At 36.8% G+C, this 72,089-nt stretch overlaps 3 protein-coding genes across 9 annotated transcripts in view; all 3 read right to left on the bottom strand.

The window, feature by feature from the left end:
* The window catches only part of LOC121147068 (UDP-glucuronosyltransferase 2B14-like), a 17,942-nt gene extending 13,993 nt beyond the window's left edge, over positions 1–3,949 (bottom strand). The window contains exons 1-2 of one of the 2 annotated variants that reach the window (XM_040966769.1): positions 3,447–3,949; positions 985–1,133 (exon numbers count right to left, since the gene is read on the bottom strand). In XM_040966769.1, coding sequence (XP_040822703.1) covers positions 985–1,133; positions 3,447–3,918 — 621 coding nt within the window. In that variant the 5' untranslated portion in view covers positions 3,919–3,949. Of the gene's footprint in view, positions 1–984; positions 1,134–3,194 lie in introns of both variants that reach the window. The other variant, XM_040966768.1, reaches the window with a different exon arrangement.
* Positions 3,950–19,579: 15,630 nt separating this feature from the next.
* LOC121147038 (UDP-glucuronosyltransferase 2A1) lies at positions 19,580–47,466 on the bottom strand. 6 transcript variants are annotated; one of them, XM_040966718.1, is made up of 7 exons: positions 46,674–47,387; positions 34,816–35,446; positions 30,324–30,472; positions 27,595–27,726; positions 25,365–25,452; positions 24,333–24,552; positions 19,585–19,864 (listed from the first exon to the last, which is right to left on the bottom strand). In XM_040966718.1, exons 1-7 carry the CDS (start codon positions 47,385–47,387, stop codon positions 19,585–19,587), a joined length of 2,214 nt encoding a protein of 737 aa, XP_040822652.1. The 6 variants fall into 6 exon arrangements, with proteins under 6 accessions (XP_040822655.1, XP_040822654.1, XP_040822657.1 ...); XM_040966721.1 differs by lacking the exon at positions 34,816–35,446 and having other exon boundaries at positions 19,580–19,864; positions 46,673–47,432; XM_040966720.1 differs by lacking the exon at positions 46,674–47,387 and having other exon boundaries at positions 19,580–19,864; positions 34,816–35,556.
* Positions 47,467–72,020: 24,554 nt separating this feature from the next.
* The window catches only part of LOC121147294 (sulfotransferase 1 family member D1-like), a 10,672-nt gene continuing 10,603 nt past the window's right edge, over positions 72,021–72,089 (bottom strand). Inside the window, exon 7 of the mRNA XM_040967119.1 lies at positions 72,021–72,089. This exon is cut by the window's right edge and continues 44 nt beyond it. Within this exon, the coding sequence (XP_040823053.1) occupies positions 72,021–72,089 (69 nt within the window).

The raw sequence follows: 72,089 nt of genomic DNA on the forward strand, positions 1-72,089 counted from the left end.
GTTTCAAAGATATGTTCCTTTTTCAGTTTTAGTTTGTCCTTGTTGTTGTTGTTATTTACTTTTCCCACAAAGCACAACAAGAGATAATGTCATGTCAATGATTACTAAAATTTATTTATCTGTCAACTGTGCCTGAACTCCCTGTCTTTTAAGGATGTATCTATGTACTTAAAAATCGGAGTTACAGAGAAAGAGGGAAAGATAAATATTTGTCTTCTATCTGCTGGCTCACTTCTGAAATGGTGCAATAGTCAGGCTAGCCTAAGGTGAAAGCAGAAGCTATAGTATTGAACAGAAACTCAACAGGATCTCCCATGTGCTTGGCAAGGGATCAAACAGTTAGGCCAGCATCCATGGCCTTCTCAGGCCAATGCTGGGTAAATGAGCAGAAAGTGGTGGTGCAATTGATCTGATGCAAGAAAGTGATACGGCATTGCAGACAATGTCTTAACTTTTGTCAGTTCAATACTAGCCCTTGTCCCTGAACCTCTACAACAACCCCCAAAGGATCCCTCTGTCCATAGTCTTGGTTGAATGTAGATGAACCAAGGCTCTGCATCTTGAAGGCTTATTTGATAACTCTGATTAGAATACAAGTGGATATTTCATAACAATAATTTCCTCATTTGGTCTTAACTCTCCCCAGCTCATCTTTACTCAAGACTTTCCTTTATCAGGGCTTATAACTTCCTTTTTGCCTCTAAAATATTCAGCCTTTATATTCAATTTCATTTTCTTATACTGAACTCTATCTTCCTTCTTTTCCTGGCAAGAGGGCCCTTGGGTAGCCCAGAAATTCTCAATGACAGAAAAATCAGATACTTGTATTGTATAGAAAGAAATATGATTCTAAATGGCAAGCCAGTATATCTCACTTTCCACAACACTGCCTTCCTGTAATTAAAATATGCTAAAGATGCAATGCATGGACATTTCCAATGAAATGGACAATAAACACAGTAAAGGAAACAGAAACTTACTTACCTTGGGCAGCGGTTTGGCAGGTTTACAGTGGAGGCCTCCAACAAAATGGACATTTGGCAAGGTGGGACGAGGAAATTCCAAGTCCCAATAGCTTCGAATGAGCCACATGTCAGCTTTTGCCACCAGCTCATACAATGTAACGGGTCTTCCTGCAAAGTGAAAGGAAAAGGAAAGAGAATGGTCACGTAAAGTGTATCATGTCATGCTCTTAGAGCTTTTGAAGTGAAGCAATTGATATGCAAATGCCTGTGAATCCATAAAACAAATATGTTTATTTTGAAAAATTTGATTCATGAGTACAATTTACACAATCATACACACATACACACTTGAGTGTTGGAGATCTCTTCATCTGCTTGTTCATTTCCAAAGTGGTTAAAACAGACTAGGTGAGGCTACTTGAAAGCCAGGAGTTCCATCGAGGTTAGTGGAACAGAGACACAAGCCTCAGTCATTCTGGTTCAACAGCCATTAGAACTCTCAGGTACCAACAGCATCCCTAGGGCTTCTTGAACTGTATTTCAAGGCTGGCCTGGTCCTTGCCTTATATTGTTCCACACCTGCTCCTTTGAATATCTGCCCAACAATCCAGACCCTTCGAGCAAGGCCTCCCTATTTGACATGACCATGAAAAGATACCGCAGTTCCAACTCTCCAGTATCTCAACACCCAAAGCTACAAATGATCTTGTCTGCTGAAGAACATGGCATCTGCCACAGAGTCCCTCATCTACACAGCAGCAGTTGTCCACCCTCGGAGAAGTTATTAACCTTTAATAAATTCAACTGGGCTGTGAATTGACACCCCATTTCCTCTCTGTTCTGTGTCTTTTTACCAAAAGGTTTGCAAATAGATGGTAGAGACTCAATTCCTTGGATAACCTGTACTACTTTTTAGGCATATAGATTGAAACTTAAGGCAGTCATTCTAATGGGAGTACAAGTGTTACAAGTGGTTGCTTAACTCAGTCTACTATACCATTTGCTCCAAACTCTTGAGTTTTTAAAGGATGTGTTGGAATTCCATGATTTTACTGCTGTTTTTACCTTACAATAGAAGCAGACTAATACTTATTTATACATAAATATATACACAGAATATATCAATATATAGTATAACTGTCACTTCAAGGATTTTCATAAATAATAAAAATATATATTTGTCTTCACCCTTATTTTAAGGGTGTTATTTAAGTCAAGAAAGACAATTTTCAAAAAGTTGAGACTGCCAGATAAGTGTTAACTTAGCAGTTTTCTCTGTTTCTCAAATCATTGGACTAGAACATGTAACACTTTGACCTTCATAGCTATATTCAGTTGGGAAGCATCACCTACCTTAGCTATACTGTGACAGATGTTTGATAAAATGGACATGTAATTCCTTAGCGAAATGCTCAGTGCTTCATTTGCATTTGGAATGCTCTATCCTAGGTATGGGCCACTGAGCAAGGCCTCCCTATTTGACATGACCATGAAAAGATACCGCAGTTCCAACTCTCCAGTATCTCAGCACCCAAAGCTACAAATGATCTTGTCTGCTGAAGAACATGGCATCTGCCATAGAGTCCCTCATCTACACAGCAGCAACTGAAACTTTAATGTAAAATTTACATTAATGTAAAGCCTTTGCATAATATAGGATAGATTCTTAGATGATTGTATCTTTTTATTTTATTTCAACCAATAAGTGGCTAATTGATCTGTTTTCTCATTCATGCAAGATCAGCTTCAAAGTCATAGGAAAGTTAGATTTCTGTGAGGCGTAGGGGCAAAGAGGTTGTTAATCACTAAGATGGCGACTAAGTCCAGGTCACTGGCTGGCACGATGGCTGCCATGGACAGAGCCCTGAGCATGAACCATGGCTGGAGTCATGTACCTCCTAGGAAATACTGATTAACTACGGGCATCTTGTTCACATAACCCTGGCCTGTGGGAGGTGGATTTTGCAGTCATGCTCCTAGTAATTGGCTCCTAGTTTCTCCCCTCCTGGAATTTCCAAAATTCCCAGCTTGAGGCTATTCCTTACCCTATATAAGAAATTGAATTTCCTCAACAAATCAGAACTTCTTAGACAGAACCCCTTTCGGTCTGTTTTCTCCCGTGGGCCAGGAGGCTGGGTGACGGGCAGCAGGCTCATCACCTCCGGCAACCGGGTACTAAGGGAATCTGTGGGGGAGGCCTCCACATTGCCAATGAAAACCATGACTTACCTAATACTTCACTGCAAAACTGGTTCCATCTCTTCTCATTAAATACTTGAATCCAAAAGTCAAAATAAAGCATGAACAGCATATTTTTAACCCTCTCCATGAATGTCATTCTGCCACTTAAATCAGACAGAATGATAGGGACATAGGAAGGAGGCAATGAAAGTCCTCCATTGTACTTTTCCACAGTGTAACCAGGAGTGAAGCGAACACTCTGCACAAATGGGATTTTAAGTAGCTCTGCCAACAGTTCACCACATGGACTAATCGGATCTGACAGAAGAATATCAAACTTTGATTCTTGTAGCTTTGTCATGAGTTTCTTGTTCAAAACTGCTGCTTTACAGAGATCTTTACAAGTATTAGAATATTCTGAAAAGATTTTTTGCAATGCTAGAAGATATTCCCAATATGAGTCCTGCAGTGCATTTGTCCACATATCAACAAGTTGTATGAAAAACATATCCAGGTCATTTTTAGTGATGTCAATAGGAAAAGTTTCAAATTTGATAGCAGTTGTTTTGCCAGAGTCAACGAAAATTGAAGCGTTATGGTTCAGAACGATCACCTCATGACCTCTCCGGACAAGTTCCTCTAGGATTACATTTAAGTTCATCCAGTGACTGTACTCCATAGGCCACACCAGCACCTTTCCACAACTCCCAGATGTGAAGCAAGCGCTCAGCTGTAGCAGCAGCAGCAGAACTGAAACGTGTTTCAGGGACATTCTGGTGAAGTCACTGCTTCTTCTCCAAGTGCTGTCCCTTTTTGGGGCTCTTCATGCTTATATTTATAAACAAACTTAAAGTTAAAGTATAACTTTTACTAGTCCAAGTAATTAATTGATATGAATGTTAGGGCTATGGGCTGGGATGGCAGGAGAATAAGTTGTGAAAAAATGATCTTATATTTATGTGAGTAAGTAGGTTTTTATCTTTGCAACAAGTATTTTTACCTAAGTAGGATCTGCAGCCACATGTGGGAGAGACTCCTGGCTACACTATGGAAAAGGATACTACATTATTGCTTCTTTCTTCTGTCTCTATAATTCTGTCTAACTTAAGTGTTCAAGTGACATTTATGGAGAGGGTAAAAAATACACTGTTCATGCTTTATTTTCACTTTTGTTTTAACTATTGAATGTAACGAGATGGGACTGATTTTATTGTGAAGTACTAGCTAAGTCGTGTTTTTCATTGATAATGTAGGGGGCTCACTTTGCATAACTTTGAAGCTAAGCTTGCATGAATGTTAGAGCAGATATTTAGACTTTTATAGGCCAAAAAAAAAAAGAAAATATACCATGATTTATGAATATTTCAGATGTTATGGAAAGGTTTTCCATTAATGTCAAGGCATACATTAAGGGTTCAGTTAGAATTCAGTGGGCCATAATAGGGCCACAAATGAAGGATTGAGCAGCTCTCTAAGGAAATCCACGTCCACTTTTAATAGTGCCAAGAGCAGTGACAAATGAGAGGATACAGCATGAAACAAAGGTGGAAGTAATGTAACTATATGACTTTTCCATATTTCTTGCATTGTGTGGAAGTATCTTTAAATTGGATAAAATGTAATTTATGTGTAAAAAAAAATTAAACTCACCAGCTCAAAGTGCACAGTTCTGTGTCATACTACATATTCATATCAATCTATAACCACCATCACTATCAGCTTATAATATTTGATTATATTTTTTAAAAAGCCCTGGGGACAAGCATTTTGTACAGAAATTTAGACACGACTTGACACCCCACATCCTGTGTCGTATTTCCTGGTTCAAGCACTGGCTTTGGTTTGATCCAGCTTCCTGCTAAAGCATACCTTCGGAACAAGCGTGTGATGTTTCATAGGGTTGAGTTTCTCACACTCATGTGGGAGACTGAGATTCATTTCCCAAGTCTTTGCCTTGGCCAACCCAAAATTCATTGTTTTTGGCATCTGGAGAGTGAAAAAATGCATGGAAGTTTTATTACTCTGTTTTTCAATCAAAGTCAAAATGAAGTTTAAAGGACCTTACTAACAGAATACTTTTGCACCCTCTATTTTGGTCTTCCACATTATTCCTACTTCTGATTACACCAGGACTAAGAAGGTAATAGTTTATTTTGTCTTTGCACAGTTATTGTTTGTAGGTATTTTTGGTACATAAAATTAAATAACGTTTGAGATAGAGATAGTGGCATTCACCCTCTGAGTGATTTCCCTAATGCAGGAGGAGGTCTTTAACCACTGCCAGCATGGAACCATGAACCTAGGAGTGAATCTGAAAAATGACAGGTTTGTAGCTGGATATACATTATGTTACAACTAAAGCTGTGTTAGGGCACTGGCTAGATGGTGAAGGGGCAGCTTTCTAAATGTGACCTGTCTGTGCTTCAGCCAGTGTAATAGCATGGCTTTGTGGAATTACTCCAAGAATGGAGGAGTAATAACTTCAACCTGGCTGAAAGGGATTATAACAAATAGCATAACTCTCAACCAGTAGTAGTGTGCAGAAGAAGTCGTATGGTCTAGGCAACATCTAAGTACATTGCAGTTTCCATGACACTCGCCTAAGTAGGGAGAAAGTGAGTGGGTCATATCTAACTGCCACAGGCTCTCACTGTTTTTATGAGCATTTTGACACGTGTCATTTTTCTATTTGCTGTATGTCCTTGGGAAAATTCAAACACCTATCCAATGATGTGTTTTTCAATAACTGCTAGTAGTTATTCTTATTTTATCTGGGAGCTGGTTTATGGAGATGCACCTGCTACTATATGAAATGTGGCTGTTTCACTTTTTCTTGTCAAATTTCTCTCTGCTACACAGACTTAGGCCTTTACAGGTGTTGAAACTTTTCATATTTTTTGCAAAGTTTGTGATCATTTATAATGAAGATATAAAATAGATGAAGTAACAAGAGGTTTCAAGTTGACTTAATTGGTAGTATGCCAAATTGAGTTCAAATATTCTCAGTGATACTCACTGACTGATTATATAGAACTTTATAGAACTTACTCTGTTACAGAATGTCTTTGAAAAACAACACAACCAGCTCTTCTAAGCCAACAGGGGATTTCACAAACCTCATCAAAAGATGGAAAGCACAACAAGTTGAACAACACTTGGGCCAAACTTTGCAGTAAGCACGTAGGTCTGCAGATACTAGTCAGCCAGTAGACCTTAGATTCTCTTCTCTCTGGTGCAACAAAGTTGACAACTTCTCAGAACTATCAAGACCACACAAGCAACATCCTTGCAACATTCTTTCCCACACTGAGATCTCTAAGGCAACAGCAAAACCATCTCCATCCCCTGACAGTGATAAGTTTGACAACAGGGGAACCCCTCCCCCTTCACTGTCTCCCACTGCAGGTCCAGGTGAATAAACAGTTGAAACACATATCTTACCTACCTTCCTCTACACCTTGACTCTTCCTAGTCTAATCAGAGGCCCATATGGGTATGCAACTCTCTCACTACATAATTTTAAAAAATACAAAAAGAAATCATGTGTCTATTTCATCAAGTAATTTCCATTGGATTCATTTAATATAGATTTAAATTGTCCCTCTTGACCAACTACACATTGTAGAGCAATGCTGGGTAAGTAAACCAAGTAGATAAGTAGCCTCTGGACAATGTTACCATAAACGCCTGTTTATCCTATGTTACAATTTTGAAAGTGATATGTAAAGTGCACTTACACTTAAGGATAGAAACCCTAGGGTTTCTGTTTTTGCTTTAGAGTTGGATATACATGCTGAAGTTTGCAGCTGATATAAATAATTGAGACAATATTAGGAAAAAATTGGTGGTGAAAACAGGAATATTTATCAAGGAAATTTCTGTCATTTATGAAGACATAAATTCAATGTAACATATATGTTGCATTGTCTCATATGATCGTGCTAATCATCCTTAAAAGCTAAAGGTGAATCTTTACATTTATTATAAACATGTTTGTTCATGATTTTATAAGAACAAATATGTCAATTAAGCAACTTCATATTGATGCAATTAATTTTCAAATTGAAGCAAGATATAATCTAGGAGTGAGGAGATTCATCAAAGTCTCCCACGTGGGTACAGTTTTGCAAGATTCTTGACTGCTTTTGTGGCTGCTTTCCAGGCCATGGTCAGGAAGACTGGTTGAAGATGGAGAAGCCAGAACTCAGACTAGTGTCCTTGTGTAATGCTAGCATTGCATGCAACAGCCTAACAAGCTACACTACAGCGCTGGGCTAGTATTTGACTTTTTAAAACAGATTTGATTTAGGGAAGTTTTAAATTTACAAAGCAAATATTGTGAAGAAGTACAAAATATCTCATATAACTCATTCCCACTTTTCTGATTGCTGTTTTTATCAATAATATTAACATCATATATATTAATAAATCATCTAACACAATTTATCACATATAAATTGCCATAGTTAAAATTTGTTAATAGTTAATTGTTTAGTATTTATTTTATTTATTACATGTAATATATAAAACAAAATATATAAACAATCTATTTAAATATATGAAAAGAATATTACATACAGATAATATATATGACAAGACATATATAAATCCAAATCCACACTGTGTTTCCACTATTATTAACATCACATATTAGTATAAGATATTGATATGGGGCACACCATATAAAAGACTACCAAAGCCATTTTAGAATTTGGAGAGTGGGGCCCGGCGCGGTGGCGCAAGTGGTTAAGTCCTCGCCTTGCACGCCCGGGATCCCATATGGGCGCCGGTTCTAATCCCGGCAGCCCCGCTTCCCTTCCAGCTCCCTGCCTGTGGCCCGGGAAAGCAGTTGAGGACGGCCCAAAGCTTTGGGACCCTGCACCCACGTGGGAGACCTGGAAGAGGCTCCTGGCTTCGGATCGGCATAGTATCGGCCCGTTGCGGCTCACTTGGGGAGTGAATCATCGGACGGAAGATCTTCCTCTCTGTCTCTCCTCTCTGTATATCCGCCTTTCCAATGAAAAAATAATAAAAATAAATCTTTAAAAAAAAAAAAAAAAGAATTTGGAGAGTGTTATTCACCAGCTGGTGATTGTGTCACAAAATCAAGACTGTTTGCTCAGTTTTATTTGTGTGTACACACAGGTATGTATTTATTTACTGTGTCCTGTCATTTCATTCATTCACGTGCTTCAGAAGTTCACTGGCCTTTGATTGTCCCTTTATATTTAAAAATGTGGAAACAGAATGACTCAGCATTGTATCTGTGTATCTTGGAAAGATATGGCAACAGATGGACCTTGTTTTTCACACAGAGCTCAATATTATTTTACCTAAAGTGAGCCCTGAATATTAAAATGAGAAAAATCTTTTTTTGGAGAATTTATTGCAATGTTTTTAGAGGAAAGCTCCTATTTTTTTAAAGGAGATATAATAATGGAGTTGTAAAGAATGCAGGAAGGTTTAAATCAGATTTTTCAATTCTATCTCACAATTTTCCTATTCCTATTTCTTCTCTTCCTTCTTTTACCCTTTCCTCTTTGTTTTTTTTGTTTCTTTCTTTCTCTCTTCTTTTCTTTCTCTCTCTTCCTTCCTTCCTTCCTTCCTTTTTTCTCATTCTTTCGGTGATCTTGTCTAATCCTTAATGTACATTTGCTCAGTATTTCTTTCGTGCTCATATTAAAAGTATTTTTGTCAAATACATTGCAGAACTTATCTTCTCATTCCATCATTTTTAAAAGCACACAATATTTAAACTGTTCAGTAATTGTATTATTATCTCTGATAACCTGTGTAAAATAATATGTGTAAATTTCTGCAGTTTCAATATATTTTCTTTTTGGAATAAAAATGCTTTTTTATTGCATTTAATTTTTTTAAAGATTTATTTATTTATTTATTTATTTATTGGAAAGTCAGATATACAGAGAGGAGGAGAGACAGAGAGGAAGATCTTCTGTCCGATGATTCACTCCCCAAGTGAGTGCAACGGCCAATACTATGCAGGTCCAAAGCCAGGATCTAGGAACTTCTTCCAGGTCTCCCACATGGGTGCAGGGTCCCAAGGCTTTGGGCTGTCCTTGACTGCCCTCCCAGGCCACAAGCAGGGAGCTGGATGGGAAGTAGAGCTGCCAGGATTAGAACCGGCACACACATGGGATCCTGGCGTGTTCAAGGCAAGGACTTTAGCTGCTAGGCCACGCCACCGGGCCCTATTGCATTTAATTTTATAACAAAGTTTCATAGGCTTTGATGTTCCGCCTTCCCCTCCCTTGATTGTGCTGCTATGAACATGGTGGTGCATGTAGGTTTCTCGTGTAGCAGGTGTTTTGGATATATTCCATCAGTAAGGAGAACACTCAAACAACTGAAAATCTGCATACAATACAATCCATTAAAAATGCTTTTTGAGAAGATTCTTTGAGATTATGAAAATGTCCTACTCCAATCCCCCCATTACCCTCTAATTTTTGCTCCATCCACAGATAATTCTAGCCTGAAACAAAATTAGTATGGAATTTGCCTAATGAGTTCTGGCTCCATAATTTTTTTCCATAATGATTATTTAGGATTATGCCATACTGGAAAATGAATTTCCTCATATTTAAATTCTCATTGTTTTCAATTTATTAAAATTCTGTTAAAAACTAACTAAAAATTAAAATAAGAAAGGGGAATATATATAAATGCTTTGCATATTCAATTTTTAAAATCCATTTTATTATTATAATCAATAGTTTGTGGGGTTTTTTTGCTCAAATTAATGCCAACTTGACTAATTGTTGCTCCCTTCCATTGTGTCTCATATCTTTTTGATCTTCCCCAGAACTTGAGTGCCTCACTTTTAGGTATGAGATGCTACACAGCCTGGATCTTTCTTGATCCTGGACCAATAAAGTTCTTTTGAAGCTGTAGTTCTTTTTATTGAAGAAAAGTCTTTACAACAAAGATTCATACATCAGATGTGCTTATTGATTGCCAATATCACTGTTTCTAGATACCTGTGGAGATAGATTTGAGAAAAGCCTGTACTTACAACTTTGGATTAAAAGCTTACAAGAATAAAGTGCTTCAATCACTGTAATAAAATACAGGAAAAGAATGTAGTAAGAAAAATATGTGTAAATCTTAAAATGTGATAAATTCACATGTTAATCACATATAATACACATATTATGTTTAAAGTAACAAATAAAAATTACATTAATTTAAACATGAATTAAACTTTTTGAGACAGGTTATCAGATATTTTAATTCAGTTGTTATTTTATTAAAAAACAGAGCCTAATATGAAATCCAGGCACTGAATGTATTAATTCAATAGGGTTAATTATTGATGTATGCATGTACCAAACTAGAGTACATACATTCCTTTCAAGTGTTCCTATACTAGTGAATAAAATTAATTCTAGGCAAGCTATCAGATGAAGTCTCAACAAACTCCAAAGTATTTCTATGAGACAACTATGGTTATTGAGCAACAAAATCTTAAAACTCATTAATTATAAGCAACATTATCTCTCCAGGCACACATATAAAATGTTTCATTGAGTGTAATAAGGAGATGGGTGGATCAGTAAAAAACTAAGCAAGATCAGCTATTGAGAAAAGCAACGAAAGTCCTGTTTCCTAAATGGAATTTTGACAAAGGCTGCAAGAGGAATCACCTAAATCCTTTCAGAATTCAGAGTGAATTGATGAAAACGCAGCAAGTTGCTTATAACATGTCAGGAGGTCCTGATTCTGAGTGTTCTCATATCTGTAACTATCCATCTTATGCCATACTTAAATATTTGTAGATCAATTCAATCTTTTTGTCTCAATTTCAATTCCATCCCCTCCTGACCCTTGCAATCTGTGTATTATTAACATTATTGCTCTTTAACCTAGATTTTCTGATTAATTTTTAACTAATTAGTTTGATCTTAAATGATCTCATTTCTCTGCTAGCTATCTCCAACCAGGGTTATGACAATTGTTTTATTCAAAATAAGTTTAGAGCAAACTTTCCCTTGATGCCTACAGAAGGCAATTTGAAACACACACACACACACACACACACACACACACACACACACGAAAAGAAGGTCAGGGACTGGAACAATGTCCCAACTGACTAATCCTCTGCCTGAGGTCCTGGCATCCCATATAGTACTGATTCATGTGTGGCTGTTCCGCTTCTGACACAGCTATCTGTTTATGACCTAGGAAAGTGTGGGAGCATGGTCCAAGTTCCTGGGACACTTTATTCAAGTGGGAGATATTGAGGAAGCTTCCGGCTCCTGGCTTCAGTTCACCTTAGCACTGTCCATTGTGGCCATGTATGGAGTAAGCCAGCAATGGAAACTTTTCTCTTGGTCTTTCTTTCTGTAGATCTGCTTTTTAATAAAAATAAACAAATTTAAAATGAGGGGCAGTAGTAGGGAAAAAGAAATAAAGAAAGTCATTTATGCATTAAAAACACAATCAAAATGATCATTCAGGTTAACAATTAGGAATTTTACTGCTGAACACCCCACACTGGTTTATGGCAGTGTTATAAAACCCCTTAACGGCTGCACTGATGAAATGCACAGAAAAACAATCAATGACATCCGGGTAGTAGAAGGAAGTATCTATTGTAAAGCACAGAGCAAGGGGAGGGGCATGTAAAGTTTAATTCTGGGCTCAATAAAAAGAGGGAAAGGTTCTTCTTTTTCAGATAATTATTTTTATTTTGGATAATTTTTACACGATTAGGTTACAAAGGGTCAAGGGTTATGGGAAGGTGGGTGAGACCATCCTTTCCACATGCTCTTTTTTTCCTTCCTGTATCTAAGAGAAGAGGGAGACAATGGGAGAAGCCACACCCAGTCTCCCAACCATTCCAGGGTCTCCAAGGTGGAATATGCTCTAGGGTCTTGCTAACCCTCCACCCAAAGCTCACCTAGCATGACCCAAAAACCTGCCAGTGCCTCTTGGTATCCGGCTGGGTGAAAGCTTGCCATCGCGGACCCAGGCTGCCCTCCCTCCCACCAGCCACCACTACATGATGCTGGGAGGTGATGGAGCTTCGGTTGGTGAGCCTAGTGTGACCCAAAGGCCCACCAGTGCCTCTCGGCATCTAGCAGCGTGAAAATCTCCGATCCTGGAACTAGGCTGCCTCCCAGCACCCCCAGTCACCTCTACTTGCTACCGGGGGTGAAAAAGGGGTGCGAGGGATGGAGCTCCTGTTTGGCGTGCCTAGTGTGAACCAAGGTCCTGCCAGTGGCTCTCAACATCTGGCGAAGTGAAAGTCCCTGGTTGCGGTTTTAGGCTGCCTTCCCTGTCTCAGCCAACATTACATGCTGCTGGGGGAGAGGGGGAGTCACTGGTGAAGTTTTAACATATCAGCATCATACTGAAGGAACATAAAAGTGTAACCCAGTAAGACTGTGAAAGTTGGAAATGTTTAATCTGGTATTATGAAACTAGAACTTGATAACAAAGCTCAAATGGAAGTTCTAATTAGGAATGTGTATGTTTTGAGAATTAAGATATCTTTATAGCAGAACTATATTCTTTAACATACTTCATGTAGTTTTGTCTATTACTTGATCACATTATGTGGTGGGAGTTTTAATTTTTCGGAGGACTGTTTCTTGTATTTAATGTTATGGATTAGAAGACAGGCAAATCTACCCTCTCTTCTGCGCTGATATAACTTATTAAATTAAAACCTGGACAATTGTCTAACCACTCCCTCCCCCCCAAAAAGGTTCAGAACAAAAACTGGATGTGGTAGAAACATATCACCTGCTTGATAGACCAGAGTTTAAGGCAATAAGGTTATGAGCACCCCCTAGTGACAGCTACTGAGACTGCGGTTTCTGAGAACTTTCTTCTTGGAGACATTACTCCTTGCTATAGGGCAGTAATTGAACACTCAGGTATATGTTTAGTCATATTGAAGCTTTTAATAGTAGCCAGCACTTAAAGTGATGATTTGTTTAAAATCCCTAATGCTATTCCTTATATATGCTTATATTAATATAAAATATTGAAGTGTAATGTGGGCAGGAATATGAAGTAAAACCAGGGTGACCCATTAGGATAAATTTAAGATAAATATTGAGGAATTTACATTTCTAAGTATATGTTACTGCAGTCTTTATCCTCAGCCCACGGTGCACAGGACTTTGTTTTTTTAATTATTATTTTATTTTTATAATCTTTTTAAAATATATTTTTATTTTGAATTCTGAATTATGTGGTACAATTTCGTATAAGCTGGGATCCCCCCCCCCCAACTTCCACCTCCGAGAGATTTTCCCCATTTTATTTAATAGCGTAGTCTTCCATAAGGAATCATAATTCTGTTAGTCTCTTATTTAAGTGTACCCTGACATTGTTGGTACAGACGATGTCAGGCAGTCTACATATTGTCTACATATGTCCAACAGTTTCATTAGGAATCTGTCGTCTGAAAGCAGGGTCACATGTTCCATTATTCCCCCACATTTGCATATGATAGACCCCAGTACTCCATCACTATACATTTCCATAATTGAGAAGCCATGATAATCTTTACTTAATTGATTAGGGCACAAAGGGTCAAGGAATACAGGAAAGTGGGTAAGATCATTGTTTTCACATTTTTTTTCTGTATCTGGAGTAAGGAGGGTGATAAAAGGAGAAGCCCCACCCAGCCTCCCACCCATTCCAGGGTCCCCTAAGTGGAGCATGCTGCAAGGGCACTGCTCAAGTAGTTTTAATAGTTCAACAGTTCTGTATTGCTGCCAATCTCACCATTTCAAGCACGATGAAATCTCTCCAAGATACACTGTCTCACATAGTACACCTTCCAGTCTACATTTGTCCAGATTTTCACTGCCAACACATGGCTGGGGTAAATACTTGGGACTCTGCACCCATGTGGGAAAACCAACAGGTGCTCCTGGCTTTGAATCAGCTCAGCTTAGGCCATTGGCGCCACCATCCAAGGAGTGAACTAGTAAATGGAAGATCTTTCTCTATGTCTCTCATTTCTGTAAATCTGCCTTTCCAATAAAAATAAATAATTCTTTTTTTAAATAAACAAGTCATGTGTATAATCATTTATGTTTCTTAAGGCCAATTAAATAGACAACTTTGCAATGTAATTTGGCACTACGTAAAGATAGAGTCTGGGTATGGATGAGCCTTGGCTGGGCTGAAACATCCAACAGTAAGAACCAGAATGGATTGAAGGCCAGCAAGGAGGGCTGGCCCATGGACTCACCAGTACATGCAATATCTGGCATAGGGAGAGGTTCTGAGGGAGGAGTTTGGGAAACTCCTCTGTTGGGACACAATCCCTGCAGGTGAGCTCAAGAACCACGATAAGGAGCAACCTAGAACAGGCCAGAGAAAGATACCCATCGGCATACGTTTGGCATAGGCCAGAGGCAGACCAGACTGAACCAGTTCACATCACCCTCTAGCAAAACCAAGCACCAGAACAGAGTGTTGGTCCAGCCAGGTTCAGTCATGACACAATCCAGTGCACATAACAGAATGCCAAGGTGAGGTAAGCCATACCAGATGTGGCCTCAGTGCCCAAACAGCACACATAAAAACCAGGGAGGGAGGGTCAAAGCCAGCAAGGGGAATGTGGGCTCCCCTGCTAGACAACCAGTCCCACTGGAGAGCGTGAGTCGGGATGGGGGCAGACCAGACCAGGCAGGGCTATGATACCTGTGGGCCTCATGTGAGCTAGGTCAGGGGAAAAAAAAAATGCTGGGCTGACTGTTCCAACTGGTGCAAGCAAAAATTAGAGTGGGTAAGGGTTGGTTGGGCTTTGCCACAGCATCAGTTAGCAGAGGCTGGCACTGGGGGCTAAATCTGTCAAGTTAAACCGCAGAACCACCTGGAGAGTGCATAATCAGAGAATGGCAGTGGCCTAGTAGGCAAATAGTGGGCACCTCCCTCTTGGGATACCACTCCTACTGGAGAGCATGAGAACCAGGACAGGGGCAGGGATGGCTAGACAGAAAGGTGCCTGCCAGTGTGTGTGAGGGCTGGATAGAAGGGTTGGTTGGGTTGAACTAGACTTCAATGCCCATTGACATGTACAAGAGCTAAATGGGTGTGGGACAGACTGAACAAGTGTGCAGTACATACTGGTATACATGGGAACCATGGTAGGGGCAAAACTGGTGGGGGTTATGAGGAGTCACCCCAACTAGGCTGTAGCTCCCACTGGTTTGGTGAGTATGAAGTGGGCAAGATCGGGCTGAACTACAACACCCATAGGATAGCGTGGAAGACAGGGCTGGAAAGAGAATTGACCCAGCAATTGAAACGACCAGCATGCGCATAAGTTGATTGGAGCAACAGACGATGCCGGACCCTGTGCTAGAAAGCACACACAAGAATCAGGTCTGGGATCACTTCAGATGAAGTTTCTTTGGAGATCGCTCCAACTTAACTGCTGACCTCAGAACCCCAACCATGAAGAGGTTATGTCAGTCAGTGAATTCTGAATAGATTTCTTTGCGATTGGAATGGTGAGATTGGCAGCAATTCAGAACTGTTGAACCATCAAAACTGTTTGAACAGGACGCTTGGAGCACGTCTCACCTCGGGGACCCGGGGTGTGTGGGAGGCTGGGTGGGGCTTCTCCCTTTGTTTCTCCCCGACCCCAAGTACAGGGAAAAGAAAGAATGATATTAGTGTGGAAACAATGGCATTATCCACTTTCCAGTAGCCCTTGATCCTTTGTAATCTAAGCAACTAGTAAACATTATAAAAAATAAGTAAATAAAATAAAAAATTTTAAAAAGATAGAAAAATGTCACCTGTATAGACAAATGTTGCAACAGAAAGAGATCTACCTTTCATGCAAAAACTTGTGTTGTGTCAAGAATTTTTATGATTAGACTAAGCAAAGACAGTAGTGTACTTGTCCTATCACCAGATATTCATCTGTGCTTTATTGCTTGTTTTTAATACTGAATGAAAGAGGCAGACAGAGTTTTCACAGCATAGAATAAGTGGAGATTGGGCAAAAGAAGTTCCAGGCACTGAGAGATTTCAGTGAGGAGTAGGGGTGATCATATAGAAAAAAAATGGACATACCTAATGCTTACAAATATTTTCTTTCTGGTAATGACCCAAATTTCAGTTGAAAAAGCTCAGCAAACAATATCTTTCAGACATATTTTGAAATCTGCACTGTAGAAATATTCTTTAAAGTACTGGTGGACTATTTTCTAGAACGAGCTTTGGGGGATTTTCCTTAGAGGTAATTTAGTTCAGACCAAAATTAGTGGAGCCATCAGATGACTGGGGTAAAAATGGATTTTGCCTATGGTTAATGATTATTTAGGTACATTAAATACAAAATTCCAGAAGTAAGCAACTTGTCAGCTTTAAATTGTGTCTTGTTCTGAATAATACCACAAAACTTTATTTCATAAATGTGTACACTTCTCAGATTTGAATTACCTCTCTGCATACCCATGCAGTTATACTACTTACTTCTTAATCATTTAGTTGCCCATCTTGGTTAACATGAGATAATTGTTTTTGTATGAAAGTTGATTAGATCCAAACAAAGCTTTCATCTCACTTTAAATTCCTGTCAAAGTAGTTTTCTCTGAATGTAAGTGATCATGATTTTCTCTGGGTTTCTGTGCACACTGTTCCATTGTTTTGATCTAGCACAGTATTTCTCATATTACATTGTCAAGGTGTCAAAACCCAAACTGCTTAATAGTCCATGTGGGAAAAGCAACTGGGGATTCGAATTTCCCAAAACTGCCTGTCACATCTCAATTTAGCTTGTGCAGAATATATGTAAGTCTGTGTATGTGCTTTTTATTTTGATCATTACACAATCACACCCTAAATGGATCATCTATTTAATGCGTAGAACTGGAACAAATGTTTTCAAGTATATTTGCATTTCTGCACCAATCTAAAGCCAGGAATCAGGAGCCTCTTCCTGGTCTCCTGCACGGTTACAGGGTCCCAAGGCTTTGGACCATGCTAGACTGCTTTCCCAGGCCACAAGCAGGGAGCTGGATGAGAAGCGGGTCAACCAGGATTAGAACTGGTGCCATTATGGGATCCTGGTGCATGCAAGGCGAGGACCTTAGCCGCAAGGCTACCTCACTGGGCCTGATAGAGCATTATCTTATTCTACTGTGCCACAATGCTGACCCCTAAATGTATTGCTTTATGTAGGGTTGAAAAATGCAAAATTTATATCTACTTGTGTTTATTTGTGTGTCTTTCATATTTAATATGATTAAATAATTTTTAAATTCTATTGCTTCATCTCTCCTTTTAAAAAAATTACTGATTGATTTTGTGTTTTTCTAGGCTTTTCCAATTTTTTTTCTATTTATGTCCTAGGGCACATTGTGTTACTCTTTAAATGTGATTTATTTGATAAAGTCATGATAGAGTTTTAATAATGCAACCTCAACTTTATATGTTTTCCTTTGAATTTTTATCCTGTTACATTGTGACTAGAAGAATCTGCAATATTTTGAGGCGGTTTTCTAGACAGCCATTTTGTAATATAAGATTTGAATTTCTGCAAACAGTTTCAGAAACATCTGAGTGTCATGAGCATAAAACAAAGCTCAAGGAATTGAGGGACTCACAGGTCTGTGGATGAGATTCTGCACTTGGGTCCCAGGCCAAGTCCATGGGGCCATATGCTATAAGATATCCTGCAGTCATGTAATGATGACTCTGGTACTTGGATCACACTTTTGCTACCTGATGATTGAGCACTGGCTGTTTAACATCAGTGTGGGATATATTTAGCAACATTCAATCAACATCCACTATCAACTCCCACAATTTGACTTTATCAGAAACACAATAAAAGATTGAGACTGTGAGCTTTCCAGGCCGACCTCCTTCCCTAGAAAAGGGCTTGATAAGCCCTCTTGTTCGTTCCCTATTTGCAGGAGGGACTACATATCTAATATGGAGACAACCACTTTATCAGAGTGTGCCCCAGAGAACTTGTGCCTATTGATTTGAAACAACCAATGAAAACTTCCCCTGAAATCTGTCTTGGGTAATGTCTGCAAGCTTGTCTCAATCTTGCACCCTAACCTAGTGCATACACATCTTCCAGGAGAGTCTTCCCCTTCTCATACTTCCCTCTTCTCTTTGGGATCTCTTGGAGATAAAACTGCTTTTGTTATTTTATGTTTTGTTCGCTTGCCTCTCTGTATCTTACTTAGGCAACACAGTGGATCGAATTTCTTTCCAGGTAAAAGTATTCCTAGAGGGTAGCTATCTAGGAATAAACTTGACGCAGGTCAAACAAGGGTCATCAGGGTTTCTTCCAGTATAAACAAGTTCCATGTAAGAGGTACGTACACTTGACCACATATCAAATATCAGAAATTTAGGTATGGTAGTGGTCATCAGAATGAAGAATAGTCCTACACAGGCACACAAGACAATTGAAATATTAATATGTTCCTTTAGATAGTGCTGTGCATTAATAAATGTGTTGTACCAGTGTCTTCATCAAGCTTGTAAACTAAAATGTACTTAGTGAAATAATTAGTTCAGATATTTAAATTTGCAGAGGGAAAAGACAAAAATAATACAATGATTTCAAATTCCAAGTAAAAGTTTACTCATATTTTGACAGAAAATTAGGTTTGATTATAGTGACTGCAGATTGCTAATTTTGTGATGTTTTAGATTTAACAAACTGACATTTTCACTAACAATTTATTTCATGTAATTAATTTCTTCCATATTTAATGTTATTATTTGCTCTAAAAGTGATCCGTTCACTTTTAACATATTGCTGATTCAGGGAAGAAAACTCAATTCATGTTTTTTTAAAAAGGAATTGCCCAAATATTTCCACTAGAGGGCCCACACAGTATCTGTGGAAGAAAGAAGGAAAGTGGACCACGATTGTGCTCAATGTAAATGTAAATATTTCGTGCTATGATACACCACCACTTAAAATTCACATTCTAATTTCTGTAACATTAGGGAAACAGAATAGAACTTTAAGTAAAAATCATTAATTTCTGACAATATGATCATCTTCAAGGGTAATTCACTGATACGTTGTCTATGGCAACTTCTGAACTTTATCCTTATGAACTTTTTACGTCCATCAGATCCTGTTCATGCTTTGCTCATTCCACTTGATCCAGTCTATTGATAGGGAGCATGGTCCTTAAAGTTTCAATTCACAGGGAGTGTGTTATGAATAGAACTATTTAAAAACTGTAGGGCTTCATCTTCAGGACACTAAGGGGAAGAGGAAGGCACATGGAAAAGAAAGAATGAGAGCAACTCACTAGTTAACAACTTTGTTGAGTTGTAGACTTTAGGGTAAAGAGAGAAACAATGGAATGTTCAACAGCATTAACGTGTTTTTGTTAAGCTCCTCGTTAATGGAATTATTAAAATTGCCCCATTTGGAATATTTTCAAACTTTGATCTATTCCCTCTTTTTCTTCTTTCCTGTCTTGCCAAATGTATGATAAACACACAGGCAACATTTTGTGATCAAGATTATGGATGTTGCCAAGCAGGCCAGCAGGAATCCAATCACATCCAGAGAGTGGTACTGGTACCAGGTGAGGTCATGGGCAGCTGGCCGAAGGTGTTTGGCTCCCTTGTGGCGCATGACAAACTCGATCCAGAAGACTGCTCGATCCAGGGGCTTTACAGGTTGGTCATGATGAATTCTTGATAGCCTCATAGCGTTTTCTTTGTATCTAAAGGGAAATACATAGATAACATTTAGTTTCAATTTTAGACTTTCCTCTTCTTGAAGGAAAGTATGGAATTAATAGACATTACAGAAGCCAAATATTTGGTAAAAAGTTTGTCTCATAAACTTTATTGGTTATATTGTGAAGCTCAGATTATAAAAGACACATACTACTAACAAAATTTGAGCCAGCATAGACATAAAGAAAAAAAGAGAGAAGTTATTTGTGAATATATACCTTATGAATTTTTCCAAGAATTCAAGTTTTAAAGAACTTCATTATCCAACACTATTGTAAGACCAGATTGCTGAGTAGCTTATTGTTGTGGAATTTTTAAAACATACTGTCATGACTGTTAAACTCTTCCTAGTTCATATACTAGAAATAAAAATTTGATAGTTCTCATTGCTGAGTACTTTCATAGTTCTGAGGTTTTTAGCACCTGGCAATTGCATCTTTGTACATATTTATGCTATTGGTGAAAACCCAAATTTCTCTCAGAGACATCAACATTGGATGAAGATACTGGAGTAATTTAAGGAGTGGCATATCCCAGTACATGAAATTTGAGGGGTTTTTTTTTTTGAGTTTTGTTTTTAGACAAATTAAATTTTCTCTCTAGAATTAGAGTTCTTCATTCATTTTGGATCACAGTGGCAAGCATAAGAGTTAAAAGGACTCTTGTTCTGTGACAACATAAGTGCAGGTCTATAAAAATTTTCTATGTTTTTATTTCATTTTTGACTGAAATTGTATTTGTAGATATTTATCATATACAATGACTTTCTAATTTATGTGTATATTGGGTAGTGAAAAATTTATGTAAATTAGCATGTCTAACCCCTATATATTTACTGTTCATCGTGGTGAATATGCAAAAAGAACCATCTTCTGTTTAGAGATACACAATGCATTATTAACCCTACTCTGCTATAAAATACCAGAATTTTGTCCCGCTATCTAACTGATTTCATTGACCAGCTTGTTCTTGCTGCACTCCTTCCCTCAAAACCAGATAGCCACTGTTCTACTCTCAATCTCTATTGGGTCAACTTTTATATTCCCAGATATTAATGAGATCACGTGCTATTTGTGTTTCTATGTCTGACTTTTTTCACCTAATATCCACTAGTCCTATCCGCAATACCACAAATAACGGGATTTCATGCATGATTAATAGCTGGGTGATGTCTTTTGTACATACATCACATTGCCTCTTACATCACACTAGTGATTCCATAAACTAGCTATAGGGAAGGGTGGTGCCAAAAGCATGAAAGTGCAGGTATCACTTTGACTTGTTGATTTCATTTGCTTGGGGTGTATGCTATGGTAGTTTTATTTAGTTTGCTGGAGAAACTCCACATTGTTTTTCACAATGGCAATCATCATTTAGATTCCCAACAACTGTGTTCCCTTTTTTTCTGATTCGTTCATTTTTATTGTAATTAAGCCATTTTAGCTGTGGTAAGATGATTTTTATTTGCTTTTACCTGATGATAAATGAGAAATGGAATTACATCAGTCTAGAAAGCTTCTGAACAACAAAGGAAATGGCCAAACTAAGAGGTACCTTATTAAATGCATGTTTGCAAACCCCAAATTTAACAAAAGATCAATATGCGGAATTAAAAAAACAAAAGCCAATGCCAGATAATCAAATAAGTTAATTTACAAATAGACTATGGGCCTTAATAGGCATTTCTGATGGATATACCAATGGAGATCTATGTATTTTAAAGGCGTGTGGAATCTTTTTCAAGCTTTTTGATGTTTAAACCACAGTAAAGGGTTACTTTGAGTTGTACTTAATAGATTCTGGCTGAGTTCATGGAAGTGATATAGAGGAAATGGTTTGTGAAGAGGGACCGTGGTGTAGGAGATACTCTGGTAAGACTGAGGGAAACAAATGTGGTTATCATTCACAAGTTCAAATGATGCACTGGATCTAGCAGCAGGGGATTATCTGATTAGTTACACATATGATTATGCTTGTGTGTGTGTATGTGTGCACACATGTGAGTGTTTGTGAGTAGAGAAATTGAACTTTAGTTAAGATGAAAACAGTAGCTTCACATGTTTTATCATATTGTATTTTGGACAAACTATTGGCCTTTATCACCAAATCAAACTGCTATTTAAGACTTTCTTGATGTACAAAGTTTTAAAATTTGAAATCCATGTTCATGAAAAATAGGATTAAGTATATGTTAAAAAGAATTTTATTTTGATCCAATATCATTTTGAAGTGCACAGATACATTATCATAACATTTATTTTCCAAGAACATGTAGAAACACTCTGTATATATGTGTATGAATAAAAACTAGTTTATGGGACTAAAACCGTGGCATAGTAGATTTAGCATCCATCTGCGTGCCGGTTCAAGTCCTATCTGCTCCATTTCTACTCCAGGTCCCTGCTTATATACCTGGGAAAGCAGTGCAAAATGGCTCAAGCCATTGGGCCCTTGCACCATGTAGGAGACTGGAAGAGGTTTCTGTTCCAGGCTTCAGATCAGCTCAGCCCTGGTTTTGCAACAATTTGGGGAATGAACCAGCAGGTGGAAGAGCTTTATCTCTCCTCTCTCCATAAATCTGCTTTTTAAATAAAAATAAGTACCCCCTACTTAAAATGTCAGTGTATTGAAATGTTGGTGGAAGGGAAAATAGCCAACCTCAGGTGACTCAAATGGATCTAAACCAAGCCTTGGGAGCCCTCCCCCCTGAGAAATGAATATACCATCACTTAGTTTACAAACCCTGGCACCAGAGCTTGGAGCACATAGAACAAAATAGTTCCGTTAAAATAAAATTGAACAAATTTCCATCTGAGTTTCACCTGGATATCCCATTTGTTGAATTCCAGTGTACAGAAAAGTGGATGGAATGTTCTGCCAAATAACTTTGGATTTCAGCAAACAAGTCATTGAATTGGATGTAATACGGAGACAAATTTTAATTGAAAGGCATCCATACAAACGCAAAGCAGTTACTGAGAGGAAAAACTGAAAACCACATGCGTATGTGAGGTAACCTCAAAATGTTCAGGAAAAATGAATTAAGAGGTGTCTACTGTGAGAAAATTTAAAAATCCTTATAGTTTTTCATAATATGCATTTTGAACGTTGAAGACACCATGTAGTCCTATTTGGAAATGAAATAAGTAAGTAAGTAAATAAATAAATCAATAAATAGCAAAATAGTAAGAATAATAAGAAATGGTAACTAGTCCAAAAAGGAGGTTTGAGATAAACAAATCAGACTATAAGCCAAGAGGCTGTGGAAAGGGAGATAAGTGAGCATTTGAAATAAGTTGTTTAAAATAGCATTTTAAAGAACTATTAAAATAATTATAAACAGCAAACCATGCTCAAGGAAAAAAAGGCAAATTTCCTAACTTATGGACTGCTTGAAGAAATTTCTGTAAATTCAACACAGGAAAACTAAAATATTTCAGCACAAAGAAAATGAAAACTGATATTCCCAAATGAAATGTAGAACTGAAAGATGTAAAAGAAATAAAAAAATTTAAAAAGAACAAAAAGAAATAAAAATCAATTTCTGAAAGAGAAAACTGAATAACTGTCGACCTAGATGTATAGTTTTGTAAGCATTAATTAAGGGAGATATATAAAATAACTTTTAAGGCTGCATCATAATCAAATTTCTGCGTTTTAACTAGTAATTCTTTCCTGTGAGTGAGAAAATGATCAGGTAAGACTCAGAAATGCATTTAAAGTTAGAAGAGATTGAACAATACATTCAGAAATCTGAAGGTAAGGAAGAGGTGAGTTATTCACACAGAAGTCATTCTCTTTTTAAAGTAATGAGTAATTATTGCTAAATATGATCAGGGAATTCAATCTACAAAGTCTTCACTGAAAGAAATTGCAGTTAAATGAATCAAAAGCATTTTGTGGTAAAGATCCTCTAATTCAATACTGAATATTGATTCCCTTGCAGTACAGTTGAATCTTTAAGTGTGAAGACAAAATAAGTAATTGGAGTATTAATTAATAAGTTAAAAATGTAGATCCTGAAAACTGAGAATGAGATTAGTACCAAACAGGAAGTTTTTGGATCATGTTATTAAATATGTTTGTTAAATAACAGCTAATTCTAAAGCATAGAATTGGATGCATTATCGCTTTTATTGTATATGTAATTGATGATTTATGAGATCTGAGTATTATTTATTTACAAGGGTCAACAGGTATTCAGAAAATATCTAAATATCCATGCAATGACATTGCTTATTTTTGAGAAAAATGGAATACTTGAAATCTTTTCCTACCAATTTCAGTAAATCATTTCTCTAATTTGGTAAATGAAATAGGTGATTTCCATATTGGTCATGTTACATCATTTAAATATAAACATTCAAAAGCACAGAACATTGGGTATCTCCAGTTATGCCTGGACAGCAAAATCAGTGGTAGATAACCGCTTGAGGAAGCAGAGGTACTTACGAAGGATCATTAATTACTGTCCTCAAAGCATTCAGCCAGTCTTCACTTGTCATTGTATTCATGTTCACCTCCACAGCTGCTCCTTTGGCCCTCATGTGAGCAATGTTGTCAGGCTGATCAGCAAACATGGGGACACCCACCATAGGGACCCCGTGGTAAATTGCCTCATAGATTCCATTAGTTCCACCATGAGTGATGAAAGCTTTGGTTTTGGGATGACCTAGTTTGGTAATTGGGTGAGAAAGGGTGAGGATTTCAGTGTTATATTTTATGAAAATTTTAGAAACAGAAGGGAGGAAGAAAACCACTGTGTAACTAAGGAAAGCAGTATTTTTATTTCCAAAAATATATTTGTTCATGAAGTGGAGTGAAAGAGAATTAGTGAGAGCGAGACAAAGAAAGAGACTAAGTGAGACACAGTTCTCATGTATTTCCTTCCTAGTTGCCAGCAATATCCAAGGTTGAGATAGGACAAACCATGAAGCTGGGCGTTCAACCCAGGTTTGCAATATAGATAAAAGAGATTCAACTGAAATCTCAAATGGTGACTACTGAATCACCATTTGCTGCTCCACAGGACTCACAGGCTGTTGGACAGGAAATAGAGCCAGGACTTAAACCCAAGCACTCCATATTACAATGTAGTTATTCCAAGCAGTATTTTAACTGTAGAGTGATGCCACTGAAGGTAGTGTTTTCTACAAAAACTGGACACAGAGAGTATTACTAACACAGGAAAGGAGAGGAATTAACCTTTTCTTCATTTTCAGATATACTATTAAAGGGGAAGAGATGCATGAACTGAGATAGATACAATCATGATGAGATGAAGATAACCTTAACTGAAGATGTTCATTTGTGATGCAGAGGAGGTATGGCTCATTAAATTCATGATCATTATTATATGTGCGTTATAACTGGAAACTAGAAATGTTAAAATTTAAGTTATGAAACATCTGTAGAATGTATTTTGTACTTAAGTTACTTGTCTCCTTCCATCTGAATTCTTTTTCTCGGGCATAGTCCTCTTACCAAGAAGATCATTCTGCGGTATCCAATCATACAGCCGAGTGTTGGGTCCTAGTGTGTCCGGTGTTTTTCCCTTGTATCGCCATAAGACCTGTAGAAAACGATGCCTTAGTTTTGCAAGTGAAAACAAAATGAAGAAAATGTTAAGGCCGTAGGATTGTTTAGGAATCATGTAATCACCTGCCCCGGGTTGCAGCTGAGAAAGTGGCATATCACTAGACGTCCCGACACGGAGATATACACTACAGCTGTTTACGTCTACCTGACTAAGACTATTAGTAAAATATTACTAATATTTATCACTTGAATGCTTCTGTGGGTAAGATTTTAAGTGAGAAAATAGAAAATAATATTCATTAATCGGAATATTTGAATTCTGAGCATTAATACTTTAATTTATCTGATGTTGTTGAGCCTACATAGCTAGCTGCCATATTTAATTCATAATGTACTTTTAAGAAATACAAGCAGTTTGAGATTTTGTGATATGCTTTCTGTATTACTGATTTTTTTCTTTCCTTTTCCCCTTCTTCATATCCTCTCTTCCTTCCTTGTTCCCCCTTTTTTCAGTGCTTCTTCTTTTCCTTCCTCTCTCTTCTTTCTTCTTCTTCCTTCCTAACGTCTTTCCTTCCTTCCTTTCCCCATTCGTTCCTTCCTTCTTTCCTGTTCTTCTTTCCTTTCTTTTGTTCATTTCTTTCTGAGGGAGGACAAGGTGGGGATTTCCCTATATTACATTTTCCCCAGAGATACATTTTTGGGAATTTAATAACTAAATTTACATAATATCTTCTTTAGTACAATTAATGAAAATCCACATTAAAAGCTTAATGTTGGAAAACTTGTAATAAGCATAATTTGGAAGTCAAAAGCAAATGTTTTATCATATTTAACTGGCAATCATGATAATTATACAATTAATGTATTTTCATCAATATGTAAGAGGCTAGTGTTGTGATGTATCAAGTTAAGACACTATCTGCAGTACCAGACTCCTTTGTGGTTTACCAATTTCAGTCCTGGCCTCTCCTCCTCCAATAAAGCTCCACCTAGGAAAGCAGTGGGAGAAGCCGCTGGTATTTGGCCCCTGCACAAATGTAGGAGATCCAGAGGAAGCTATGGTTTCTGACTTGTGCTTGTCCCATTCCAGGTTGTTGTTGCCTTCTGGAGAGTGAACCAACAGATGGCAGCTCTCTTCTCTCTCTCTTTCCCTCTCTCTAATCTCTCTCTCTTTGCAACTCTGTGCTTAAAATAAATAAGCACATTTTAAAAGATACATGAACATAAACATTCATAGAGTATTTCACAATAGTTTATTAAAGCTGTATAAATAGAATTATGATGTTAGTAAAATTAAAATTATTCATACCTTGTAGATAAGAAAATGCATATTTCTAGTGTAATATTAGAATGTATTTTCACCTTTAAACTTCTCAATTTATATACACAAAGTGAATGCAAGATTTCAGATCTAAATCAATTTTACTTTAATAGAATCTTAATGAAACCTAGACATTTGGAGTGTATTTTTAAGCATAAATTTTCTGTGCTTTGTGTCTACACTCTTGTCCTAAAATAAAAAACTAATATACTTCAGAACTTTTTGGGTAGTTTGAACAGACCATGGGCTGGCAAGATGGCTCAGCAGGTTAATCCTACACTTGAAAGCACCATAGGCACTGATTTGTGTCCAGTCTGTCTGTTCCAGTTCCAATCAAGCTCTCTGCTAATGGCCTGGGTAGGCAGTGGAAGATTTACTGGGTCCTTTAGGGTCCTGTACCCAAGTGGGAGACCAAAAAGAAGCTCTTAGTTCCTGGCTTTGAATTAGCTCAGCTCTGACCATTGTGACCAGAAGTGAAGCAGTGGATGGAAGACCTAGCTTTCTGTCCTCTTCTCTGTAAATCTGCCTTTCAAATAAATATAAATACATTTTGGGAAAAAAAAGAAACAGGGCAAAGTATTTATAGCAATGCAAATTATTGGGATTTAACATTTCCATCTTAATTCCAGTATGAATCAAGTCTTATAAAAAGAAGTTACCATATTGATGTCAAGACTTATGAGGTAAGCAGCATGTCAAAACACATCACTTTCATTTTTCACAAATTTTTACTCACGGCTAACCAGTTACATTTGGTGAAAATGAATTGAATCAGTCATTTGTAAAAGCACAAACTGTCACATTCAAACTTCAAATGGGATAAATCTGCTTACCAAGGGCAAAGCTGACACTGACCTTTTGTGGAATCTGGGCCAGGGCTGAGGCAATCAGATTGGCCTTTTCATCTGAGATATTTTTGACCATTGAACCCAGAGAAAACACCACAATACCATCTTCACCTGAACTCTGGACAAACTCTTCCATTTCCTGTAAATATAAAATTTTTCTTATTAGTCATATTCAGCATCATAAGGGGAAAAGGAGATGGGTGCCGTGATGAATATCCTCATTCCATCTCAGAACACCTTGGCTTCTGTGGGTTCATGTCACGGCTCTGCTCACTAATATATGGAAGGCAGCAGGTGGTGTCTCTTGAACCTGGCACCATGCCACCTACTTAGGGGACCCAGACTGAAATCCCAGATACTGGCCAGCCCTGGATATTGTGGACATTTGATTAGTAAACTAGTAAATAGCAGACTTACGATCTCTCACTCTTTTTCTTTCTCTCTTTATGTCTTTCCCTTCCTCCCTCTAAAATAAATATAAGAATTACTTTTGAATGTAAAAATTTTGGTTACACTTCTAAATAGGAGGAGCCAGAACCAGTAACAGTAAAATTTTTAGGCAGATCCTCTCTTCTGATACCTGGAACCATTTATTGAAGAGGAAATATGATTCTGTAGCTCTTTTGTCTCATTTCAACCATACCTAATTTCTTCTGCTAAGAATCCATCTGTTATAAATTATATATATGTATAAATATACATATATTTAATAAATATAAATATATATGTAGAGAGAGACATTTTCAAAGCAAATGTAACATTTAATGCTGTACTATAATGATAATAATGGAATTTTACACCTATGGAAGTTTTTGCTTTATTTTTAAAAGGTACCAGATAGGTGGTGAGATTTGCTGCATAGTGTTAGTCTAGCCTTAAAGCAGATGTAATATATAAATTTCTGCAGAAATAATATTCTGTGAGTTAACAAGTAGCAGTTGTTCAAGTTGGGTACTTTGGGCCCTACAGGCAGTGGTTGAGGCCTTTCACATAATTGGTGTGGCTGCTGCTTTCCAAGCACCTGCATTGCGTTCACTGCTCAACTGTCTGTCATCATTCTAGAGTTAATGAATTTCTTATCTATGGCCATAATACAGGAGAATGTCAAGAGAAGATTCCTGAAACTGCAACATTGATATTTTTTCATTGTGCTTCATTATCAAAGCAAATGTCAGTTTCACAAAGTGACACACACTACTGCCACAATTATCACAGCCAGAAAGTACAAAGAAAGCAAAGAGTTTAAAATGGTTTGATGTGCAGCATACAGGAGTTTTTAAGCTATGCTGGCAATTGACAAGGGAAGGACTCCAATATTTGCTGCATTGATTGGTATATTTGAGCTTTTTATTTTTTCATTTACCAACACAGCCCACTAAAGAAAGGTCAGCTTGCACCAAAGCTTATGTTTGTAAATAATTATAAACTGCAGTATTTTACTGGAAAAAAGAAATAACATTTTATACATTTTAAAAAATAGCTTGATTATTTAATAATAGTGGCATTTTTTTCAGCATCCAGAGGAGAGTTTGGGCATTGTGGTGATGAGGTGTTGTAGGGTGTGTGTATGTGTGTGGTTCCTGCGTGAGCGAAACAAGTGAAGTGGTGGCTTTGGAACCTGGGGAGTCCTCAGCAGCTCTAAGTTCCCACAATTGCATTCCTGCTTCCCTCACCAACCAGTCCAGCATAAAAATAAATCTCATTTTTATTGTTGTGTGCCCCACTATTTCCTACAAAAGACAGCTTAAGATCAAGAACAGATGTTGAAAAAAAAAAAAGGTCAGACTGACTCAGGGGAAAAGAAAAATGACATGCATAGGTCAGACAAAGAGCATATAAATATAACTACAAAATGTCTGTAAGAAAACCCGAGGTCCGCTGAGGCAGGTCAGAAACGGAAGAGAGATGGAGTGCTGTGGCTCAGGCCAGGATGCCAGGGCCATGGGCTGTCCCGGGCACAGTGGCTCGCTACTGCTTCTCAGCGGTCATGTGGATCAGGTGATCCCTGGGAGACTTGTGGGGCTTCTTGCTAAGGTGCAGTTTGATCGCGTGCTTGCTCGCAAAGATCCGGTTGCAGAACTGGGGGTGAGGAGGAGCAGTGGGCACAGAGTTCTACTGGGAGTACATTTTTTTTTTTTTAAGATTCATCTGTTTAGTTTAAAGGTTAGAGGTGAAGTGGTTGGGGGAGTGAGAGAAAGAGATACAGAGGAATGGAGAGGAGGAGACCAGAGAGAAATACTGACAGGGTCTTCCATCTGCTGATAAATTCCTCAAGTGTCAGCAAAAGCCATGGCTAGACCAAGCTGAAGTCATGAACCAGAAACTTGATCCAGTTCATCCAAGTGGGTGACAGAGAAGCATCTGGGCTGTCATCTGCCTTCCATGGACATTGGCAGGAAGCCGGTCAGATGTGCAGAACAGCAAGGAACTCAACCAGGCATTCTTATATGAGGTGTGGACTCGCTAAGCAGTGGCTTAATGTGTTGTGCCACAGATGCCCGCTACACACTGATATTTTAAAACACAGCATTAGAACAATTTTGTTCTTCAACCTGAGCTGTCAATGCAAAAATACCCAAATCCTATATCAATCAACAGGCCCCTCTGATGCAAAAGATGAATTGGGGTGGCTGACTGAAGAAGCCCATCAACATATTTCCGTAATCAAAGCTGTATATTTTAAGAAAAAATAATTTGTCATAATGTACACACAATAATTTACTGTCACAGAATTACCTCAGGTAAAGGTTTGGCCGGTTTGCAATGCAATCCTCCAACAAACTCAAAATTAGGTAAGTATGGACGAGGAAATTCAAAATCCCAATATGTCCTCATTAGCCAAATTTCAGCTTTCCCCATAGTCTCACACAGTGTGGTGGGTCTTCCTAGAAGAAAGTAAGAAAGGTGGATGGAGGAAGTTAGTATATATGTTTAATGAGAAAAAAATATCTATAATTAGTCTTCTAAGGAAAACTTCAGGTAATTCTGAATGCTCATCTTGACTATGTGTTATCAAAGAAAGAGAAAAATCAAAGAAAAAGGGAAGGAGGCAGAAAAAAACAATCAAAAAGTGGGATTAGAAAGGGAGAAACAGTGGACTGAAAGAAAGATGAGATGCTGGAAAATAGGATTTTTCAAAAATGCAAGAAAAGTGGCATATCAAAAACTTAAGTCCAACTAGTAATGCATTTAATACCGATATGTTTCCTTTCCAGTTAGATACATCAGCCCCATCACTTCAATATCCAGTGACCTCTCAGTGGTTTTCAAGCTTTCAATTAAGGCAGTCTCACTTTTACACTCTCTTATTATACTCTTTGGTTCACACACGTTATTGAAGGATACCACCAACCTCGGTCCACACTTCCTCTTTGACTCAAATGCTGTCACTTAGGTTGCTTTGTATTCATTTTTTAAATAATGACCTTCTTCACTCACAATCAGTGTAACACTTTCTGGGGATTTGAGATACACATGTAAATGTCACTAAATCATAAAATAAATCACAAAAATAAGCAATTAATTTAAATATATTCTAGGGCATATTTTAAAATTTGAGTTTTCATGATATGATTACATTGGCAAAGCTCTCTAATTGCCCCCACTTCTTTTCCCCAATATTATTACAATAATATAGTCCTTCTGCAACAGTCACAAGCCCATCATTCTGCTTTTTCAGTTGATCATGACATTGTAGGTATGTATGAACAATGATAGAAAGTCCAGCATCCTATTGTCAAGATATACTCTATGGGGATTTAGCAAGTATTAATTTTAGTGTTTTGGCAAGAACCTTGAGCATTTACAAGTAAACTATCATGATTTGTTTGTCTGTCTGCATAAGTTTCCATGAGGCATAAATTTAATTATTAGATGAACTTGGATAAAATTATATTCCCCAAATAAGACAAATATAATTTGAAAACAAGAAATTATAGCTAGTGCACATCAGGGTGATTAAAGAATTGCTTTTGTATTGGTCACTTTTTCTATTGTACAATAGCAGAATTAGTGGTAAGTAAAATAAAAGTAACCACTTTCACACACACTTGACACTCGAATTACTCAGACAACAGAGTTTATTTTCTTCTTGTGAATGATTACCTTAGAGAAAAATAAACTCTGCTCTCTTACTGTATTGTTTGTTGCTTCTTTTTTAAGATTTCAGTGGGAAAACCACCAAAATAATGACAATAGAAAATGGGAAAGGAGAAAATACTACTAATAGAGCAATAGAATTTCTTTCAAACATTGTATGTGTGCAAACTATTTTTTACCTTAGCCTCCAGAAGAACTTTTCCATGAAAAGAAAATGAGAAAGACTTCCAGAACGATGTACTTATTGTCAGATAAGAATGGAAATTAAGAGTAAATGAAAACCTTTTGCGATACAGCAAATTCCTCAAAAGATGATACAGTTGGACTTGCAAGTGGGGAGCACTTGGGAAACAGGACACCAAAACATGGAAATTGATTGGTCATCAGCATACAAATAATAATGAAACCATTTAATTGGATGACATCATCAGAGGGCTAGGGTTAGGGTTAGAATTAGAGATCTTAAAGGATAAAAAAGTTAGGATGCTTCATCATATACGTATGCAATTCATTACAAAGTGATTGCCCTTGGTGGATTATGGAAACTCTTAGAAGGCAGAAAGAATGATGGGGTTGGCATAATAATGCTTTGTTTCTTAATTTTTACAAGAATAGATTTAATTAGTGAAATTTCAGTGGACATTCATTATGATGGATGTTTTATTTCAAGAGAAAGGACATTTAAAAAAAAAATCTATAGCACTGACTAAAGGGAGAAGCGTGAAAAAAGGAATCAGAAGATTTATGTTAACCAAGATTAACAAAAACAAAAACAAAGTGAAAAAACTCCAGGTTTTTGGGAGAAGGACCAGAAGTTGGATACATGGCATTAAGGTGGAGGTGAGGTGCTGAGGTGCAAGGAAACCAATTTGCTTGACTCACAAACAGAACCATAGATGATACAAAAAAGAATAGGAGAGAGAGGTATGGATGTCAATGGTTTTCATGCTCCTTGACATTCTTGTTCCATTAGCTATTAGAAGCATATTGGAAAATGCTGTCCCTTCCAATTTACAGATGTGTGTGCTCCCTAAGCGTTACCTCTGAATAAGCTGCCATGCCTCCGTCCTGAGAGAGTCTTGCCTATGTCACAAACAGATCAGCTACTGCAGAACACTGCCTAACTATACCTTATGGCCAAATGAGTGTTGTCAAATAAAGATGAAGAGGCTTATGAGGAGAACGTAAGATTCTTATTATGTACTTAGTTCATCTGTAAGATTTCAGACTTTCTCACTATAAATAGAAATCAAGATTTTAAATACTACAAGTAGCTGTGTCCCTGATACTTACTTTTATGTGTTTTAAGATTTTTTTTTGTTTTTCTTCACAACAGTTCAAGTGTGATTTGTCCAGTCATTTTCTTCACACATAAATGTGAAGGAATAACCAGTATAATAGACACAGCACAGACATCTGACAAGTTACTAAACCTTCTGTGTTTAAACACAGCAATTTAAACATAAAGTATCTTCCCTCTTCCAGTATCAGTTTACAATTGCCAGGTGTTGTGAATACTTTAGGAATGCAATTGCAAACAAAAGAAGAGTTGGGTTTTATCAGTTCTTGACAATATATCTGTTTGAAATAAAATACTCGGTGTGATTACTGGTTGTTAGGATGTGTTTAGTAACACAAGGAGCATACAGGATTTATGCAACTAAGCCCTTACATTTCTTAAAATGTGATATTTCTGAAACTGGATCATTATCTTGTGAAAATGAAACGCTGGGAAGTTTTGTTTTACAAAGGCTTTTTAACACATTACATAACTGAACAGGACTTCCCCTGGGAAGGGAGATTTAGCACACACCAGAGCCCATTCAGTCTATACAAATTTATTGACTACTTTCTATATACAAAGCTCCATGATGGTGAGTTCAGGGCTTTGTCATGCAGAACTCTTGAGTTACTTGATTCAAGTAATACTGAACATGATTATAATTCTTTATTGTTGTCATGATGTAGCCACACAGGTGGTATTATATGATACTCCTAGAGTGGTGAAATGATGAGCCCCATTTTAAAGAGGGGAGTCAGGACCTAACATTAGTTAGCAGGTGCAACCTGAAATCAGGACTCACATGCTTTCCAAGTCCTGCCTTCATCTTGTTTACTGTAATCCTCTTATGTAAGGAATAAAAGCTGTGATCTGATCCTATACCATCGAAAGTCAGTGTTCGATATCCATGGACAGTAGTTTTATTAAGGAACATACTTCAAATATCTTGCAAAGTAATTGTGTGGGTAACATCTAATTTAAAGCAAAAAGTGTCTTTGTTGAGACAAGGGAAATTTGAGGTCCAGGAAAACAGAGTATGTGTTTAAATTATATAATAAAGAATATAAAAACACAGGATTTGACTTAAAAGTCTAATAAATAAACCATCAAATCATATGCAAAAGTTAGTATTTCATATTTTTATACCTGTGTAATGTTCAATATGTTTTCACAATTGAACCTAGAGATTTAGAAGTCTAAGTGAAAAAAAATTCGTAAGAACTATTACAACATTAAAAGAACTAGTTTTGAAAGGTAAGATTGAAGTCAGGTAAGAGTAGAGCTGTTCACACATCTAAGTCTTGTAAGGTCATTGCACTTGTTCTTACTTGTGTCAGAAATGCTCTTTCTTCAGGGATTCAAAATTTGTGCATTCTTTCATACATGGAGAATACAAGTCAAGAGAAAGAACCTTGGAATTACATCTGTAAAAGTTCATAAAACCTGGTCTTTTTACATCAGTATCACAGTAAATTTTTTTTTCAAAAGGAAGAAAGGTAAATTATACATCATCTCAAAATTTTAACAGAGAATTTTACCAACACATTTATACTGTACCCTGATATAGATGCTGCCATTTACACTGTACCTTAACATTCATTTATACATAAACCAGCTGTTACCTTTGCGGTGCAAAATTATATCCCTTAGGAGACAAGAGCAGGCAAGTTAAGGCTGCCTTTCCTTTTTTATGAATTCACCCAAAGAGAATATTCAAAGAACATTTCTGGAATATATTAGGTAAGCTTACTTCAGTTTGGCATATGGAATCAGATAGAAATATTTTGTACAATGAACAATAAGAATTAAGATACCTGGAATAATTGCCAGAAAACTTGGGAGACTTACCTAGAACTTTGCTGTAGTATGAATTCCATTCTCCCCAGTAGGACTGAAATATGTAGTCTTGCAGAGAATAAGATATGGTATTTTTAACCCTCTCGCCAAAGGTCATCTGGTCAGTGAGCTCTGACAAGGCTGCAGGCACGTAGGAGACTGGTGCTGGGATCTTCCCACAGTGTCTCTCCACTGTTGCAGCTGGAGAGAACCTCAACGTGTATATAAAAGGAATTCCTAACTTCAGAGCTACCAGGTCACCACAGATTGTTACTGGGTCTGCTATCAGCACATCAAAAGCATTTTTCTGAAGCCTTGCCAATAACTGAGCATTGTTTAATACACCTTCACAGATTTGTATATTAATTTGAAAGAAAGTGTGTAAGAGTTTTCCTAGCTCTTTGTAGAAAGTCCATATCGTGAGAGGAGTTGGTCTATGCTCCAACCACAGCATTATCATGTGTTCAATCAAGGAATCTAGTTTGCTCAAGTTGTAGGAAACAGGTATCACTTCAAAAGTCACGGAAGAGTCTGGATTGGAGTTGATGAAGAGTGTTGTTGAGGAAGCCAGAACTGTCACACTGTGATTTCTTTGGATTAATTCTTCCACAATGTTCTTGATATTTAACCAATGACTGCCATCAGTAGGCCAGATTAGCACATTTCCACTTAGAGTAATTTCAGCCAGAGTCAAATTGAAGGCCAGCAACTGGATAAACTTTTTAAGCATAGTGATATCCATGGAAATCACCCTACTTTGGAACTTTGAAAATAAAAAAGTATGTTTAGATGGATTTTTAAAACATAAAAATTATTTGGTGTGATGACTATTAGTGCACTTTAGATACTCCTAATTTACCTGGAATTAAAAAAAAAAAGAAGGAAAAATTCCAAAGTCATTATGCCACACTTAAGTACTGCCTGCAGGACAATAGAATAATGCTATGATTTAGTGAAAAATAGTGGGCGATATAATCAGTTAGAAGGTGATTTGTGTATTTTTTAAAATCATACTTCAATGTTGAAGTATTTACTCTTATTGTTATAGATATCTGTTACAGTCATACCTCAGCTTTCTGTACACTTGAAATGTTTCAGAATAGCCAAATCAAAAACTCAAAGAATATTTAAAAATATATTTGGGGATATAAGTAACTGTTATTCTATAGTTGATTTCCATAAATGGAAAAATAGGACATGTTAAGTATGTCTGATTTCATGACAATAACTAAATTAATAATCTAAATTATCAGGGATTTGTTGACATTATGGGTTCACTTATAGTCATTCTAAATCAATTTTGAATGGCAGGAGAGGGAGGTTGCGTTTCTGGAGAGATTCTGGTCCATCTTGCCTAAATCCATCACTGAATTGGTGAAAGAGTAAGTCAAGGGTCAAGGGAGGTTGGGAAAACCACCTTAAACCAGTGTCTGATTGAGTGAATACACTGAGTTTCCTGGTTTTGTTCATCAATCTTTCTTCCTTATTCTATTTTTCATTCAAACAGTTAAGGTACATTTTATGGCAATAAAAATGCTTGCATTTATAAGTACAAAAAGTTGATCACATATTCTTAAATATAAAGATGATAGAAATTTATGAATAATATTTTTTAAAAATCTAAGAAACAGTGAGGCATAAGACCATGATTTAAAAAAAAAATCAAAGAAAATTCATGCCAGTTACAATACTATCTTCATCCTCAAAGTCCAGTTCTCACTTTCATTCAAGTATTTATTTGAAAGAAATAATTACAAAGAATAATATATCTTGACACTGGAATGCTGGACTTTATACCATTCTCTATACCTGCAATGTCAGGATGCAGTTAAATAGGAGAATGATGGACTTGTGACTGCTGTTGAGGAACTAAACTATTGTTATAATATAGGGGAAAACAGAGGCAGGGGGAAGGGAAAATCCTTGAGTCTAAGGAATTGTATCATGACAAATAAAGTGTTTTTTTTTTAAGTTAACAAAATTAAGATAAAATTTTCAGAATCACACTTAATAAGATTTAGGATGTAAAACTTTCTGAAAAATTTCTAGTTCATCTGAATAAAAGAAGGTCTAAAGTTGTGTAATTTTTAGAAAGACCTATTAATTTGAATTGAGAATCACTGAAGCAATATTCTTTAATGAAGCTTCTCCTAAAAGGATATGTCCCTCAGAGCCTGCTTGTCTTCTCTTTCTGCTGCTCCTTAAGAATTGCAGTGCATCCCAAGAGTTAACTGTTCTGTCTCCTTATTCTCAGACTGGGCTGTGGCCACCGAGACCACAAGAGCTCTGTAGCTGGTCCCTGTAACTTCCAGGAATTAATGAAAAAACAAACAAGATGTCATAGTCACCTTCAATTTTAGCCTCACACCAGTACTTTGACTTAATTTCAGTTCTTTGACTGGAATTGACTTTTTTAAAAGTATAGATTTAATACCTTTATCATTTTTATTCTTTGTTTCATAGCAACTCAGTCTTCTCTAGTTCCTTGTATTCAACCCATATTTTGACATCAGTTGATTCACTACCTCCTGTTTTATAACTTCAGGTAACATACTCAGCCTCCTTACAAAATGTTGGGCATGGGAGTAACTGTTTCCGAGTTGTGTGAGCTAAGTGAAACAATGTGCTAAAGTTATTCAGAGTAGCAACCATACTCAAAAATGTTGGTTATATGTATATATATATGATACTGTAGGGAGATTATCTTATTTTAAAATTCAATCCCCCACACCCCTTTTTATTGGAAGGTCAGATATACAGAGAGAAGGAGAGGAAGATCTTTCATCAGCTGATTCACTCCCCAAGGGGCCACAATGACTGGAGCTCAGCCAATCCAAAGCCAGCAACCAGAAGCCGCTTCTGGGTTTCCCAGGCAGGTGCAGTATCCCAAGGCATTGGTCCATCCTCCACTGCTTACCCAGATCACAAGCAGGGAGCTGGACGGGAAGTGAGGTTGCCCAGGATAATGACTAGTGCCTATATAGGATCCTGGCATGTACAAAGTGAGGACCTCAGCCAATAGGCCACCGTGCAGGGCTCATGATCTTGTTTTTTAAATGATAAAATTAATCAGACTTCTTCACCTTGATCCCCAACTTTCTCCACCTGTAGCACAGGTAAACTGAGACACCCAATTTCAGTGCACCTTTTCCCAAACATTGTGAGTTGTTCTGCAAGTCAGTCATGGTTACTCTTATAGTATATCAAAAATGACCTGTTACTGAATGTGCCAAAACCCAAAGTTCAACTGACTTAAAAAATTATGCATGTGCAAAACTCAGGATTATGTCTAAAATAATAACAACCTTCATTTTCTTTCACCCTAACAACTTTTATAACAGTCTCTGGAAATTGTGGTTGTTCCACAGCAAATCCATTTCTGATGCAATGCCTGTGACTGTTACCCTGCTTATAAGTCGTTGCAAAGAATTGTGCTAACAGAGCCTTTGAAGATTCTAGCCAATGAAGATCAATTTAGATTTTTTTAAAACTAGAAAATATGGCAGTAAGATGAGAAGAAGAGAGGAGAGGAGAATAGAAGGGAGGGGAGGAGAAGGGAGGAGAGGAGAAGGGAGGAAGGAGAGACTAGAGGAAGTGAGGGGAGTGGGGGGAGGGAAGGAGAGCAAAGGAGAGTGGAGGAGGAGTAGAGAAGGGAGTGAAGAGAAGAGGAGAGGAGAAGAAAGGAGGGAGAGAAGAGAAAAGTAAAATAAAAGGAAGGGAAAAGAAGGGGAGAAAAATTATGCAACAGACCATAAAAGAGAATGGAAGAGGAGAAAAAAAAGAAAAAAGAAAATATAATAAGAAAACAAAAAGACACAGGCATATACTGCTCTTATGGAAAAGGACTTGAATACCTTTTTTTGCTTTAAAATTATTGTTAGAAATCAAGCACCATCCAGATAGCTTTTATTTCTATCGTATCATTTTATAATGGTTAACTGCACTCAGTAAATACTTAGTTCATGTAAAGATATGAATATTATGGCCAGTCAATTTTTATTATGACATTACCTCTTAGAAAGTATTCATCTAATTATTCATATACAATGTAATATTTTTATTTATTTAAATTATATTTGTATAAATAAATTATAAGTCTCAGATAGAAATTATTAATTTCTCTTGTTTTTATAGTTTATGAGATGTAACTGCAGTTAATCATGCATAATCTTTAGTGAATATGAATATTTCTGCTTTTATAAAGGTGCTACTTTACTTTCTCCTCAAATGCATCCACAATTTTGGCAGCATTTTTTGTTAAAGATAAAAACAAAAAATAAAATTTTAAATTAAAATAAAATATAAAATAACATAAAAATAGAAATAAAATGTACCTAATTTAATATTAAACAGAAAAGTTGTGAAATCAGACAAACCTTTTTACTTTCACATAGAGGCTGATTTGAAGTCTCTCAGAGCCAGAGAGGAAAAAAAAAACCTTGATGCAGTACAACCAAGGCAACAGAGTTGTCTGGAGAAGGATGCCTCAAGGGATAATGAATTAACCAGAATGGCTTGAGCATATTGGATTCCACTCACCAAAACAAAATCCGGCAGAAATGAACAACAAATTTCCAAAGTTAATATATGGAGAGGAAAAAAATCAATCAAGAAAGTTGAACCCTGGATCAGGCATGATGATTCAATTGGCTAGTCCTCTGCCTGCAAGCACTGGCATCCCATATGGGTGTTGGTTTGTGCCCCAGCTGCTCCACTTCTCATCCAGGTCTCTACTTAAGGCCTGGGACAGCAGTAGAGGATCCTGCAAGCCTTTTGGGCCCTACACCCACATGGGAGACCTGGAAGAAGCTCCTGGCAGCTGGCTTCAGATCAGCTCTGTTCCAGACATACAGACTTTTGGGGAGTAAACCAGTGGATGGAAGATCTTCCTCTCTGATTCTGCTTTTATCTATAAAATACACCTTTCTGATGAAAAAATAATAAATACTTTTAAAAAGCTGAACCCTAAAATGTTCTGAACAATGTCTTGATTTCTAGCTAAAATTTTAAAAGAAGAGGCAAATATGTTCTAGAACTAAGGAACAAAGCATAGAAGCTTAAGTATAAATAAGATTTAGTGTGAACACTTTTTTTACATACATCTAGCTATGTGATTTTATTTTAGTCTGCATAATCTTTCCAGGCATCAATATTCTTATCTGTGATAATAGTTGGAATTCATTTGCATGCATTAAGAAGAAAACTATTTTGAAACACTTATAACATTAGTTAAAAATATACAGAGAGATATCAACAAATGGTAACTGCGATGATTTGATAGTATTAGCAAGTTTGAGGCAAACAGCTATTCCTCAAAACAAAACAACTAAGTTCAACACTTTAGTATCTGATACCTAGCAATTAGCAGATTATGCACTCTCTCTGAGGTTTTTACCGCAGAGAGTTGGTTCTATTTATTTTCTCAGATGTGACAGTTGGAGACCTGAGTGAATATAGACTTACTGCAATGATTTTTATGAGAACACTAGAGGAGAATATAAATCCAAATTATAATTCACTCATTTTACAAGTCAGCCTTATTTATCACCCTCATTTATCCTTCTGTGTCTGCAAAGTCTTAAAAAATAATTACTTTAGTCAGTATTTTTGCTTCTTACCTGGTCTTTTGAATATAAGTGTTCACATCACCAACATCATTAAAACTATTTCTTTAAGTAAACTCACCTTAAATAGTCATGCTAAGTAGGAAGAGTATAATCCAATTAGTAACTTGATGCTGTTTATCAAAATCATAGGGTAAGGGCAATTTTCACTTGTAAGGAAATTTATACGTTCCCTTAAACAAGTTGTTAAGAACGATTAGTCTCATGTTTTAACCTCTTGGGAAAACAGTGTGTTTTTACTTCTGAAATTAGCAGCAAAACACAATGGAGGATGTGATTCTGACACTACCAGCCTACGAAATTAGAAACTAGGAGAGAGTCTCATGAATACAAGTGAGAAGCATCAGAATCATGAGAATCAGAATTCTTACATCAAGGAGGAGGAGCTGATGAGATAAAATGTAAACATGCATTCTGACAAGAAACTTTTCATGTACAATCTGCTTTTACAGTAACCAAGCTATTGCACATATTCAGATGTTTTTTTTTGTTTGTTTGTTTGTTTGTTTTTTACTTACTAATTACTTTGCATTATGTGACACAGTTTCATAGGCTCTGGGATTCCCCCAACCCCTCCCAGTACTCTCCCCCCATGGTGGATTCCTCCACCTTGTTGCAGTATTGCAGTTCAAATTCAGTCAAGATTCTTTCTTTGCAAACATATTCCAAGCATAGAGTCAAGCATCTTATTGTCCACATAAATTTAATGGTTTCTTGGGGAGACCATCTCTGGTCTGAAGGTAGAGATGGCAGAATATCATCCTGACCAATTAAAAGCCACAGAACAATATCAACAACAATTTACAACATTATGGATTTAATTGACATGATATTGAGTAACAAATATGTTTTAAAAAATCCAAGTTCTTAAGAACATCCTGTGACTATTTCATTGACATTTCAATTTTAGTTTCTACACAGAACTCGCTGCTGCACACCTTAAAATGGCTATAGGGTACTATTCAGCTGTCTCGTGTCTATTTTCATTTTAGTATTTAGCAGTTTATAGTATTGAAGCATAATTTTTGCTGAACTTGGCAGATTTTAGGATAGTCTAAACTGGCTTATAACTCTAACAAGGCATATGTCAACAGTTGAGGCACAGAACAGTTTTAGGAGGGGTGTGCAGAGAAATCTTCCATTCCCCAGTGAGGAGTAATTAATCTTTGTGTCCTACCTAAGGCATATGTGAATCCACATGTATTTCCTGTCTGGTTCTAACCTTTCCTTGTTGTTCTCTGTCTATCTATTCTAATTTTTTTGTTGTTTGCTTTTTTAGGGGGGTGGGGGCTCCGGAGTAACCCTGATAGTCATTGCAAGAGAGGGTGGGGATCCAAAGTTGGAACTAAATAAGCACCAGAGAAAGCTCCTCTCCCTAGTCTGGAAGGAAGTTTACTGTTCTTCTGTTTCTGCCGACCACTCAGGTCTCCTGGCTGTTTGTCTGATGACCTTGGGTCCAGCGATCCTGACAACCTCTTAACAGGAGGTCATCTGTACAGATCGGGGGGGACCCCAAAGTGGAGCAGGGAGACAGGAGGAGGCTTGTATCCCAACACTGAAGACTCACAGATCCTCACCAAGGATTATCAGTACGGACACCAAGAACAACATTCCAACTGCCAAGGAGACCACAGGGACCTGGAGTGCCTTTGGAGGCAGAGAACTCCGAGGTCACCCACCCCATTTGGATCTACCATATGGGATGCAAGAAGCCCAAATCCTTCCTCACAGCATCCAAGGTCTTTGTTAGTTTTCAACATGAAAGATAACATGAAGAGTTTTTGCTCTGCTGATGGCTTCAGTGAATTACACTGTCAAGTCTCTGCTTCACATCATTTTTACTACTGAGATCCAGTTATAAACCAATGATGTTGCTCCTTCACTTCTCCCTTCCTACCATATCTACAGGTTCATGTGCAGTCATTATAGATGTCTTTGTTGTTGCTGAATGGTGGAATTTGTATGTCTACCTTACCATTTTATAATGTAAACATGATTTTTGGAATCTGAATTATCTAGTTAATACTCCCAGAGACTATGTGATGGCTTTGGTTGCTTTAAATGATTTTTTACTATAACTGCTCACCAGCTTTTGGTCAATCTCATCTACCATTATTGCATGACCATATATGCCCTTACTTACCCATATTTCTTTGGTTTTAGGTAAATTTTATACTTATTTTAGAGCAGATATTTGCAAAAAGAAACTACAATAGCTATTACCACACAGGCGCTCAACTTTTTGGTTTCTAACACTAGTGCAACCCATTGTTTTAAAAATAGTTTATACATTGTTATCCTTCAAAGAAATTTTAATGCCATTAGCCAGTCAGCACATGGAGACCTTAGAAGCTCTGCCCACCTGACAGCTTTGCAACCTGCTGTATGTGTTCAGTATTTCCAGTTCTTTGACTATTCCGAATGTTGTTCTTTTTTATTTTAAGAAAAAAATGAAAGCAAGAAAAATAAATTTGATGCTATTATTAACAAGAAGATCTTAACATTTGATAGTAATCAGAGAAATGCAGTCATCAAAAGTGAGAAATGATCCACCTCTATTTGGTATTCAACACGCTTATATTCAAGATATTTGTCATGAAATCAAAATAAAATATTGAAAATATAGCACCCGAGACTCTGTTCTAGGAACAATCAGTTTTAAACTATGGGTTGTGAAACTTACAAAATCTAAGTACATCCTTTGAGGTTAAATCATTTGATTGTTGAAGATTTCAGGAATATATCGCAGATAAAAGCAGAAATACAGCTAACAACCAGCATGTCACAGGAAACCAGGGAACCTTTACATGAGATTATCATCTATACTACATCCAAACTATTCTTCTTTACGCAAATGACACTTAAATCTCTAAGCTATGATATTTGCTTTCAGATCTCAGTCCCAAAATTCAACTGCTGACAGGGCTTCACTAAAACTTCCTAAAAGCACCACATACTAATCAAATGGATTATGTTCTAACTCCCATAATTCCTCCCAATCCCTATTTATCCCTCTTTTACAGTCACCATCAGTGAATCATCAGCTTTACTTGGTTACACTCAATGAACAGCTAGCACCAATTGAATTGTTATATTTCTCAGACATGAATACAAAATCTTTTCTTATGTTGGTTGGTAAATACAGCTCTTATAGTACCTTATTAGAGGAGAGGTGATAAATGAAGTGCAGGTGAAATGAAGCTGCCTTTTTTCCATGGCCACACACTAGCAAACCGACTTTGTCCATCACTACCACTTGTGCAAATCTGTACTCTCATGTTGTTTAATTTTCCTCTAGTTGTAAGCTCCCTTCGTATTACATATTCTTGCTTTGTTATTCTTGAAGTAATGCAGTAGCTTAGGATTATCTCCCTCTACTTGATATTCACAGCACTCTTAGTGTTTTATATAAAATGAAAATCTAGTCTCAATACATCCCTTTAAATAGCAACTGATAGCATACTAGATAGCAATTGAACTAGTTATCATGCCAAAAAAGAAAATTTGTAAAGATTAATTTAATTAGTTAATTCACTCTTTTCCAAAAATTTTAGTTTACATAATACTTTATTATTTAAGGCTATTAAGATAAAATGTTTAAGTATAGAATCAACAATATTTTTAGGGAAAGTTATAGAAAACTAAAAATTTAAAATAATGGTTAGAAAAGAACTGCAAATGAATAAGAGGAAAGAGAGAAAACAGGGAGACAATCTATATAAAAGTCCTGGAACAAATCAGAGTTATGCGAAGAGATTTAGAAACAGGATCTGTCACTTCTTTTTATTTTAATCTTTATCACAAAGAGGACAGGGCTACAGACACATGTAGACCTCTGGTTCTGGTCAGGATAGTGTCTGGGGAGGCGGTGGGATAAATGTTTTGGCTTTCCATCTTGTGTCTGTAGGGTGATAGAGGAGGAGCATGGAGCCATTGCACTGCTCCTTGATGTCACATTACATCAGTGCCAGGAAGAATGTTCCAACGGGGTTAGTTGAGTGTTCTGAGAGGTTGTTGGCTTACTGATGCACCAGAGGTGTGAAATTCCTTCCAAGGCCGATTGGTTTTCCTTGTCTACCTCAGCGTGTTTACAGACTTAGGTTCTTATTGTATAGCGTGGCCTGGGGTATTGTTCAACCTGATATTCTTTCCATTTTTGATGAGGTATTCAAAGTTTTCTGTTGGCTTAAATGAACTGGCTGTCTTGGCTTTCATGTTCTGGGTATGCTCTCCATTCTTACACAAGAGTCAGCAACTGAGGTGGCCCACTCCTGCAACATATGCTCCAGGATTGAACCACATGTCTATGTGATTTTTCTCTGAGGTCAGGGATTGAGCACAGTGGTCTAGATGGGGAACCCTCTAGGAAACCTCACCAGGGACATACCAGACCTTGCTCTTGTGTGCCAACCGGTACAAAGTCAAACTCATTCTACCCCTGTAGAAACCAATATATGTCCCACTGGGTGCAGTTGCTGCTCAGTCCTACCCTGAGCCCTGGCTCTCATGAAAACTGTTGGGCCTAGTGTAGTCCAGCCCATCCCTAGGCCCAGCTCTCACATTCATTGGCAGGTCCAAAGACCTACACAGGACAACCCTAAAGAACCCCTACTTGTCTTATTCTCAGGTCTGGTTCTCTCACATGCTGGCATGTTAACAATCCTGGCATCACCCCTATTTCTCCCACATTTTCCTACCTTGTACCTTCACCTTCAAAAACACTAAATCTCTAGAAAATACCTGGTAGAATTGTGCTACTTTAGTTCTCCATATTTGAGCATCTAATTTCTTTCTGCAAAATAACTTTGCAGGAACATTTCTACTCACTGTTTAAAAGTTTTCTTATGCACTATCTCAATTCTAAAGATTTTCAGTATAATTTCCTCTCTCTCTCTGTCGCAAGGCATCTATCTTCTCTGCATTATATTCACAATTTGTACATACAAAACCCCCATCATGCACCTTGTAAATATGCCTTTCCAAATATGGTTTTCCTGTCTGAGAGTGAAATCTTTGAAGCCTAGGATTTCAAATTAGTTCTTAATATAACCCTTCTATTTAAGACAGTGTCTAGTAAATGACAGAAAACTTTCACTTGTGAATAATAAATAATAAAATTAAGAGGAATGCAAATAGACAAAGTACATGTGATTTTCCAACCAATAAGCTTATAAATTTATCAATAAAAATATATAGATGATAATACCCATTGGTTACATAGTCTTCATTACGTTAGCACTATATCACACTTAAGGAATTCAAAGAACTTAACATGATTAAATCATCCTGATTCATGGTGTGTTTTCTCTTAAATTATACCCCCCAAATAAAGATCAATAATATAATTTTTAATTTATATTTTAGCATTGATCTGTATTAACTAATGATCAGAGACCATCAGTATATGTATACACATATGTATACATGTATCTACACATATTATCAGTATATATACACATATATACGTGCACACATATGTAGATATACATACATACACAAGCATACATATGTTTACATGTATATAGATGTATACAAATGTATACAAATGTTTATATAAATTATAGAGTTGTGAAGATAATTTAATCTTTTCAAGCCTTTTCCACACACTACCACAGTTTCAATGTAATTTCTATTTTCATTGTAATAACTAAAATAGATTGTCTGATTCTAAAATTTAAATACCTGTTACTACATTTACCCATAAAAATACTTAAAAAATACTTAGTATCTTCAAATCATATACTTGTATTTAGAAAATGGCATGTTATGGTTTTGAAGCCTAACTTTATTCTTTTTTATTCATTTGAAAGGCAAAGAAAGATTTAAGGGAACAAATCTTGCATCTACTGGTTCACTTCCCAAATATCCACCCCTGCTTGACAGACATTCAGCTGAGTCAGACAAAAGCAGGAGTCAGGGACTAAATCCGTGTCACCTAAATAGATGATAGATTCCCAAGCATATGAATAAATATCTACTGCTTTCAAGGAGATCAAATTGACAGCAGAGCTAGCATTCAAACACAGCCACTCCAACATCAGTTGTGAATGGCCCAAGAGGCTTCTTAACCACTATTCCAATTGCCCAGCCTGGAAGTATGTTTTTAACATCTTCCCTGATGTCAAAGCACTAGAATATACAACAATCTGTAGAACTGAAGATGAATAGGCATAGGGAATTAAAGATGAATTGACTCAAAGATGGTTTTCTTAAAACCAAACACTAAAGCAGTAGTTGATACATACCTAAAGCTTGACTATAGTAGGAATCCCATGATTTCCAAAGTACTTCAAACATGTAGTCCTGTAGACGATAGGAGATGAAATTTCTCACTCTGTCAGTGAAAGACATTTGATCTGTGAGTTCTGATAAGACAGCAGGAACGTAAGAGGGAGGAAATGGGACTTTTCCACAGTGCTTTTCCACTGTTGAGGCTGGAGAGAATCTTAGGGAATATATGAACGGAATTCCTAGCTTTAAAGCAACTATGTCACCGCAAGGAAAGACTGGATCTGACAATAGGACTTCAAACTTGCTTTTCTTCATCTTTTCCATCAGCTTTTGGTTTTTCAGGACACCATCACAGATCTCTCTGGACACCATGTGAAATTCCTTGATGACTTTGGCCATTTCATGATAGAATCTCCAGATTGTTGAAGGAGATGGTCTGTGTTCCAGCCATGTCAGAACGAAATCCTTGATCACTCCTTCTATTCTCTCTTTGTCAAATGGTACTTTATATATTTCAAAGGTCAGCGATGGGCTAATGGTCGGTGTGATGAAAAGTGCACCAGAGGCCATTAGCACAGTCACATTATGCTCCTTTCTAATTAACTCATCTATGATTATCTTAACATTTAGCCAGTGACTGCCTTCCATTGGCCAAATCAGAACATTCCCACCAAGAGCAGTTCCTAGAAGACTAAGCTGAAGAGACCACAGTAGAAGGTTGCTTAACATGGTATGGCTTGATGCTTGACTTGATGACTTGAAACAATTTCTCTGATTTTCCACCAAAAAAGAAAGACAAAAATATTTCTGTTTCAATGGAAGCCATTTTACTTTTAAGAGTCTATTCCCCACTAAATGTTCATAATCATAGTGGTTCCACATTTACGGTAATTACACAGTTATGTAATGTGCATTACATTATTGTTACTCTAGCTGTTAATGTAATTCTTATCTTCTAATCCTTCTTTTCAATATCATCTTCAAACTTTTTCTCTTATGTTGTTAGATTTTTGTCATTAAGTTTCTTGAGGCTCCCATGCATCTCAAATTTACGTTCAGGCCAACGTGTTAAAACCTGAGATAGGGTTCAAATTCATTCAGAAATACAGGCACACTAGTGCTATCAGATTTTGTTTTGTTTGTTTGTTTAAGACTTTCATATAGCTCATTAGTAATTCTTAAATGTTACTATAATTAACAAAAACACTATAAATAATATTTATTAAAATGTGAAATACAAACCTATACATCAGTTTATCTGTGAAGACTTTAATACCATGTTTAGGTGGGGCCTGTATTATAGCTGAATAGGTTAGTCCTCCATCTGCAGTGCCGGCATGCTATATCGACACTAGTTCTAGTCTCAGGTGCTCCACTTTGTATCCTGCTCCCTGCTTATGGGCTTGGAAAGCAGTGGAAGACAGTTTAAGTCCATGGGTCCCTGAACCCACACAAGCCATGTAGAGAAAGTTTCTTTTGGCTTCTGATTTTGGATCAGCTCAACTCTGACCATAGCGGCCATTTAGGGATTGAACTGGTAAATGGAGGGAGGATCTATCCTCTCTGTAATCAGCCTTTCAAAGTAAAATAGATAAATCTTTTAAAAATAATATATTTAGGTAAACATTTAATGTTTATCACTGAAACTATTATAAGTTAAGAATAAGATGTGTGCAAGTAATATATGCAAAAGATGATGAATCATGTTACTGGATAATGGGGATTACTTGAAAAGAATCGCTAATTCAAGCATAGTTTGACAATCTACTGCTCAAAAGCTAGGTGGTAGACTCAGTCAGCCTGTAAACTCAGTCATTAATAGCTGCTGGAATGTGTTAAGCCCTTGCTATCATAAAATAAGACATTGAGTAAAGTGTTTTATAATGTTAATATAGTTAATTTCTCATTTTAAAAGACAAATTCAGATACACACTCTAACTATTCCTATATCAATAAAGAATGAGGCACAACCCAAAGAAGTTGAGTACCTTGTCAAGTTTATATAGAAAAATAAGAACAAAACCATTGGAAATAAACATAATGATCCTTTGGCTTCCATTGCCGATTGCATTGCTCACTAGGCTAGGCGGTCCCTCAGGGTGTGTTAACTGTTTGACATCTGAATGAATCTCAGACTGCTTAAAACATGTAAACACATTGTGAGATTGTGTAACACACATTGGGGAGTATAGGATCATGTCTTTCAAGTAAAGTTTGTCCATACACACATATGCACATATGTCAACTTCTGCTGTTAATGTGCACAATACACACAATATGTATGTTAATCAGCACAATTTTCTGTGTTAATGAATGTATAGAATTCTGAAATTCTGTAGTACTTTTTTATCATCAAAGGTAGTTTCTAAGTGAGACATTGACTATTTCACTAAAAGCAGTTACTTTTACAAAATACTGCTTAAAATCTAAGAGAGTAATCATATAATTACTTAAGGTGGATTTCCACTCAAGGCGCTCTGAAGAAAATTTATGCTGTGCACAGAATTTTGTCCTGGTGGTGTTAGCCTTGTTCATAACACTTTGGAAGGGGAATTTAAAATAGTTGTGATGAATCAGTAGCATGGACAATTGATCATGATTCACTATTACCACTTTATTCATGTTGTGTTCCAGCAGGAAATCAAATTCATTCTTAAAGATCTCAAACATAATGTCTGCTCCATTACTACATGTTTAGCAGGTATCAATGACACACAGCACTTTTACTGCATGAAAGATCTATTCAAGATTTGTCTCATTAATTTTGTAGTCTGTCAATAAAAGGTAAACAGAAATAGCCAGATTATATATGTGATCAACACATATGTATATATGACAAAAATAATCAAAGTACATTGAATCTGTATGACATTATAAAAACAAATTTTAAAATTGATTATTCCAGAGGACATTAGCTTAAAGCATGTTCCTTAACTCTTCTGAGACTGAGTTTAACTGTCTGCATGGAAAATCTTAAAAATCCAAGTAATATGTGTGTGCTCTAGTGTTTAAAATGCTATTCAAGAAACCCATATCCCAGGCCCGGCAATGTGGCCTAGCGGCTAAAGTCCTTGCACTGAATGTGCCAGAATCCCATATGAGCACTGGTTATTCCTGGCAGTTTCACTTCCCATCCAGCTCCCTGCTTGTGTCCTGGGAAAGTAGTTGAGGATGGCCCAAAGCTTTGGGACCTTGCTCCCACGTTGGAGACCCGCAGGAAGTTCCTGGCTCTTGGTTTAGGATTGGCGCAGCACCGGCCATTGCAGTAACGTGGAGAGTGAATCATCAGACAGAAGAGCTTCCTCTCTGTTTCTCCTCCTCTCTGTATATATCTGACTTTCCAATAAAAATAAATAAATCTTTTAAAAAAACAGACCCATATCCCACCTCACGTGTCCAATACCCATCTTGAACTTATGACTTTCGCTGCCTGCGAATGTAGATACTGGGAGATAGCAGTGGTACTGGTGTTTCATTTAAGAAGTGAAGTCACAAAAGAGAGCTCTCTCTCTGTCTCTCTGCCTCTCGATGTTAATGGTAGCTTAATATGATATTATAAGCATAAAGTAATATGACAAAATAAAGGTCATATTTCTAACATGAAAAATGAATATTCACACAGTTGATCTGATTACTGCAAGATAATGCATACAACAATGTATGTGTTTAAATGAGTGAAATAAACTTACATTGATTAATCATGTGTAATATCTAATGTACATGAGATAGTCAAATTTAAGTATATGTCTCATGTAATCCCTTCCATTTCTTTTCTTCAGATGAAATGGCATGTGTGAAATGACACAGCTAAAGCATCATCAGAGATCTTTCTGGCCAAGATTGCTTCTTGTTTTGGGGAGATGTTGGGGGAAAGGTGGAGGGAGAGAAAGTGATGAACAGTGCACACAAAGACAACCAGTGTGATGCCACAAATGAAGTCACACCTTCTAAAAACTTCTCAGAAATATGAACAGTATTGAGAAATGCTTTGAAAATTTTAAAAGTGACACTTTGCACTTTTGTTTTTGAATTTAATAGAGAATTAAATGAGAAGATTGTATTTACAAGATAGTTTCAAAATAGGTATAAAACAATTGCCAAAGGCGAGTTCTGAACTTGGAATTTCAATTACTGTGATCCTGGGATCATGGAAAAGGTAAAAATTCTCTTTTCAGAAAATTTATGAAGGATATTTTAACTCAAGTTATGTTTAATATACTGTGAAATCTCATAATGTCAGAGAAAATGCCTGCTTTTCAGGAGAAACTGGCCTATTCAGTTGTTTTCAACATAAATGCTGATAATAAGTTATGCATTTTGATAAGGGAGTAAGAATTTCATATCACTAAAGTTAGTTATTGCTTTTACAGCAAAATGTTCTCCAGAAAAATGCATTTTCCACTTCTTTTGATAAATTTGACAGTGCATATGATGTGTTCAATCTGCACTTAAATGTATAAATTTTAAATATGTAGGCATTTAAGTATTTATCACATATTGTCAATAATTTAAAGTGCCACCAAATAGTAGCGTCAGGGATCCTCTTACACCATGTTGTCTCCTAGACCACAGCAGTTACTCGTGAGAACCGTGTTCATCTTTGTCATATAGAAAGCAAAGCCGCTAACCGGTCATTTTAAGTGTCATCTAATAAAAGATCAGACTAAGTCCCTAGTGGTAGAAACTAGAAGGAAGAAATGAATCCACACAGAGTCCAATAAGCCCACAAATTAGGCAATACTCTGAATTTGCTGCTCCAGCGCAGTTCCTACTATAGCTATAAAGTTATCCTGAAATGTAAAATCTGGGCTGAAAAATCTGTCATTTTTGTAACAGAGCATAAAAGTTTTCAAGGGTAACAATGGAAAAAAATAATAAAAGTGAGCACAAAACTTGTAAGCAATGGTATTTTTTAAGAAAAAAATACACAATAAATCCAAATATATGTTACATAGTAATTATCATGAAGTTTTCAAATTTCTTACCTAAAGTTTCCAGCAAGAACTGGAACAGCACTTGTTTTCTGTGAGGAACAAGTTGAATTTAAATAAAACCTAGCTGGGCATGAGTAATCTGAGGAGAACTATAATCTTACATGAAAACAGATTATAAAGATTTATTTTCACATAGCATTCTCCACCAATTAAGTTAAGAACCTTATTAACCTTTAGTTGAAAGTGAAGCCTTCTATCGTTCTGGTGCCAATATTTATTTTTGTTGTTGCCTTTGTTATCACACATATTTATGAAAAGTGACTGATAGTTATCTCTAATTATGAAAGACTCATCAAGATCAGCATTTTGAGATTATTATTTAAAAGTGTGTGCAGAACAGGTGTTTTCTGTAGCAGTTGACATCAAAATCCTGACTGTGACACCAGCATCCTATGTCAGAGTGCCTGAGTTCAAGTTCTGTCTCCTGTTTCCATCCTTGCTTCCTGCTAATTGCATCCTAGGAGACAGCAGGCAATAGCTCAAGTAGTTGGCTTCCTTCCAGGCCGGTGGAAAATCTGATCAGAGTTCCTGGTTCTTGCCTTCATCCTGGCCTACCCCTAGCTGTTGAGAGAATTTGAGAAATGAAAAAGTTGACATTTTTTCTTCCTCTCCCTAATTCCCTCTCTGTATTTTAAATAATAATAAAAGAACTACTTAAAAAGATTACACTTACATATATGTCATGGTAATGTCATACTAATACCAATATAGTAAAACTTGAAGCAACTGTATTACCATTAATTAGATTATTAGAGCAAATAGTATCAGGGGAAAGAAGAGCATCTTATAAATGTGTAAGTACTCCACAGAATATCAAAATAAATGTAGCAAATTAATGCAGCTTAGACCCTTAAAAGAGAAAAAGAAGCAGAACCACATTATCTGTGTTAACTGTGATAACCTTAACTAAATAGAAAATTACTAAGTGTGTAAGTCTGTTTTGTTTATGGAAACACTCATGAAGATTGGAAACTGTTGCTATATTTTAAAGCTGTGCTTTTTCTAGGTAGTATGGTACTTATACTATTTAATTTATGTATTTATTTATTTTTTTGTGCACATCAATTCCGTAAATTCTATTCCTTTCTTGCTTTCATTTTTTAAATATATTAGCCAACACTTTAATTTTATTTAGAACTCTCCCAGATGAATATACTGTAGACACTGGTTATTTTACCTAACTACTCTAAATTAGAGGTTATTTAATTTAATACTCTATAGTATATAATTTAGTAATTATATACTATATTATATACTATATATAAATATACAGACTATGTATTTAATTATACATAATCTCACATTAAAGGGAATTATCTGTTATAACACAATTGTTCTTACTTTGCTCACCTGTACCCTCAATTCTTCACACTATTTTTACTTACTTTTTGTGGTCTCACTTTGTTATCAAATAATATACAATATTATTATTTTTCACATTTTAATATTTATACTGTATCGTATATGTATTCAGTTCTCCGGCATGTCAGTGTGTGATGGCGACTTCTGCCATTTCCCTGACTTATCTTATTTTTAAGATTTTTTTTTTATTAGAAAGTCAGATATATACAGAGAGGAGGAGAGACAGAGAGGAAGATCTTCCATCCGTTGATTCATTCCCAAAACAGCTGCATCGGGCAGTGCTGCGCTGATCTGGAGCCAGGAACCAGAAACTCCTTCCAGGTCTCCCACGTGGGTTCAGTACCTCAAGGCTTTGGGCCATCCTTGACTGCTTTCCCAGTGCACAAGCAGGGAGCTGAATGGGAAGCAGGGCTGCCGGGGTTAGAACCGGCACCAATATGTGATCCCAGGGCAGGCAATGTGAAGACTCCAGCTGCTATGCTACCATGCCGAGCCCATCCCTGACTTATCTTACACATTTCTTTTGTGGACTTTGCAGAGATTGTTTTTACAAAAATTATTTCATCCCAAATTCTTGTTCATAGTCCATGTTGAGGAATTCAAAATCAAGCAGCTACATTGAAGCAGTTATAATATATGAGTAATAGAAGAGTGATGGTATCACTTGGCAGACAAAAAGTCAGTTACCAGAAATTGTGATACAGACCTAGAAATGCTGTTATTAAATTTCACATTTAAAGTTACTTAAACACATGTTATGATTATGACACCGTGTGTGTAGTATTTTGGTTCTTGTCTGTGTTATTGGTTTTGTCACTTCCTTATGAAACCAGAGAATGAATTTTTCTGTATGAGACAAAAGCATTTTCCAGTTTATTTTGAAACACAGCTATACTTTATTTCAATGCTATCAAAAATTATGCCAGATATTATTTGAGTTACACTGGAACCATTTTTATAAGTGCTTGTGACACAAAGTGAATAATAGAGTATACCATTTTATTATTTAAAATTACTTTAAAATATATTAATTTTATGTGTTGCTAATTAAATTTGTTTAAACTATTAATGGATTTATACTCTTTGAAGTTACTACTATTTTAAAAAATATTTTTTATCAGAAGGATTTACAGAGAGAAGCAGATACTGTTATAAAGCTCTATCTGTTGCTCTACCCCCCAGGTAGCTTCAATGACCAGAGCTGCCCTAATCCAAAGCTAGGAACCAGGAGCTTCTTCTTCTTCTCCCATGGGGGTACAGGGCCCCAAGGCTTTGGGCCATCCTGTTCAGCTCCTCCCAGGCCACAAGCAGGGAGCTGGATGGGAAGTGGAACAGCAGGGACAAGAATCAGCATCCATACAGGATTTCAGTGGAAGCAAGTGAGGGTTTTAGCTGCTGAGGCATTGTACTGGGCCCGCAATTCTTTAAAGTTAAAATAACTTTAGTGCAACCTGAAGTGGCTTTTCTTGTTGAATATCTCAATACTTAGTGATTGGATAGCAACAAAAGTTTGTAACAAAAACATTGTGTGCATTTATTTTGGTTTTGTGAATTGTTTAAATACAAGAAGACACACATACAGCTTTTTTATTTTATAAATTTTATTTTTGATACTTTTTACATATTCATTTAGGATCAAGTCCTAGTGGAAAGTGGGTGTGATCATTGTTTTGACATTCTTTTTTGACATTGTTTTTTTCCTTCCTATATCTGTGGGGAAGGGAGAGATAGGGGAAGAAACCACACTGTGCCTATCACCCATCCCAGGGTCTCTAATGTGGGGCGTGCTCCAAGGGCACTGCTCAAGTGGTTTTGATAGTTCAACAGTTCTGCATTGCTGCCAATCTCACCACTCCAGACATGATGAAATCTCTCCAGAATCTCTATTTGGATGACATAAACAGATTTCACATATTCACAATACAGATTTAGCAGTATGGTGCCATTTCCTACCAAACCCTCCCTTCTACCATCATTCCCCACCCATCCATCTCCTTCTTTATTTCTTTATTTTTTTTAAGCTTTGACCATTGCATACTTTTAGTTTATTCTTCAATCACAGGCTTAATTGAAAAGAAACTATAAACAGAGTTTCAATTCATCACTTTGTTCACCCAGATATTTTTATTTATTTAGGTAGTGATAAATAATGTAGAAGAAATTAAAGGATAGACAAAGGAAATTAGAAGCCCTTTTGAGCAGTAAATGGTGTTGAGGGAAACTGTGGACCAGAGGATTCCATTTGTACTCATAACCTGATCTCATAAATGTTGAGTATTTTTAAAATTTGATAAAAATAAAAAATAAAAAGTGATACATTATAAAATGCTATGTTACCTTGATGCTCAAATGATTTAGCAGATTATTTTCTTGAAATATAAGTAGGTAGAATAGAAAATGTCAACTTATTTCAGCCTTTGTGCACCAAAATGTGTCTAATTAAAACGTACAGGACATATAGTGACCAACAGCAGGGCTTACTCTTGACACATGAGGTTGAAACTTGCACCACAAATTCTAGATAATTGTTTTTCGTGGTGATTTGAGGAATGAACTAGTCTTAGTAATCATTTCTAGGCAAAATATTTTGCTTACATTGGCCTGGGAACTACAAAACAATGTTATAAAAACTAAAGGACAAAACTGTGAAAATGTTTTTTAAGTTGACAAAGGAATTATACGATCTAGAATAGGTGATTTACAAATGAATATTGGTAAATTTAGAGTGGCCTGTTACACTGAAATACTAGTCACACTGAAATAGAGGATAAAGTAAAAACACTTTGTAAACGTTTTTCAAATAAAATACTGCAATCTAAAATGAATTTGTCTATATGTAGAAACTTTTCAGGAGATTGGAATACAAAAAATAGAGGAGAAAACTGCTTTTTTGGTAGAGTCAGTTAGTTTAGCTGTTGATTAAGACATCATTAAGCTCTGAAACATCCTTGTGGTAGAATACTTAGGACATTCTAAGTTTCTATTGTCACTGCCAGTTCTTTTCTCCATCTATTTTCCCTGGTCTGTGTTTCAATTTTCCTTCACTAGTCTCTGATATGATGAATGTCTTATCTCAATAATGAAAATTATCAAACATTAATGAATGAACTCGTTAAGGACACCCATTGCTCACAAACCAAAAGAACAAATATCATTAAAACATCTCTGCTATCTAAAGCAATTTATAGACTTAAAGCAATATTCAACAAAATATCAATTACTTCTTTACAGAATTTAAAAATACATTCCTAAAATCCATGCAGAATCACAAAAGAGCCAGAACAAATAAAATAATAATGAACAAGAAAGACAAAGCTGAAAGCATCACAACACCTGCCTTCAAAGTCTATCACAAACCTGCTGCAGATGATATTGGCATTAAAACAACAAATACATCAGTGGAAAAGAACAGTGAGCCCAGAAATTAATCCATAAAGCCAATTGAATTGTGACAAAAATGCTCAGATTGTATGATGGATTAAGAATAACCTCCTTAACAAATGGTGCTGCTAAAATGGAAGCATATATGCAGAAAAGTGAAATTAGATCCATACCTCTCACAAGTTGCAAAAATCAACTTAAGATAGATTTAAAAAAACCCCTAAATTTAAGATAGGAGATTATAAAACTGCTGGAATAAAATGCATGGGAGGCACTTCAAGATATCTCTTTAGGAGATGACTTCATAGATAAGACATTCACAAGAATCAGACAGCAAATTAAACAAATGAGACCATATAGAATCCAAAAGATTTGCACAGCAAAGGAAATAATCAATGAAGAGATATGTAATAGAAAGTGAAATAATATTTTCAAACCCCCTTTCTGTCAAAGGGTGAATATCTCAAATATACAATCAAATTTAAAAGCTAACAAAACAATAAAAAACAATACAGTAGAAAAATGAACAGAGAAATGAATAAATAGTTTTTGAAAGAAGAAACACACACTGGCTCTAGGCAACTGCTTAGGTTGCCTTGTACCTAAACAAGTGTTATATTGCTGGGAGAAAGCCAGCCAATAGTGGGTACTCTGGATCTCTGAACCTAGTTAATGCCAATTTTATGTTAACTCTACCATTGTACCAGCATAATTGCCTATTCTTTTTTTTTTTTTTTAATGAAGAGGCCCAACGTAGTAGCCTAGTGGCTGAAGTGCTTGCCTTACATATGCTGGGATCCCATATGGGTGTCAGTTCATGTCTAGGTGGCCCCATTTCCCATCCAGTTCCCTGCTTGTGGCCTGGGAAAGCCATCAATGACAGCCCAAAGCCTCGGCACCCTGCACCCACATGGAAGACACAGAAGAAGCTCCAGGATCCCGGCTTCAGATGGGCTCAATTCTGGCCATTTCAGGCACTTGGAGAGTGAATAAGCAGATGGAAGATCTTCCTTTCTGTCTCTCCTCCTCTCTTTATATAAGACTTTCCAATAAAAAATAAAATAAATCTTTAAAAAGCTACATGGATAAGGCAGGAAACAGGGGGCTAGGACAATCCAACCTAATCCCCAGGCAATGTAGATTGTTCAGGGAAGGGGAAATGGGGATGTATTGGAGTAGGAGCAACTGAGGACATGTTTGACAGGGGAGGGATGATTTCTGGGGTCTTTCACAGACCAACCCACTGCTCCTGCTGGTAGGTGAGGGAGCTGAGATGAAGTGGTATAGAGGAGAAAAACCAGATTGCATGTCGGGGACAGGGCAAGCCTCCCACCTATATAGGGGACCTGGGTTGCACTAAATAGTATTGTCACAACTCACTGGCATACACAAAACATGAGGTTGGGTTACGCCAAGACATGCTTGACTGCAGCACACAGCAGAAGATGAGAAAACCAGACTGTGGGGCAGATTTTCTAGGGGATATGTGGGCTAGTCTTTGTGGAACTACAGCATCCAGCAGTTTGCATAGAGAGCTGGGAGTGGTGACAGACCAGAGCAGAGAACTCATCTGACACAGGAACCAAAACTTGGAGGAATCCAGGCTGAGCCAGGTTGCAACTCCTGCCTAGATACCCAAAGGCTAAGACTGAGGGCAAGATATGTCAACAAGGGCTGCAGAGTCTACCAGCATATGTGAGATCCATGGCTTTGATCTGGCCTGGTAGGGGAATTGGGGAGCTCCCCTGCTAGGCTGCAGGTCCTGGTAGAGAACACCAGAGCTAGGGCTGGGTTGGGCCAGACCAGGAAAGGCTGCAACATTCATCAGCATTTGTGTGGGCTATGTCTGGGGGCAGGCCTCACTGCACCAGGCTGTAGTACCAACTGACTTTCATGACAGCCTGTACAGGGTGTGGGCTACATCTGGCTTGGCTAAAGAGCAACACCCACTAGCAAGAGGTAAGACTGCACAGCCCATGCCAGGCTTGACTGAAGCATTCCCTAGCGTTTGCAAAATCTAGGACTGGAAACAGGCCTGGTAGGGAATTTTGGAGATCCTTTGATAGGCTACAGCCTCACTGGAGAGCGTGAAAAACAGGCTGGGGGCAGAAAAGGGCTGGGTAAGGATGCAACAGCCACTGGTGTACATGTGGACTACGTCTTACTACTTATCCACTCTCACCTTTCTGTGTTATATTCTTGTTGGTAAATAAGCCTCTTTCCAGGTGAAGAAAGGAGTATTTATTGAACCTCTCCCATGGGCAAGATTTTTCTGACTTAATGTTATCTCATTTAATTCTTACACTGATATCATGTTTCCATAAACTTTGCTTAACAGTAGTATGGTTTGTCCTGGTCTTCAAGTTATTGGGGAAACTGGAGTTAAGAAATAGTAAATAATTTTCACAAGATCAAAGAACTACCAAACAATAGACTGGCTCCATACCCTAGTGTTTCTGAATGGAAGATATGTGCTTCTTCCACCAAACCATGCTGCCTTCCTTTGCCATTTTGTTTCCCCAAATGAGCCTACTGCAATCCTGGGGGAAATCTGGCTTCTATCTTATATTTTGGCTGCACTAGAGGAATCCAATGAAGCTCTGAGCATCTGTAGATACCAAGTGAGTCTCCTTGACCTGCAGTGACAGTGTTGAAATTCTTTCCAGGGTTAAAAAAAACCTTATGAGCAAAATGACTCACATGGAGCAAGCAGTCCAAGGCAAAGTCACACAGTGCAAGAAGCCATTGAGTACACAACCTACGTGGGAACCAGGCCCAACTGTGTGTCCTCAAAGATGGTGCTCTTTGGCTCATAGTTTTCTTAAATAAAAAGAGAAAAGTAATTTTGGGGCTATCACAGAAATTAACATGTGGTTAATATTGCTTTACACTTGTAAAGTTATGACATGAAAAATCTGCTTGAAAAGGTGGCAGTTTTTAGTTCTCAGTAGCTATAGGTGAAAGGAATTGGAAAATGGACTAAGATCCAGACAGTGATTGCAGAAACTAACCATATACTCATCTTTGGGTGAACAGCCAGAGTTGATACAACCATTCAGAGGCGAATCACCAATGGGAAGGACTATTTCTGTGTTGCTTTGTCTTTCAAATAGACAATATTTTTAAAGATAAATTTATTGAACATAAAGCATGATGCTTCAAAACCTATAGGGCACAAATTAAAAAAAAATTTCCTCAAGCAAATTGTATTTAAATGCATGTGTTATAAAGCAAAAGAGCTGACAATGAATAGTTGAGGGCTGATTAGATTGTGGAACAGCCTATAAAGCCACTGAGTGCAATTCCCCCCTCCCAAATGGGCACTGGTTTGAGTACTGGCTGCCTCACTTCTAATCTAGCGTCCTGCAAAGAGCCTGGGAGAAACAACTGAAGATGGTCCACTTTACAAAAAGATGAGTGACTGATAAATCACAGATAAGAAATAAATTAAACCTAAAGAAGAGAGAAAGTAAAGACAAAAACAGATTTAATGAGGCATAAGATGTGATTATAACAACAATTCAGGCAAAACAATGGAGGGTGTAATTTTCACACATGACAGTCTATTCAGAATCTCAGCTTTCATATAAAAGGAGGAAAATTTTCCCAGGGAATAAATAAAAAACATCCACGAAACTCAATCTATCCCAATTATTTAAGCTAATGAAAAGTTCACACACTTAGCTAACAGTACTGGAAAAATAACCCCTTGGAAACACAGTGCACATTTGGCTACAGCCTTGGTGTTGTACTGTGATTCACCAAAATTCTGTTTTTCCTTTCAAATTGGATTAAACCACCAGCTTTACATTCTATTTACTTCTTTTGTTCTTGCATTTCTAAATATGAACACAGTTAGTTCAAACGGAGTGTCCTTTTATTGATTGCATGTATGTATCCATCTTTGTATATAGCAGACCTTAGAAAAGGAGTAGTTTAACTTCCCTATTTTGCCCTTTATATAAAATAAATCTCAGGTTCCTCATTCCAAGCTTTCTCATGCAGATACTCCGGAGAGAAATACAGAAATTCTACTTTCTTTGTCAATTTCAAGCAGTTTTATTCTTTTAATAGGACTAGAGTAAGGGAAGAGATATACAAGTTGTAAGCTATGAAGAAATATTTTGCTGTTTACTCCTGTTCTGTCCCCAATTCCAAGTTACGTAAGAAGTTTCTCCATTAAATTTATGGTGACAATGTCTTTTCCTCCCAAATAGGCAAATACAAGAGCGTACACTCAGTGCCCTTCTAATGAATGGGGCTACATGTCAAAAATCATTTTATTAATCATTTGCTGTAACTCTATGCATTTGACCAGAAGCAGGCCTTTCTAGTTTGTAACTTTAGGAATCAACACTAGAAACTCAAAGTAACCTAGAATAAACTAGATGATACTCTTGCCAAGTGTGTTTAAAACTATAAACCAGCATAAATGAAGATAGCTTGTAGAGAAAAACATTCACAAATCCATTTATATTTCTAGCTGGAACTTGTGAACATCAGTGTTCAAAACAACTGGTATTTACAGACTTCTATGCATGAATTTAAATCTTGATCAGACCAATTTGGAAAACACCATATTAAACAAAATTCAATATTCAAAAATTTTCTGGCAAAATCTCTTTAGCAGTTGGGCTCTGAACAGAAATGGGGAAGTTCACAATGTCAACTTGAGCTCCCATACATAATTATCTCTACAACAGTGTTTTCAGCAGTAATCTATTCTCCAAAGTGCTTATATGTGTATATGCATATATGTATTTATGTATGCATATATATCATTTATAATTCTATACATTGTCATGCTACAACTAAAAGTGACATGTTGGAGTCAAACAGACTTAGACAGGAATCCCATTTTAAAGTTGCGTTACTGACTTCAAATACTTGTACAAGATGATTGATCATCTAATAAATTAGCAACAAAAATGATAATGCAATGTAATAATTAATATATAATTATCACATATGCTATTTTGTTGAGATACATTCTGTAATGATTAAGAAAATAATTTCTTGTGAACAAACAAGGAAACACTGTGACCAATATTGTGTTGTGTTAGATAACATCAAACACAAAGAGAGATAAGCAGGAATAATCATTAATTTCCCAAATCCTGATCAATACATTAATATTTGCAATAGGTGTGATAGTGAAAACTTTCAAAGCACATTTATAGATCATTTTCTTCATATTCGCTGGGATTTTGTGGACTGGTAGCTATGCAGCTGGGACTTGAATTAACACAATGATGGTAGAATGTTCGATGTCACAAGCAGGGATTTAACTCCACTGTATCACTATATCAGGTGTTCAGCGGCTTCATCTTCTATGAATTCAACAGCATTTTCTGAAGAAATATCAAAAGATGACATTCCCAATTGCTCCCAAGATTCTCCTTACACAAATACAAACGACAATATACAAAACACCCTAAAATACTAAAGCAATATAGACTTCCCCAAGTAACATTCCTTCTAACAAATTTTATCTTTTCAACTTACATCTAGATTTCCTTTATTCTAAAGTCTGTTTCATTACAACTTTTCTGCCATTTGCAGAACTTTCCCTACCCATACATCCTTTTTGAGCTTTTCATATGAATAATGATCTTAGCTCATTGTAAGCTCTTAATTTTAGCAGCAGTAATTTTTACTGGAACAGTTGACATATACAGATCATGTAATTTGGTTTCAAGTAATAAAATAAGGATGACCACAGTGAAGCCAAATGCTTTTTTATCTCTTAACCCCTGTATAACATCTGTGCCTAGCTCCAATGATCATAACTAATGAGACACTGGCACTGGTTGATTATGGAAAACTACTCTGTGTTCATCAACACCTTTCTTTTCTCCTTTCAGAAATTCTCACCTACCAGAAGGTCTAGGTGTAAAATAATTATTTTTTCTGTATCTCTTTAATATAGAATATTTGGATGGGTATTTATGTATGGTAAGAATTATAAAACATGAGATAGAGGATATGGCAATTCATGGTACAATAGGGCGTAATTCTTCACCCTCAAAACTTGCAAGTGATGTAACTTTATCAGACAGAACATTGGGCCAATGGTAAAGTAGTGTGCAGGTAAGTAGTGTGCAAAGTTGACAAGTTGGAAATAGACCACAAATGAGTAGGGTGGATGGAAAGGTGTGGACATTTTTTGGTAGGATGAAAATATTTTTAAGCCATGCCTTGGCTTTTTTGGATGATATCCCTGAAATTTATGACTGAAACTTGCCATGCATGAAAGGACAATCACATGACAGACATGTGTTTTATATCATGGTCCTTTTAGAATGATGCTTAGAGAAAAACACTGGAATGGGAAGTAGAGAAGCTGGGATAAGAACTGGTACCCATATGGAATCCCAGCAGTTGCAAGGTGAGGATTTAGCCACTGAGCTACCACATTGTTCCCCCAAATAAGTTTTGTTTTGTTTTATTTAAGAAAGAGAATTGAGAGAATTGTGACTATCTGGATAGAAGGATGACTCAAAGATGATTACAGGATTCAAAGTTACAGTTGGACAAGTAGAGTAACTTTTATAGTTATACTGTATAGCAGGAGTTATAATGTATAGTAGTTTACAATAAAAGTATACTTCATTAGAATTAAGTTCTCTGAATGCTCTTAACCACAAAAAGATGATAAATGCACGAGGTGATATATTGGCCACAGTTTCAACACATACATAAGTTAACACATCAAATTACACTGCCTTGATATGTGTAATTATAAGTTACCAATTCAAAAAAGAATAAATACTAGGAATTTTGAGTAGATTAATTCATGTATAGGTGCATGAATGAGTGAACAGCACTCCTCGAAGTTTCTTTGTGTTTATTTGGCTTTAATTTTTGTAATTGTTGAAATGTTGTAGAGAAAAAAAGTAAGAATTGATATTATGTTTATTTATTCTTAATTTTCTGCACTAGGAGTGACCCCAATTTTTGCCTTTCCTTTTTTGGTTTCTGCTTGGTGAGAAATCTCCCAAGATACCTCCCAGGAATTAGCTTATTCACATATGTATTTTATATAAACATGTAAATATATATACACACATATATTTACTTTTTGACTTTATGAAACACAAAGCTAAATAATAATCTAAAGCAGACCTATTAAAATCCTATGCCATTTGAGTTTTAGTCTGTAGAATTCATATTGCAAGGAAAATGGTTACCTCGAACAATCACCCAAAATCCTAAGAAAAACCTGTGCTTCAAATTTATGTTCTAGAAACTTTTTATTAGTGTGCTCATCAATAAGAAGACAAAAAAAAATCTGAAATGAGAGCCACTAAGGATATGAAGCTACTAAGTTCATATACCATTCTATTGATTGGGACATGCTGCATTTATAGCTTCAAAACTAATCCAGAATTGGATTTAAGTTTTCTCTACACTTTCATGATGGTACATTTTTTATAAATTTTGAAAGTATTTGATGTGTCACATTTTTTTTTAAAGATTTATTTTTATTATTTTTTTTATTGGAAAGGCGGATATACAGAGAGGAGAGACAGAGAGGAAGATCTTCCATCCGATGATTCACTCCCCAAGTGAGCGCAATGGGCCAATACTATGCAGATCTGAAGCCAGGAGCCTCTTCCGGGTCTCCCACGCGGGTGCAGGGTCCCAAGGCCTTGGGCCGTCCTCAACTGCTTTCCCGGGCCACAGGCAGGGAGCTGGAAGGGAAGCGAGGCTGCCGGGATTAGAACCGGCGCCCATATGGGATCCCGGGCGTGCAAGGCGAGGACTCAACCACTTGCGCCACCGCGCCGGGCCCTGATGTGTCACATTTTTATATGAAAACAGCATAAAAGAAAAATGAAATTTATGCTATTTAAGTGTAAATATTACCTTGATGTATGCAAAACATAATTGATAATTTTAGCTGAATTTTAAAGAGGAAAATAATATCGATCAATTTTATAAACAATTTGGGATAATCATTGATTTGTGTCAATATTTTGAATTGCAAAGTCAGATGTAAGTTATTTGTGTCATAGTATAAAGTTCATTAATTTAGAAATGCATACTTTCAAAAATATAATTTGTGATGTCCATGATTTGTTTTCTCTAACTGTGCAACATCCATAATTATTAAGATTATTTATACAATGAAGACAAGCAAGGAGTACCTCCAGATGCAGGTAGATCAAACAGAACACTAAATATGGGTTAAAAAGATTAAAAATTCAATTCTGAGAAGATTAGATTGTATAATTACAAAATCTCTTCTCTGTGTTTATTACATCCAGAAAAAAACAAAAACAATGAAAATTGTTACTTAAAAATCTTAAAGCAAAATAATTTTTAAAGTCTTACCAAATAATGTATTTTCTTTATAAGAAATTGTCATTTAAATAATTCTTCTAGCCTGGCAGGACTTAATGTAAACTCATTACCAGTGATGTCTTAAGAGCTAAAGCACAAGTTATGCCAAACAAAGTTGTTTCAGTCAAACAAAATAGGCTGCTATTTTCACATTTTCTTTAAACATTATTTGTTCTACTTAAGAGACAATGTTGAGACAGGGATTTTCCATTTGCTGGTTCATTACCCAAATGTCCAAAATATCTGGGCTGTGCTAGTCTAAACCCCAGGAATCCAGAACTCTATCAAGGTCATCCACAAGATGGCAGGGACCAACTACTGCCACCCATTTGCTGTCTCCAAGGACATATATTAGCAGGAAGTCAGAAGAGAGAGCAGAGTTGGAACTCAAACCCAGGCACTCCAGCATAAGGGGTGTATCCCGCAAGTTGCAACTTAACTGTTGTTCCAAATGCAACCTTCATTTTCACATTTTTAAATGCAGATTTTCCTTAAATCACTACTTCCACAGATTTCACTAAATCCTTGTGCAATACTTACATTAATTCATTCACTAATTGGGATATATCTGTATTTTTTTAGTTCATAATTATATTATTCCCATTTTTTTTTTAAAAAAATTAAAATCAGGAAAGAGAGAAAGACCTTGCATTTACTAGTTCATTTCCCAAATGGCCATGACAGCACGTTCTGGACCAGACAGAATCTGGGAGCCAGGAACTCCATCTAAATCTCTCAGCCTGGCAGTGGTCAACCCAAGCACTTAGCCCATCCTCTTTTGCCTTCCCAGATACATTAGCAGGGTCCTGAAGAAGAAGCAGAGCAACACAAGCCAACACAAGCTGCAGCTTAGTCAGATGTGCTAAAATGCTACATAAAAATCCCATATGCATTGTGATTTAAGAAAAAAAAATTATTCCGATTTTTCATGTGGATAGAAGAATCCAGTTAAGTCAATGGAACACAATGAAGAAACCATAAAAGACTTAATTTAGGGCAAATAGACAACTGTGCACTAGTCTAAGCTATCATTAAAGTCTATATTATTTCTAGAATTTCATACTTAAAGGCTGGTGCCCTAAAATGTTAGATTTGGAAGCAAAATAGCACTTGGAAATAGGATAAGGCATCAGACTCCACATTAGAGTGCCGCAAATGATTTACTTGAAAGGCTTTTGTCTGAGAAGGAAAATTGCACGGTTAATCAAGAATAAATAGACAATGAACGTTGCATGAGAAAACAAGGAAGAGAAATATCTATTCTGGCTACAGACTCAGTCTCAATTACATAGCCTGGATATATCCCTCTACCTTTGTAACGTACTGAGTGTAGATTTCTTTTTTTTCTGGAACCCAATCTCTTTAACAAGCTTGTGTTAAACCTCCTTCCTGATAAGAGATTAATATAAATCATTCATTCATTATTTCATATATAATTGAATAGTGTAAATTCATTATTGCAAGACCATTGGAACGCTCATAAGTATTATTTACTGCATTTGTTAATCTTCAAAGACTATCTAAACATTGAAAATATTGAGAAAAGTGTATGTGTTAACCTTGCTTCAGACACAGGATATAAGGACAAGAGCTGTTCAAGCACAGATGCATTACACCACAGAAAATACACATTGAAGTCCAGAGTAACTAGAGAGCAAAGTTCCATGTCCAACATTGATGCAACAACTTTACTTTGAATGTGGGGAAACAAGCTGGGACTTCAGCCTCTCAAGCACAGGGGCTGCCATGCCTTTCTTAGTTTTTATGAGGTTTTGCTGGGGAAGACTTTCTCTGGATTCATGGCACCAGTACACATGTAGCCAGACAGGGCAGGTGGCAAAAGCACACGTGTTTTGTGACCACCTTGACAGATGACTGTCAGAAAACCTGGTCCTCATTTATGTGTTAAAACTTCTAGCTCATGTTATACCTCCAGCCCTAGGCTAGTGAAGGAAGTGCTAGTTCTGGGGCCAAGCTGCTAAGCCCATGCCAGCTTTTGTAAATGAATAGCCTCTAGCATCTGGACCTAGTCCATGTAGAGCTGAGTTCAGGGAGATAGCCTTATTGACAGCAGCCTCATACCCACTGTGCAAGAAAGAAGTAAAGGTGGGTGCTGTGACAACAGAATTCTCTTGCCAGAAATTTTGATGCAGATCAGAAAGTTGCTCACAAAGAGTTTCAAGGCTGATGTCAGCTTCTTCACTGCAACCAATCAGGCAGTTTCCATCATAATCAAACAAGATTTGGTAGAGGCTGTGGGCAAACTCTGTAGGCTTCTTCTTCACCTGAATTGTCTTGGAGCAACCCAGTGAAAGATTTGCTTATTCTCAGTGGGTGGTGACTTTCCTAAAGAGGAGGAACTCAGCAGTGAGGCACTAGTGACATCCACAGATCACCGAATAGAACTATTGCTTGTCCTTAGAAATTTGCAATGATTTTTGCTCAAGTCAGCTTTGTTCTATTGAAGACCCAGAACTAAAGCAAGTTTTCATTCTCCATTTGCTAAACCAGAGTTCTTGTTTTCTTAAGTAGGAAAAGAACGGAATCTAAATATTTTGATTAAGCAATGAAAAAGTATGACTTCATTATTATAATATTATTTTGGTATACTGTAACCCAATTAGACACAATGTCAACTTTTTACAACACCATTGTAACAATTTTTTAACCTTTCTGTAGTAAAAATTAAAATGAGATTTGCATAAATGCAAAGCTTTAAAAACAATATTTAATATGGGAACGACAAGAAACAGCTACAATAGATAACACAAAATATCATTTCTCATTTTTTATAAAAAAATGAGAACCACTGCCTGCCTCAGCAGTGCATATGAACAAGAGGGATTAAATCCAGCTTGTAGAAGTAATTAAGTTCTTAATTAATTAACTTTGGTTGAAAGGCAGAAACACAGACTTCTTTTATCCTCTGACTCACTCATTAATCCCCCCAACAGCACAAGGATTGCCACCCCAAAGTCAGGGGTTGGGAATTCAGTCTGGATCTTAATGTCATGACAGGCCCTAAATACTAGAGTCTTCAGCTTCTGCCTCCCAGGCACACATTGCCTAGGAGAATGGACTGGGAAAGAGATGTATGTGGTGCATGCTTAACCATGGATACAAACACCTACCCCAAGGTCTAGCTTTGAATAAAGCAGTCAATGTTTTATGAGCTTATTCTAAAATGTGTGAGGTTCCAAACCATGCATCCCATCTTTATTGCTCACCTAGAGACTTTATCTGAAAATTTAAAAAAATGAATAAACCCTGTAAATAGGATTGCACAGTTTGGTTTACTCTGTGGGAAAAAAAAAATCCCAGAGACTCCATGTTGAAAATACCTGCTGTTTCTCATCAGGTCCTTAAAGGTGTCAGAATGATTGTCACTACCACTATGCTCAGGCCATGAGAGGGGATGCAAATTTGGTGAGTATTGATAAAGTATTGATATCCAAGAAATTCCAAATGATGTTTTTTTGAAAGATATGCATTGAACAACAAATCTCAATTGGAAGGTATTATGAGTAAAACTTGAAGAAGAAACACTATTTTCTGCCACACCAATCAACAAATCTTCAACAAGTATTTGGTCCTTTTCAGAAAAGAAATGAAGGTAAAGTTGTTCAAATCCATTAGAGATAATGATGTGCATTGGTACTCAGTTGCATTTGCTCATACTTTTTTCCTTAAAATTATGAATGACCTTGTAGTACTTTCATACTTATATCCCAACTTCATATTTGGTTTATCGAATGAAACTCTGTTAGCTACCTGCTTCCATCACTCCCACTTTCCTTGAACTGTCACACTAACATTGGACCAGCTCCAAACACACCCAGTGTTTGTTTATTCCCACTGCTGGTTCATCGCATTTCCACGACGCTGTTATGCGGATGAGCAATTCTCTTTTAGTACCCGTTCTCTCAGAAAGCCCCTTCCCTCCACCTCCAGTTCAAATGTTCCTCAGTTCTGAACACTTTCAGCATCACCATCACGCTGCTCATTCCCTTTGCCAAACCACACCCTATTATGATCACTATAACTATTTGAATGAAGTTTTGCTTACTGATTTCAATGCTTATTCTATTTATTTATTTGAAAGACATGGAGACAAAGAAGTCTTCTTACATTTCTCAAATGACTGTGACAGCCAGGGTGAAGCCAAAGTGAATTCAGGTTCTCAGAAATCCACCAGGTCTTCCTTGTGCATAGAAGGGAGGAAAGTCTTTGAACCATTATCCACTACTTACCAGGGGATGCATTAGCAGGAAGTTGAATTAGAAAAAAAAAACAGGTAATGAACTCATGAACTCTGATATAGGATGTAAACACCAAAGTGATGTTGTAACAACTGTTCTGTTTATTGTTTAATATCTATTATTGTATAGAATTACAAATCTTTTGAAAGGTTTATTTATTTATTTGAAAGTCAAGACTTCAAAAAGAGACAGAAAGTGAGCCCTCTACCACCTGCTCATTCACTCCCAAGATTGCCACAATAGCTAGAACTGTGCCAAACCAAAGCCAGGGGCTACAAATTCCTTCTGTCTGCTTATTTTCTCAGGCCATAAACCAAAAGCTGGATCAGTAACAAAGCAACCAGGACACACAATAGCATGCAGAATGTAGACATCCCAGGTGGTGGCTTTATTCACTACTCCACAATGCCAGCATCTGAAATTTTTAATAGAAGGACAAACTCAGCTCAATATCCCCAAAAATTCATGTCAAGTGAACATTCAAGTGTCAATAAAAACCTGGTACTTTACACTTCAACATTTTCCCTTAGCATACAAATTTATAAAGCCTTTAGAAACCTTCTAAACTGCTCTACACCTAATTTTCTTCAACTGGTTTTATTCCAGGTTGTAATCACTATCATTAGCTTGAAACTGTTCTAGTTTGACTTTAAGACATTTTAAGGTGATTCTGCCCTGCTATTACTTTGACAACACCATGGAGATGAAGATTCACTACTTCATTTTATTTAAGTTTTTTCTCTTTCTTTTTTCCTTCTCAAACCATGGTGGATTATACCTAAGGGGAGGTATAATGGAAGCACAGCAGAAATTAATATGCCTGTAGGCAGAAACAGAGAGAGATATATCCCTATACTTACGGTACAAGAATGGTCTCATAGCAAAATGACAGATAAGCTGCTACGTTGTTGGGAGACACCTCAATGACAGTATGATGGAATTCTGAGAGTCCTCGAAAGACACCTTTTGAAAGACTGGAGAGGAGACCAATGGGAGGCCAGGAGGGAAGGGAGCCCCCAATGCCTATTAAACTGTGTCATAAAATAAAAAATTTTAAAAAGCGTGATTGTGGATTCACAAGAAATTGCAAGTAATTATGCAATGATCCAAAACACCCTTCACCCATTGCCGGAGTCAGCTCCAGCTGACAATGCGAAAAATTTGTCTGCTTTATTTATACAGAAGCAGTCACAAGCTCTAGCACAGACCCTTTACATCATGGTGTTAAATCCACTCAACTGCAGAGTGCGGCCCCAAGCAGTACAATTACAAAGTTTTCTTTAGGGGCAGTTTGACATAGTTTCAAGGGGGCATAATTTAAAACAGCTTGAGAGGTGAGTGATGAAGGGTTACGCATTCGTTGCTTATCTCAGCTTGCCAGTCCCCCCACCGCCCCCACCCTTGTCTGGGTTAGTAAGGCTGGGCCTTGGTATATGTGGATTGGCGTCATTGGCGCCTTAGTTGGACATTGGGCCTCTAAATTCACACCATTTGTTAGCTAAGCAAGTAAAGCGGGAGTTATAATAGCAAAAAGAATTGCAGTTGTTAATGAACCATATTTACTCTATTTTTGTTTCAACTCTACAATGGACAAGTGGGTGCTTCCAAAGATAACTCTGCAAATTGTTTCACCCTAAGACAGGGAATTATCCATTCTGATGTTGCAGCCAGGAATTCCTCAGCAGACAACACATATCAATCAGTAATACGCTCCTGCTACAATTCTGATTTTACAACTTATCCATCACTTATTGGGAGAAATACATCATAAGAGAAAAACATAAAGGTCTAAGACAAAAAGTTTCAAACATTAAATCCCTGTATAACTGCAGGCCCTACAACCTCCTAAACAATCAAACAATAATCAAAAATACCTTTATGATGTTAGTAAAATCGTCCTATATTTCATCTAGTTAAAAAAATTATGAAATTATGAAAGCAGCTAAAACAACTACATTTTCTATGTTCTAAAGACTTGTAAGGCTAGGATAACCTTTAAGGTCACAGTAAACTATAAATATATATATATATCTATCTATAGATAGATAGATAGATAGATAGATAGATAGATAGATAGATATATTTTTGCCATAGCAGGGTGACCTTTAGGGTTTTATTAACAAGATGACCTTTAGGGTCCCAGCAACAGGATAGCCTTTAGAGTCCCACTGATTATGTTTTTGTTATAGCAGGATGGCCTTTAGGGTGATAGTAACAAGATGGCCTTTAGGGTCCCAGTAACAGGATAGCCTTTAGGGTCTCACTAAGCATATCTTTGTTATAGAAGTTTTAGTCCATACTCTCATCACTTCCATTAGTTTGTAAAATTCTTATCAAGCCATTTCCCAGAAGGTATGCTATATGCCTGGGCCAGATTTCAGGGCAATGGGTAGGCACACAATAAGGTGTCCAGAAACAGCATGGGTTTAATTGTATTCCTGTGTGCAGTTAATGGCCCACTCACCAAGACATTATCAATAATATTAACTCTCAGGCTCATGTCGGTTGCAAAAGCCATCTCACAGGGGCAAACAATGTCTCAATAGATTATAAATTTCTTAGTGGGGTGCTTGAGTGTCCATGCAAAAAGGGCATGAGACTGCATCAAGGTGGTCAAAGAGACATCCACCGGGCCCTGTCAAACAGCTGGAAGCTCCCAGGGGCCCTGCCAATCAGCAGAGCTGTTTCCTTCACACATTCGTATTATTCACACCCACTGCACAGACCCCAGCAACCCAGTTTCCCCCGCTAGTGACGTCTTGCCAAGCAACAGCGCAATTCTGAAACCAGTGTTTTAATTCTGACTGTTTCTACCACCGTGACTGTATTTCAGTAAAAAGAGAAACAGAATTGGTTTTTACTATGCACCCTTTGAAATTTTTTAATTATTCCTTTATAAAACTTATCTGAATAAGTAGGAGATAGTATATGCAGAATTTTCTTTCACCAAATATTTTAAGAGATATATTTTTTCCTTTGATATTTGATCCCAACTAAAGCAGGAACAGGATGACTAGTTCTTAGATCTCTGAACGAAATTGTAGTGTCGAATCTTTCATTTTCTTTATGTAATCTTCTTCAAACCTCTC

This window comes from Ochotona curzoniae, unplaced genomic scaffold (assembly GCF_017591425.1).
Source record: "Ochotona curzoniae isolate NIBS_2020 unplaced genomic scaffold, NIBS_Ocur_1.0 scaffold_4506, whole genome shotgun sequence".
Lineage (NCBI taxonomy): Eukaryota > Metazoa > Chordata > Mammalia > Lagomorpha > Ochotonidae > Ochotona > Ochotona curzoniae.

Coding starts and splice junctions, on each gene's coding strand:
- LOC121147038 (XM_040966718.1), bottom strand. CDS start 47,387: ATGTTAAGCAACCTTCTACTGTGGTCTCTTCAGCTTAGTCTTCTAGGA. Junction 27,727..30,323: donor CGGCCAAACCTTTACCTGAG/GTAATTCTGTGA, acceptor TTATATTTACAG/GAAATGGAAGAGTTTGTCCA. Junction 24,553..25,364: donor ACCGCAGAATGATCTTCTTG/GTAAGAGGACTA, acceptor TTACCAAACTAG/GTCATCCCAAAACCAAAGCT.